The sequence below is a fragment of the Zingiber officinale genome, chromosome 5A (assembly GCF_018446385.1).
Source record: "Zingiber officinale cultivar Zhangliang chromosome 5A, Zo_v1.1, whole genome shotgun sequence".
Lineage (NCBI taxonomy): Eukaryota > Viridiplantae > Streptophyta > Magnoliopsida > Zingiberales > Zingiberaceae > Zingiber > Zingiber officinale.
The window spans coordinates 38,690,505-38,762,593 of NC_055994.1; the positions used below are offsets into that span (position 1 = coordinate 38,690,505).

Below are 72,089 nucleotides of genomic sequence, written 5' to 3' on the forward strand. Positions count from 1 at the left end.
TCATCATGAGGAATTGATTCAGATTCTCCAGAGAGTTGCGTATCTCATCGTCGACATCTACCCATTCACCTCCATCGCCTTCATCATTTATTGCTTCCTACCAACACTCTCATTATTCACGGGACAGCCCATCGACTTCTACCTTACAATGAGGAGCTCAACATGGACCCGCTCACGAAGTGCTTGAGGGACCCGAAGATGGACAAGAAAAACATCCACGATGTCGTGCTCCTTGACGGATTGAGGATTCCTAAAGTCCAATAGTTGCTAGTAGATTTTGTCAATTTGGTGCCAGATGATCTTCCTGGCTACCACATGAAACTACTCTAAACTCGAGGACAAGTTCTTTCAAACGGGGTGATTGACGCAGGAGGATTCGAAATTTTTTTTATTATTTTTTTGGTAATTTCCAATATTTTTTATATTTAGAGTATTTTTAGTATTTTTGTCTTTGTTTATTTTTGAATTTTGAGCCCGTTTAAGAATTTTAGGATTGTGAGTTAATAATTTTTCCTTTTTTTTATAATTTTTTTCCTTTCTTTATAAATTAAGAATTGAGATTTATATGTTAGGATTTCTTTCCTTTCTTCATGTCTTAGAGTTTAGAGTTTATATACATGTGTTTAGCTGTTTGAGGAATTATTCTAGTTTATTAAATAAAATTCTTTTTTTAAAAAAATATGGAGGATGACAGTTTTCTCTTCTTGTCTTCTTCTCAATTCCCCTTCTCGTCTCACAGGATGATCGCTATCCTATCAAGCATCAATGGTCATTATCGTTGGATCAAGAAATAATAAATCCAAAGTTCTAATATGATTAGCAGTTGGAAGGATTTTAAGTGAACTGGACACGAGCTTGACCTCACATAACAAACATTGGTTGTGCTCCCACATGTTCCATCACTAATAATGGAAACTCTATATGTTGTTGAGAGGGCAACTCAATAGATTTAGCCACATCCACAGTTAAGAGATTCACCAAGAGAGTCAATCTTGGTTATAAGTCCATCTATACGACTAACAATACCAATTCAGTGAGATACACCAATTCCCCCTTCAATTGTGCAAAAAGGCGGGTCTTGCCGCCCAGCGGCCCCCTAGGCCTGGCTCCACAGGGATCTTAGGAGGAGGTAAATCAGCGGTGAATGTTGGCTCGGGTAAAGCGTGGTGTCTCCGGAATTTAACACAGCCGGCCCAGATTATTCATCCAGTGCGCGTCCGTGGACCTTCGACCCTACGACTCATTGTGCAATGATGTCACGCCTTAACCGGTTGATCCAGCCCGCGGGGGCACCAATTCCCCCTTCAAGATTCATGGGATCATCATATCATAGTCAATTTCTCACATCTAGCGATGTTAGAATTGAACGAGCATGAGCACTAAAGATTTCCATGCCCTTTTACTTACATAGTAAAGTGAGACTATATAAGACCTTTTTTGATATACTTAAGTATCAAAGGCCACCACCTTGATATTTTAGTTGAATTGGATATCTCCTTAGGCTTTCAAATTTCTACTAGGTCTAAAATATATATATTTTATTTTATTTCCTACTTAAATTTTACTATTTCTAGTGCACCTAGTCTATCTTGCATGTGATAATTAAACCAAGTTATGGTAAAGCCTACAAAAGAGATCCATAGCCCAGCCTTATATTATTCAGGTGCTAAATTATTCTATTTATTCAAGCAATAATATAATTTTTGTTCTCATATATCTCTTCTCTCTCATGAGGTCACGTACCAAGGCACAGCATTTTTCTCATACAATGTCAACTACCATCAAATTGACTGATTATTTCAAATGAGGAAAAGCTGATCAACATTGATTATTTCAAAAGGTAGTTATTTCAACAGCCTACTGAACATCAACAATTATGTCATAAGGAATAAATGTTTTGTTGCTTCCCGATATAGAGTAGGAAAGAAACAGAATTAAGTGACTAACCTGCTTCTTTCCTTGCTTGGACAGACCAAGTTCAGTCAGCACATCTTTAAGCTCTTTTATTCTGAAGTGGGCCAACTTATCCTGATGAGAGAAATGAAATTCAGAGTGAATAATTATGCAGATAAAGAAAAATCACATCTTCTTCAAAGAATACATTACCAAATTCCAATGTTTGACTTGTGTATATTCATACATATTCATCTACTATAAAAGCTGTATTAGGTCAACACATAACATACAATTCACATTCTCGAAGGTATATGATAACTGTGATTATGTTTGTTGGAAATAGAAACAGTTAAATACTGACTATGAAATGGAATAAATAAATTGAACTTTTAATTTGATCCACATGGTCATGGCAACATTGATTAGGGATTTTGAAAATTTGAAGCAATCTTAGTAAATCCACATTCACAGGAACCTATTTTCTGTATCGTATCCTTCTAATAAATACAAATTTTTGTGCTTTTTTCTGTTGGTGTCACAGGCACCGAAAAAGAAGAGCTTGTATTAGCATTCAACATATTCATATACTAAAATACCTTAATATTTTTGGGGATCCAAAATCTAAAATTAACAAACCTGAATCAAACTCAAAAAGGAAAAAATATCTGATTTACGGTCTATCAACAGAATTATATGTATATAAGCTTTAAAATAATAACCAATTATTCCTATGAAACACTCATAAAAAAACATATTATTTAAACCAAAACAAAAAACAAACAATTCAGTTGGGTTTGATTTAGGAGTTTGAATTCAATAACAAAATTCTCAACCATTTCAGTTCAATTTGTTTGAAATTTCTCTAATAACTGATAAACCAACCAAACTGTGCCATTTCCTGATCTCTTATTCTATTTATGTTTTATTGTTAAGGAGGTTCAAAAATAAATGAGTGAAATTATATGTTATAATGCATGCTAACTACCTATATTTTATCCCGGGAAAGTGAAAGACAGACCCCAACAAATGCAGACTAAACTATTGTACCCCTCCAACAACAATGATGTAATCATACGTCATATACTACTAACTTCCTTATCACTTTGTAACTGCTTGTTGCACATATTGCAACTACAACAAAATCACAATTCCATAAACTAACACTTCTAGTCCATGAATGAATAATTTGATCAGAAGATTTCAGAAACTGAAATAGAAATAGCACTTTGCATCAATAAGATCCCAGTCCATTATCTTTAATATATATATATATATATATATCCATGTTCATGTTCAATATTTTGATGTTTTGTCAATAGCATGAAGATGAAGCACTCCTGTAGACTTAAACATGAATTAATGGGAAGCAATGCAAGCACCTCACCACCTCTCACCAAAGAAAAGTATAAAAATACTAGGATATACAGCCACAATAGTCTAGAACTTCCTAAAGGCCGGTCTATCTTGTGGCAAGCATCACCAGATGTAGCTCCACAAAGAAGGAGCAAGTACTAACACATGGAGCAACACCTCTATTTGAAAGACATGTATCAAAAGAAAAATGGGTATGAAAGGAACAAGGATACATTAGATTTTAATTCAACCTTGTCATTGTTATAAAAAACAATCTACGCACACACCTAGGTCATTTTAACCAATAGGCTGCTTTGCCTTGTGGCTAGGCTACCCTTTTAAAGAGTGAGTTGCAAACTCACTTAGGCAACCTGGTGGCTGAGGTGGTATGCTTGAGTTGTCCAGGTGGGCTAACATTATAGCATGATACTTACTATAAACTAGTTGTGTTTCTCGGAATTTAAATCCATGTATATGAACCAAAGTTTAAAATCTCAAGCTACACCAGAAAATCATTGATGATATGTTTTCAGTATCATATCATACCATGTCAACATGACTATGGCACTTATTTAATTGAACGCATTATTAATAATAACTATTAATTTTGCTTTTTATAAATTGTAACTTTTAATTAATTATCTTATTATAATTAATTATGTACTTAATAATTAATTAAATTGTTATACGCATGCTATGACACTTATTTAATTGAATGCATTATTAAAAATAACTATTAGTTTTACTTTTTATAAATTGGAACTTTAATTAACTATCTTATTATAATTAATTATGTACTTAATAATTAATTAAATTGTTATGCATTTGTTCTTATTTTCATATTTATTGATTAATTTGATCACCTCACTTCTGAGACTTAAAAATGTTTGCAACCAATTAATTTTTAAGTTTTAACTTTCCTATTAACTTGTTAACATTTATGTCACGTCCCGGGGGAGTCCCTGTCCGAAGAAATTTCGACAACATCTCCCCTGTACGACGGACAATCTGAAACTTACTACATATCCACATACCTCAGCCACATGCGGCTGGAATAATAGCAGAAATAAAATACAATACACAGACATTCCACGCAGTTTATATAACAAGTATACGGAAGAATAATACCCTGACTCGAAATCAACCCTACTCCACTACACCCATAAAGCACAAATCCGATTTACTCACCTCTTTTGCCGTCCAGGCAGGCATGTAGTAAAACATAACGAATAAAAAAAAAATCCACCGTCAGGTACAAACCATACAATATCCAAGTATCAAATCAACCAAGTCTAAAACATAGTCAAATAATAAGCATAAACAAAACCAAAGATAACTACAACTGGTGGTCTGCAGGGGACTAGCAACTGGAACTCTCTCCTGACAGTATCAACCTGAAAATAACAACAATGGAGGCGGGGTGAGTCCAACACTCAGCAGGTACAACTAATATGCAAAGTAAGGAAATAACACCTAGAACTAATCATGCGTACAGTCTCCTGATGTAATAAAGGTAAATGCAAACTGAAGTAAACAGGAGAATACTGTACTAATCAGGACCTGGGTATAAAGACAAGCAGTCCGAGAGGTATAGAAATCATGTATGCATGTCAAACATGGGTATCCAAACAATGTGCAGCATATAAATGCAGCAAACACAAACACAAACAATAAATGCATCATGCATATGATGTCAATGTCATGGTCACCCCTGACGCCAGTCAGCCAACTCACAACAAAAGTGGGACCGAGTGGGTAGGGCTATGACAACCGTGCACTCTGCATCACTACTCCTGATGAGTGACCGAGAGGACGGGATGCTGTCGGAGTACATACATACTTCTACCCCAAATCATAAATGGGGGAGCTCAGTGCTCTCATCTCCCGGTACACTATGACGGGGAGGGATCTCTAACGTGCTACACGCTGCGTCACACTACCCATGAGCGGACCAATGGAGCACCGGAAGAGCAAACTGACGTGCTACCACGCTGCGTCACACTACCCATAAGCATCACAACGGAGCACCGAACAGTGATGAAACTGGCAATGTGCTCGACAATAATGGAGCAATCTATCACACAGCATGCAATCATGCGAATGATGCATGCCACTAAGCATGGTAATATACCGAACTAATCTACATACACATATGATGTGCACCATATATAGTAAATAAATTTACATCAAAGTACACTGATCAGATAAGGTATCAAACCTAGATCCTGAACATGGTGAAGCATGGTTATATCACTACCCCTATGAAAATGTGTAATCAGGTACATAGCAACACGAGATGCAAAACAAACAATCAATCAAGCAGGTAACAAGTATCGGGTAGTGATTAACCGAAACAAATAAGAGAACAGAATTATTGCTACTTGTTAATTTCACTACTATGCATATCAAAGACATAAAGTCAAAAGTACCCGCCTCTAATCGAAAAGTCCAATCTGGTCCGAATACGACGTTGAGATACTCGTCTCGCGTCAAAGTCCTGTAATACCAATACACAGATATTTTATTTAGCTAAAAATTCAAATGAATTGCTAAATAAAATTCCCAACACAATTTAGAGCAAAACCCTAAGTCATAATCATTAACCTACCTAATTAAACACATATAATTTAGTTACTCAACATGTATCAAATAACTAAATCAAACTCCTAATTCAATTAGGAAAACCCTAATTATCGATCAACCTTAACTGATCATCGATTAACTTATCCACATCAAGACCTAAATCCACAAACGTTAAACCCAAAAACCTTACCTCACTTCTCACAGCAAGAATGTTGCTGGAAATTATGGCTGCTGGACCCAAGAGTAGAGTCACTAGGGCAGCGACGTCGGCACTGTGCAGATGTACGGCGGTCGTGAACACAGGGAGGAGAGTTGGCTCTCAGCGGTGTGCGGCGGTGAAGAGGCCGGGCACAGAGAAGAATCGGCGCGTTGCTGTGAACCCAAACATCTAGGGCACGCGAGTTCGGCGGCTGGTGGCAGGAACTCAGGCTGCCGGCGGTGGAAGGGATTTGGCTAGGGCAGAAGGGAGGCCGGCGGTGTCTCGTAGGACCAGAGGAGGAGGAAGGAATCGGGAGGCAGAGGAGGGTTTCGGCTCGGGAAGGAGAAATGAAGAGGAAGATAGCTGGCGTCAGTGGGCAGAGATCAAACTCCAGGCGCTGCTAGGGCACAAGCGACGACACCCGGCGCTGGGAAATCGGTGCCGGCAGTGGCTCGGATCGAGTGGAGACAGCAACGATCGACGTTTGATTTCTCGGTGAAGATCTAGGGCTCGGGTTCTTCAGAGCGGAAGGAAACAAGCCTTCCTTGGCCGACTGCTTTTGTACACGGGGAGGAAACAACCGTCGGCGAGCGGTTAGGGCACAACCGTCGGGTCCGAGGGGAAGGCATCAGGGATGGCTCGAGCTCGTGGGAGGTAAAAAGAAAACGGAAAAGAAAAATAAGGAAAAAAGAAAAAGAATTAAATATATAAACTTTTCCTCACTTAAATGGGGTAGCCTAAACAGACTTTTCCGGACCCCGTTTTTATCCCCGTCAACTCGTCCGTACGAGCTCTGAAAAATTCCCTTAAAAATTTCCAAAAATTTCGGAAAAATTCCTTTACGATTATTTGCCTATTTTCGAGATTTTACATTCTCCCCCACTAATAAAAATTTGGTCCCCAAATTTCGTTATCTACCATCAGCAAGTACTAACAACAGATATAGAGTATAAATGCTGAACGGTAAATAAATCACATACCTCAAGTAAAAAGATGGGGATATCGAGCTCGGATAGTATCCTCGAGCTCCCAAGTAGCCTCCTCATCCGAATAATGTTGTCATCCGACTTTAACCAGCCGGATAGTCTTGTTCCCCAACTGTCGCTCCTTTCGGTCCAAAATCCATACCGGAATCTCCTCATAAGTAATGTCAGGCTGAATAGGAACTGGAATATCTGCCAGCACATGCGTCGGGTCGGGCACGTATCTCCGCAGCATAGATACGTGGAATACATCGTGGACGCCTGACAGGGACGGTGGTAGTGCCAATCGGTAAGCTACCGCTCCGATCCTCTCCAAGATCTCGAAAGGACCAATGTACCGCGGAGCTAACTTACCTCTGAGGCCAAATCTCTTCACCCCTTTCGTGGGTGAAACTCGCAGAAATACATGGTCGCCAACAGAGAACTCTAGTGGTCTGCGTCTCCGATCAGCATAACTCTTCTGGCAGTCCTGCACCTCTGACATCCTCCGTCTGATAGTACGGACCAACTCTGCATCCTGCTGAGCTTTATGAGGTCCCAACAGCTGAGCCTCTCCAACCTCATCCTAGAGAACGGATGTCCGACACGGCCTACCATACAATGCCTCAAACGGTGCCATCTGGATAGCCGAATGAAAGCTATTGTTGTAGGCAAACACTACCAATGGCAGATGGTCCTCCCAACTGCCTCCGAAATCCATAACACATGACCTCAGCAGGTCCTCTAAAGCTTGAATGATCCGCTCTGACTGTCCATCTGTCTGTGGATGGAAGGTTGTACTGAAACGGAGCTGTGTGCCCAAGGCCTGCTGCAGACTCTGCCAGAAATGAGACGTGAACCGTGGATCTCTATCCGAAATGATACGCAAAGGAACACCATGTAGTCTGATGATCTTCCGACAATACAGATCTGCCAATCGATCCAAGGGATCAGTCCTCCGAATCGCTAAAAAGTGCGCGGATTTGGTTAATCGATCAACGATTACCCAAATCGCATCATGATCTCGTCGTGTCCTCGGCAACCCTACCACAAAGTCCATGGTAATGTGATCCCACTTCCACTCAGGAATAGGAATCCGCTGAAGTAACCCTGCAGGTCTCTGGTGCTCAGCCTTCACCTACTGACAAACAAGACATCTAGCTACAAAATCCGCGATGTCTTTCTTCATGCCGTTCCACCAATAGTAACGCCTCAAGTCTCGATACATACGGGTCCCGCCTGGATAGATCGCAAATCGAGAACGGTGTGCCTCCTGAAGTAGCTCTTGCAAGACCGGATGAGACTGAGGTACGCATAATCTGCCTCGAAAGTATATAACACCCTCCTCGTCTCGTGTAAACTCGGTCTGCTGCCCGGAAGCTATCTGACTGCTAATGAACTACAAATGCTGATCACCAGCCTGGGCCTCTCGGATCCTCGTCCTGATCGACGACTGAGCAACCATAGTAACCAGAATACCCTGCTCTGTCGGTCCCTGCTCCTCAAGATCTAACTCATAGAAACCCTGAACCAAGTCTGTAACTGAAATTCGGTGACAAGCCAAAGTCCCTCTAGACTTCCTGCTGAGTGCATCTGCAACCACATTAGCTTTCCCCGGGTGGTAGCTAATGGTACAATCGTAGTCCTTCAGGAACTCCATCCATCTCCTCTGTCGGAGATTAAGCTTCTTCTGAGTGAAAATATATTTGAGACTCTTATGATCAGTGAGAATCTCAAATGTGATACCATATAAATGATGACGCCAAAGCTTCAGAGCAAAGATGATGGCAACTAACTCCAGGTCATGAATTGGGTAGTTCTTCTCATGCTCCTTCAGCTGACGAGAAGCATAAGAGGCTACTCTGTCGTGCTGCATCAGAACAGCACCCAGACCTTGTAGAGAAGCGTCGGTGTAGAGTACAAATCCGTCCTCTCCAGAAGGTAAAACCAAAACTGGAGCCGACACTAATCTTCGCTTCAACTCCTGAAAGCTGGTCTCGCAATCCTCGGACCACGTGAACTTCACGTCTTTCCTGGTAAGGCGTGTCAGCGGCATAGCAATACGCGAGAAACCCTCGACAAAACATCGGTAATATCCGGCCAATCCCAGAAAACTGCGGATCTCCTGAACTGACTTCGGCTGCTCCCAACCGGTGACAGCCTCGATCTTCTGAGGATCAACTGAAATACCTCTGCTAGAAACCACGTGTCCCAGAAAACCGACTGAGGATAACCAGAATGCACACTTGCTGAACTTCGCGTACAGCTGATGTCGTCTAAGAGTCTCCAAGACTATACGAAGATGCTGTGCATGCTCCTCCTCGGAATGCGAGTAGACCAATATGTCATCAATGAAAACGATAACAAACTAATCCAGATACTCCAGAAAGATGCGGTTCATCAAGTCCATAAACACCGCTGGAGCATTGGTAAGCCCAAATGGCATTACCAAAAACTCATAATGACCGTATCTCGTACGGAAATCCGTCTTCTGGATATCTGAGTCTCTGACCCTCAACTGATGATATCCGGATCGCAGATCAATCTTAGAATGCACTGATGTACCTCTGAGCTGATCAAACAAATCCTCGATCCGTGGTAAAGGATATTTATTTCTGACAGTAACTGCATTCAGCTGTGTGTAGTCAATACATAGCCTCATAGTGCCGTCCTTTTTCTTGACAAATAATACAGGAGAACCCCATGGAGAAACACTAGGGCGAATGAATCCCCTGTCTAAAAGCTCCTGGAGTTGAACTTTCAGCTCGTTCAACTCTTTTGGTGTCATACGATACGGAGCTTTCGATGCCGGTGTGATTCCCGGAATCAGCTCAATAGCGAACTCCACTTGCCTTCTGGGAGGAAAACCTGGCAGCTCCTCTGGAAATACATCTGGGTACTCCCGGACTACAGAAACGTCGGAGAGCTGCGAACTACTGCTGTCTTCAGTACTAATCAGAGATAATAGGAAACCATGACAGCCGTGAGACAGCAGCTTCTGCGCCTGAATCGCTGAAATAATCGAGATACCGTCATCTCTGATGCCAGTGAAACTCCACGAGAGTTGGTTCGGAGGCCGGAAGGTGACCACCCTCGTCTGGCAATCAACGGTAGCATGATATACTGACAGCCAGTCCATGCCAAGAATGATATCAAACTCGACCATCTCCAATACTAGAAGATCTACCGTAGGTATCATGTTGCCAAAGTCTAACGGGCAACCTCTAACCTCCTGGGTGACATCTAAAGTATCACCGGACGGTAGGGAGACGGTCAATCGCTGCAGTCTAACAGTAGGTAATCTACCAATCTCTCGCATAAAGGTACGGGATATAAAAGAGTGTGAGCTACCAGTATTAATTAATATATCAGCGGAAAATGCATAAATGGAAATCATACTGCGGAAAACGGATCCGTCGGCCCGCTGTGCATCCTCCCTGGAAATTGCATGAACACGTCCAGTCTCTGGCGGAGGAGGAGGTGGTAACGCTGCCAGCGGCTGCTGCGGCTGGGCAGAAGCCTGCCACTGAGGCGCTGCTGGATAATGTGTCAGAGAAGACTGAGAAGGCGGCGACTGATACTGTGCCGATGGCTGGGACTGAGTCTGGTACTGGCCTAGAGGCTGAGGCTGCATCTGATACTGCCCCTACGTCGGATAATAAGATCCTGGAACAGAACTCTGGGGTGCTATGGAAGCACTGGAGTACTCCTGTCCAAGCATGTCAAATGCTGCTGCTGCAGGTGAAGCTGTCCCCTGCTGACGATGTGAGGGTGAGTATCTCCGCCCTCCTCGTCGAGTCCCTGACTGACTAGACTGTCCCCTCTGATCTGACCCTCCGGAAGCCGTGTGCTGAGCCCTCAGCTGACAATCTCGGCTCTGGTGCCCAGGCAGTTTGCAATAAAAGCAAACTGGTTGTCCCAGAGTATAGGCTGAAGTGAGATGATCTCTGGACCCGCATCTGAAACAACGAATGTCGCTGGCGGGTTGCTTCCGGATCTGCTGAGGAGACCGGAAACTTCCAGAGGAAGACTGTCCTAACTTCTGAGGCTTACGAGATACCCCAGAAGAACTCTGACCTGACCATCTGCGACTACTCTGATACTGTCCTGTTGCTGGTGTCTGCTGGATCTGCCCGGATGCCTGACCCGTATGCTTCCTCTTCCTGTCTGGAAATGCTCTCTGCTGAGCTAACTCTATCATCAAGGCCCGATCCAGTGCGTCTGAGTAAGATGCGATCCCTAAACCGGCAAGCCGTACTTGCAGATAACCATCCAGTCCCTGTATAAACTGCATCATACGAGATCTGTCCTCCGCAACTAACTCTGGACAAAACTTAGTCAACCGGTTGAATTCAGTATTATACTCTGTCACCGAGTGATAGTTCTGCCGCAAACTCATGAAATCCTGTAGGCGAGCCATCTGATAGGCTAGCGGAAAGAAACGGCTCTCAAAAGTCTCCCTGAATCTGGTCCAAGTGACGTTCCGCTCGCCAATGATAGAACGCTGTGTAATCCACCAGGCGTTAGCCTCATCCCGTAAATGAAAAGCGGCCAGCTCCGCTTTCTCCCACTCGGAGCAAGCCATATAGAAGAAAGTCTGCTCCATAGTCTCTATCCATGACAGGGCCATACTCGGATCAAGGTCTCCTCGGAAGAGTGTGAATCGAGTCTTCATCGACTCTGCTAATACTAGAATCCTAGCTCGTGCTACAACAATATCAGTGAGCTGTGTCGGGACGGCTGTAGGAACTGGCGGAGCCATTGGAACTGGTGCTACAGGTGGTACTGCAGAATAAACCGGAGGAGGAACTCCCGGTGCTGCTGTATAAACTGGAGCATAAGCCGTCGGTGGTACTGCCGGGTGAACAAAAGTGGTCGCAGCTGAAGGTACAGTAGGTAATGGTACCGGATGTGGAGTTGTTGCTGCTACTATAGGCACTGGGGGCACAGGTGCCACTGGTGTCGGGTACACTGTAGGTCCAGGTGGCGGTGGTGCCGAGTACGCCGTAGGCTAGGCTGGAGCAGGTATCGGGAACGCCAATGGTACCCCTGATGGTACCAGAACTACAGTAGGGATAGGTACACTCAGCATAACCGAGGTAGGTACCTCTATAGGAGCCGTCGGGGTCTGAGAGCCCGACACGCTCGTAGTATGCAGAGTCTGTCCCTGACTGACAGGCTCATCAACAGTAGGCATCTCTGGCATATCCAGAGATCCCGTGGTCCTCGTACGTGGTCGTCCAGCACCACGTCTCGCCGCAATACGCGTAGATCTCCTCATATCTGTTAAGTTATATTACAGATATTACTACCAGTATAACAATCATAAAATAAACATCATACCTATTTGTCGTCTGGAGATGTTCCGTCGCTGTCCAGTCCCCAACTTTTGACCTCAAAATTCCGAACGAGAAAACATCGTCGGAAATCCATATAAATCCGAAACGAAAATCCAAAACATAACCATAACGAAAATCCCAAAATGCCCAGTTTGACTCGCAAACTTGGCTCTGATACCAAATAAATTGTCATGCCCCGGAGGAGTCCCTGTCCGAAGAAATTTCGACAGCATCTCCCATGTACGGCGGACAATCTGAAACTTACTACATATCCACATACCTCAGCCACATGCGGCTGGAATAATAGCAGAAATAAAATACAATACACAGACATTCCATGCAGTTTATATAACAAGTATACAGAAGAATAATAGCCTGACTCGAAATTAACACTACTCCACTACACCCATAAAGCACAAATCCGATTTACTCACCTCTTTTGCCGTCCAGGCAGCCATGTAGTAAAACATAACGAATAAAAAAAAATCCACCGTCAGGTACAAACCATACAATATCCAAGTATCAAATCAACCAAGTCTAAAACATAGTCAAATAAGAAGCATAAACAAAACCAAAGATAACTACAGCTGGTGGTCTGCAGGGGACTAGCAACTGGAACTCTCTCCTGACAGCATCAACCTGAAAATAACAACAATGGAGGCGGGGTGAGTCCAACACTCAGTAGGTACAACTAATATGCAAAGTAAGGAAATAACACCTAGCACTAATCATGCGTACAGTCTCCTGATGTAATAAAGGTAAATGCAAACTGAAGTAAACAGGAGAATACTGTACTAATCAGGACCTGGGTATAAAGACAAGCAGTCCGAGAGGTATAGAAATCATGTATGCATGTCAAACATGGGTATCCAAACAATGTGCAGCATATAAATGCAGCAAACACAAACACAAACAATAAATGCATCATGCATATGATGCCAATGTCATGGTCACCCCTGATGCCAGTCAGCCAACTCACAACAAAAGTGGGACCGAGTGGGTAGGGCTATGACAACCGTGCACTCTGCATCACTACTCCTGATGAGTGACCGAGAGGATGGGATGCTGTCGGAGTACATACATACTCCTACCCCAAATCATAAATGGGGGAGCTCAGTGCTCTTATCTCCCGGTACACTATGACGGGGAGGGATCTCTAACGTGCTACACGCTGCGTCACACTACCCATGAGCGGACCAACGGAGCACCGGAAGAGCAAACTGACGTGCTACCACGCTGCGTCACACTACCCATAAGCGTCACAACGGAGCACCGAACAGTGATGAAACTGGCAATGTGCTCGACAATAATGGAGCAATCTATCACACAGCATGCAATCATGCGAATGGTGCATGCCACTAAGCATGGTAATATACCGAACTAATCTACATACACATATGATGTGCACCATATATAGTAAATAAATTTACATCAAAGTACACTGATCAGATAAGGTATCAAATCTAGATCCTGAACATGGTGAAGCATGGTTATATCACTACCCCTATGAAAATGTGTAATCAGGTACGTAGCAACACGAGATGCAAAACAAACAATCAATCAAGCAGGTAACAGGTATCGGGTAGTGATTAACCGAAACAAATAAGAGAACAGAATTATTGCTACTTGTTAATTTCACTACTATGCATATCAAAGACATAAAGTCAAAAGTATCCACCTCCAATCGAAAAGTCCAATTTGGTCCGAATACGACATCGAGATACTCGTCTCGCGTCAAAGTTCTGTAATACCAATACACAGATATTTTATTTAGCTAAAAATTCAAATGAATTGCTAAATAAAATTCCCAACATAATTTAGGGCAAAACCCTAAGTCATAATCATTAACCTACCTAATTAAACACATATAATTTAGTTACTCAACATGTATCAAATAACTAAATCAAACTCCTAATTCAATTAGGAAAACCCTAATTATCGATCAACCTTAATTGATCATCGATTAACTTATCCACATCAAGACCTAAATCCACAAACGTTAAACCCAAAAACCTTACCTCACTTCTCACAGCAAGAATGTTGCTGGAAATTATGGCTGCTGGACCCAAGAGTAGAGTCACTAGGGCAGCGACGTCGGCACTGTGCGGATGTGCGGCGGTCGTGAACACAGGGAGGAGAGTCGGCTCTCAGCAGTGTGCGGCGGTGGAGAGGCCGGGCATAGAGAAGAATCGACGCGTTGCTATCAACCCAAACATCTAGGGCACGCGAGTTCGGCGGCTGGTGGCAGGAACTCAGGCTGCTGACGGTGGAAGGGATTCGGCTAGGGCAGAAGGGAGGCCGGCGGTGTCTCGTTGGACCAGAGGAGGAGGAAGGAATCGGGAGGCAGAGGAGGGTTTTGGCTCGGGAAGGAGAAATGAAGAGGAAGATAGCCGGCGTCAGTGGGCAGAGATCAAACTCCAGGCGCTGCTAGGGCACAAGCGACGACACCCGGCGCTGGGAAATCGGTGCCGGCAATGGCTCGGATCGAGTGGAGACAGCAACGATCGACGTTTGATTTCCCGGTGAAGATCTAGGGCTCGGGTTCGTCAGAGCGGAAGGAAACAAGCCTTCCTTGGCCGACTGCTTTTGTACACGGGGAGGAAACAACCGGCGCCGAGCGGTTAGGGCACAGCCGTCGGGTCCGAGGGGAAGGCGTCGGGGATGGCTCGGGCTCGCGGGAGGGAAAAAGAAAAATAAGGAAAAAAGAAAAAGAATTAAATATATAAACTTTTCCTCACTTAAATGGGGTAGCCTAAACAGACTTTTCCGGACTCCGTTTTTAACCCCATCAACTCGTCCGTACGAGCTCCGAAAAATTCCCAAAAAATTTTCAAAAATTCCGGAAAAATTCCCTTACGATTATTCGCCTATTTTCGATATTTTACAATTTACATGTAGAACGTTGCAATCAATGGCAAATTTACACATGGACCCAGGGGGGCCACGACCCCTCTACCTAGTCCATGTGTAAACTTTATTAATATTAGGAATAATATTAATTATGAGTAATAATATTATTAGAAAATATAAATTAAACATTTTGATTGAAAAACATATACGAGTTCCGAATTTTGCAAGAGGTGGTGGCGTCGTTGTAGCGGCTCCTCTCTCCGGTGTTGTTGAACCAATGATCGTCGGATGTTAGACGTGGAGCAATGGAGGTCTAGTGCGACGAGAACATTCTCAAGCTCTATTTGAGAGAAAGGTGCAATTTCCTTCTACTCCTTGCTCCTTAGTTCTTAGGGTTTTGAAACTCTTAAGTCTTAAAAATGAGAAGGGAAAAAGAAAAAAAAACTATTTTTTTTTTATGTTTCCATGTTTTGATGTTCATTTCTAGTTTTCTACCACACTATGAAGGTTAGCTGTTAGCACAAATTCATATCTTCATTTATGAATGAGGCAAACTTGCAAGGTAAGAAGAACATACACAAAGGACGGGGGAGATAAATTTCCAAAGTTCAAAGATCAAGATTCCATAAATTTTGTGAGAAAAAAATCTTAATATTACATCACATGGTCCCCTTGTCCAGTTGTCTGTTTGCTGCTAAAGGGTGAGGTTGCTTTAGAATTTTTTCTAAAGCCTATAATATATTCACTCACATGCAAATATATTATATTGTAATTGGCATCCAATATCCATGATCCTTCAATGGTCCTACTATTTAGCTGTCGTGGGCCATGGCTCTGAAGCAACCCTTGCAGCTTCTTTCTCAAAAACAAAATTATTTAAAGTTCAATTTTATTAGATTCCTTATTTTGTTTGCTTTTCTCTTATTTGCTGCATTCTTTGATTTTGTTTGGCTTTCTCCCACTAAAATGATTAATTTTAGACATTTTAATCAAATCTTGTGATTTTAGAAATTAAACTACCTAAATGGCTAAATAGTTGAAATTAGAATTGTTGATTTAATGTTTGATGAAATGATAAAAAGCATGATTTTTTTTTTGATGATTTGTTATTATTCACTAACTTAATGTTTTATTTAATATTGTTGTTATTAATTATTATTCACTTATTTGAAATAACATGAGTTTTCATTGTCAAAGGCTTCATATACTTCAAATGGAAAAATATGTTACGATTGATAATTTTTTTCAAAGAAAGAGAGCTAATGAACATGATCCAGCTACTCCTATATCCCCATCAACAAGATCAAATAACAATGATCTTCCATCTGAAATCCCCCCTAAAAGATTCAAAAATACAGAAACAGAAGAGGTTGATCTCCATTCTTTAGAGCGTGATCCAGGATTGTGTCGACAAATTTGGGAATATCATCCTAACCAATGAGAGGAGATTCGTCGAGCTTATTTGAATCTGAAGACATATCAACCTATTCTTTGATAATATCCATTAAATAAAAATATTAAGCACCCTCGAAGATTTCAGTCTGCTTGGTATGAACAATTTCCTTAGTTGGAGTATTCACCAGCTAAAGATAAAGCATATTGTTTTTCATGTGTTATCTTCAACAAGCCATCAGGATGCTCAAATCAAACTGCATTTACTGTTGATGGATTTGATAATTGGAAGAAAGTTCGAAATGGAAAAGCTTGTGTTTTCCTAGGCCATATAGGGAAAGATAATGTATCTTCACCCCATCGTAATGCTGAAAAGGCATGTGAGGATTTGATGCACCAACCACAACATATATCAAGGAGATTTGACAAATTTAATGATGAACAAGTCGCAACTAATCGTCTTTGGTTAAAAGCTCACATACATGTGGTGTTGTTGCTTGCACTTCAAGGAATTCCGTTTAAGGGTCATGATGAGAAATCTAGTTCATCTAATCGTGGCAATTTTCTTGAATTTTTGGATGTGCTAACTATGTACAATGACGAACTTTCAAAAGCAATTACAAAAGCTCCAAAAAATGCCAAGTATACAAGTCACGATATTCAAAAACAAATACTTCATGTGATTTCCATGAGAGAGAAAAATGTAATTCGTGAAGAAATTGGAGTTGCCAAGTATTGCATAATTGTCGATGAATCTCGAGATGAATCAAAAAGAGAGCAAATGTCTATAGTATTGAGGTTCGTTGATACTAATGGATTCCTTCAAGAACGTTTTTTTTTTTTGGCATGTTCATGTATCTAATACTGCGGCTTTGACTTTAAAGAATGTCATATATTCTACTTTGGCTCACTATAATTTGGATGTTCAAAATATTAGAGGTCAAGGTTATGATGGTGCTAGTTGTTAGGATCGGTTGAGCTAGAGGGGGGGGTGAATGGCTCACTTCTTTTGCTGACCAACTTTGTTTTGCACAGCGGAAGTCTGAAGGCAATGCTAACACCGGTATTTACTTGGTATCCACCTCCTCAAGGAGGTGACTAGTCCAAGGATCCACACCACTCACACTCTTTCACTATCAAAAACCCTCCTTCTCGGATTCACACCGAAGGTGGAGAAACCTTAACAGAAATGCAACTCTCCCTTCTCTTCAAAGTAAATATTACACACACTACAAAGAAGAAGAAAGAAGGATTACAAGCTTTAACCGGCTTCCTCTTTGCAGGTGAAACTTCAGTACGTAGTGGAGAGGAGCTTGAACCCTTTTCTTTGAATCTTGATCGCTTGAGAACTTTCAAAAGACTTGGAGAGCAATGGAACAGTAGGTTTTTCGTTGTTGTTTGTTTTCCAGCTTCTTCCCGTGTTTTATACGTTGAGAAAACTAGCCGTTTCTCACGCCGCCGTCACCGTGGATCGATTGAGGTTATATCCCAATCGATTCACAAGTATCCGTTGGAAGCCATCGCGTCAAGATCAACGGTGTAGATTGTTTTATTTGACTTGGATCGATTGGGGCAGCGTTTGAATCGATTCAACCATTTTTTCATGAAATCGCAGCTTCGTGAATCGATCGGCCGATCGATTCAATTCCTTGAATCGATCGGCTGATCGATTCAGAATGATTCTGTGCTTCGCACAGAATGTTCATGGATCGATCGGCCGATCGATTCAATCCCTTGAATCGATCGGCCGATCGATTCAATCCCTTGAATCGATCGGCTGATCGATTCAGAACGATTCTGTGCTTCGCACAGAATGTTCTCGGATCGATCGACTAATCGATTCAGTACCTTGAATCGATCGGCTGATCGATCCAGACACATTCTGTGCTGCGCAAAACCTTACCAATCGATTGCCTTACCTTCAATCGATCGGCTGATCGATTTAGAGGCAATCTGCCGCACAGCTATGTCTGAATCGATTTACCAGTCGATCTCTCACAGTGAGGCTATCACACACATAATCTTGTGACTTGCAGGAGCTCCTCTTGCCAAGAATCCGGTCCTCGACCTTCTTGGACTTCTCTTGCCTTGCATCTGGTCTTCTGACCCGCAAGAACTCTTTTTGCCAAGAATCCAGTCCTCGACCTTCTTGGACTTCCCTTGCATCTGGTCTTCTGACCTGCAAGAAACTTCTCCTGTAAACTCACAATGCATGTTAGTTCCACCGTATTAACCTAAACTTAAATAATTGTCAACACATTGAAACTTCCAGGGCATAATTGCACCAACAATCTCCCCCTTTTTGATGTTTGACAATCTATTTAACTTTAGGCTAGTTTCCAATACAATGATAAATAATGATTGTAGCTTGCTGAAATAATAATTGCATAATTGCAGTAAGCTTGATTTTAATTTACTGAGATAAGCATAAGCAATAAGCATGAACTTCAACATAGATCTCCCCCTTTGTCAAAAATCAAAAGCAAATAACTCCCCCTCAATAAGTGCACAAAGCAAATACGATAAATCCGAGGAATGCTCCCCCTAAAACACACATATATCAACAGAACATAACAACACTGAAATGTAGAATCAAAAGGAGATCTTAGCATAAAAGTATATCATACATTCAAAATGAAGGAGTGTTCACAGAAAGGACTCCAGAATAACCATCCATACAACAAGTAAAAAACATATCACATAGAACATAAAACTCGATAAGCTCGTCTCCAGGAGGAGTGGGATCAGGATCAGCAGCTGGAGCGGACGTAGTAGCCGGAGCAGGAGCCGCCGTAGAGTCAGGATCAGGGGCATCCTCAGCAGGGGGAACAGGGGCGGTGGATGGACCAGACTGAGACAGGTGAACCGTCACCCACGAGCCCACTAAGTCCACTAGTGTATCCAGAGTCCGCTGCATCGAGGTCTGCTGCTGGACCACGGTATCCATAGTCGCCTGCATCGAAGTCTGCTGTTGGACCACGGTATCCAACGTGGTACGCAGGCTGGCTACCTCCAAGGTCAGCTCCTCAAGGCGAGTGGAAACCGTCTCCTCAAGAGTCAGAGAAGCTGGCCCGTGGAACTCCTCCTCAGCTTCATCCTCCGCAGGAGCCAAGGCCTGTGCATCCCCCCTGTGGCGAGCCCGGGGTCCCTCCCCAAAAGCACGGCCATCGATCCATCGAACTCCAGCTGGACCACCAATCAGACCCGACTTCTTGAAAGATCGTGAAGAAATCCGAGAATAAGCCACTGTCATATGCTCCAGCTATCCCCGGGAGACATCTATCTTCTGGGACGCCAGCCAATCTGTGATAAGATGCCCGAAAGGCATATGTATCGTCTGCTGCACGGGCTGGGTAAAATGAATGATGTAATGAAAGATGTTCAGAGCGATGTTGATGTCAAGGGAATGGCGAATGGCATAGAGAGCAAACATATGAGGCGGTCGTAGAGCGGCTAGGGCACGAGAGGCAATGGGGAAAAGACAGTTGATGATCACTTTAAACAAAGCGGCATTTTCAGCTGATAACTCAAGAGAAGAAAACTTCGTGATATGAGCATCTGGCCCATCAGGACGAGGACGACCAAAGAAGAACTGATGCATGGATGCAATGCTAATATGCTCAAAAGGTGGAGGCAGCTCATCGGGAAGATTTGGATAAAAGACAAAATCATTGTCTGAAGGTAGACATTCAAGATAAGATTGAAGAATCTCATAAGAGAAGTCCAGGCTCTGTTTTGCAACACGAGTGCGATAATTTACACCATCTGAAGTGTGTAAATTATTATAGAATTCGGAGACCAGACCTATATTGACGTCCCTCTCACAAGTCAACAAGGAGTCAAGTTTATAATGCTTGAACCTATTATAGGTATCAAAACAAGATGTCCTATAGTATTGCAGGTTAACTGATCTAGGGGGTATAAGTTTGAAAGCGTTTTTGGTGAAAGCTTGTTGCATTGCAGCATTTGGAAACCTAGGATCAGTGGGAGGTTGAGGACGTGAGGAGGGTACAGACGATCCTTCGCCCGATTCACGAACCTTCTGTTTCTTTCTGTGGGATCGAAAACAAAAGCAAGAGATGCACACGGTTTGACAGTCAACGGGAAGGATAAGCAAAGATTCAAGGGCAATGCAAGTAATGCAATGCATGAGGGATAATGCAATGCGCAAAGACACACAAGAAACATATAGATTATGTCAAAAATAGGAGCAAAAAGAACAACAAGGAGGAGAGCAAAAACCTTACCTAGGGTTAGGGTTTTGGGTCCGCATTTTGTGTGAGGACGCGAAGACGAGGAAAGGAGCTGCCCAGTGCGTCGAGAGAGAACTGGAAGAGAAGTGGAATAGCTCCCCTTCGCCGGAGAAGCACGCCGGAGTGACGAACGAGACAGACGAAAACGTCGCCTGGGAAGTCGCCTAGGGCAAGACCGCGTCGAGAGAGAGAAAAAGGAAGAAATAGAATGAGGGGATTGATTCGGATCTAAGGGTTTAAGACGGGTTTTAAGGGATCGATCGATCGACCGATCGATTGAGAGTAAGTGAATCGATCGGTCGATCGATTCACAATGCTTCTGTGAAAATCGAACAAACGGCTGAATCGATCCATAGATCGATTCAGACGCCTTCTGTGGAAAACCGAAGAGCGTCTCAATCGATTCATTGATCGATCGAGGTGCTCTGAATCGATCCATTGATCGATTCAGACACCTTCTGTGGAAAACTGAAGACGTCTCAATCGATCCATTGATCGATCGAGGTGCTCTGAATCGATCCATTGATCGATTCAGATGCCTTCTGTGGCCAAGTGTGAGCCTCCCAATCGATTGACCAATCGATTGGGAAGCCTGATAGTTCTGCATGTCTGAAAAACTTTCAGAACCAAGATTTGGAAAAGCACAACTAATTGTACACTACTCCAAAAATCACAAAATTTTGCATAGACACTATATGTATGTCCCAAATTATAAAAAAAAATAAAGTTTAATAAAAATGAACTCGCCTTAGTGAAAACTTTCACAAAACCACAAATTATTGAAAACTTCAAAGATATGAGGAAGTTTGTATCTACCTGTTTCATAATAATCCCCATCCAATAACACACTTCAACCAATGTTTCAGAAGTGAGTTGTTATATGGTAAATTGAAAATTTTCAATCATAATCGTAGGACAACGGGCACATGAGTTGTACACTTGCTTTCCCTATGATTGGACAAATGAATGTTTCATGTGAAACTCATTTTTCTTGGCCAACTTAATGCATCATAACAAGCATTATGACCAAGATAAATGTTCCTAACCTCGCACCCCCATCTAAATCACACAAAGAAGATAACCCTATGTGTTTGTGAGAGGCAAAAATTAAGGTGAACCTAAAAGCTTTACCTATAAAGTGACCATGGAGGATTTGATTTAATCAATACAACACATTCCCAATTCTCTTCTAAGAAAGCTAAATTCAACTTCGGGAAGAGGTTTGGTGAAGATATCGGCTAAGTTTGATTTTGATCCAATATAATTTAACATGATATCACCTCGAGTTACATGATCACGGATAAAATGATGTTTAACCTCTATGTGTTTCGTTCTTGAATGATGAACGGGATTTTTGGTTAAGTTGATTGTACTCACATTATCACAAAGTACTTGAACATTGTTATAGGTAAGTTTATAGTCTTCTAGAGTATGAGTCATCCACAATAATTGTGATACACACTCTCCCATGGCAATATATTCCGCTTCGGTTGTGGAGAGAGATACACAATGTTGTTTTCTACTTGACCAACTTACTAAAGAGGACCCTAGAAATTGACAACTACCACTAGTGCTTTTGCGATCCAACTTGCATCCAGCATAATCGGAATCGGTATAGCCCACTAGATCAAAAGTTTCGGTTCTAGGATACCAAAGACCAACATTTTGAGTCCCCTTGAGATAACGAAGAATTCGCTTAACGGCACTCAAATGTGACTCCTTGGCACAAGATTGATACCTAGCACTTATACCTACGGCAAAAAGTATATCCGGTCTACTAGCCGTGAGATAGAGAAGACTCCCTATAGCACTACGATATACTTTGGAGTCAACTTCTTTCCCCTCAATGTCTTTATCCAACTTAGTATTTGTGGCCATGGGGGTAGATATTTCCTTTGCATTTTCCATTCCAAATTTCTTAAATAGCTCTTTGACATATTTGGATTGATGAATGTAAATGCCTTCTTTTGTTTGCTTAATTTGTAATCCTAGGAAAAATGTCAACTCACCAACCAAACTCATTTCGAATTCACTCTCCATGTGATTAATGAATTCATTTAAAAAGTCTTTATTTGTGGAACCACAAATAATGTCATCTACATATACTTGGGCCACAAACAAATCATTACCATTATTTTTCAAGAATAAAGTAGGATCAAATTTTCCTCTATGAAACCCTTTTGATACTAGAAATGTTGATAATCGTTCATACCAAGCCCGAGGAGCTTGTTTTAGTCCATATAAGGCCTTTTTAAGTTTATATACATGGGTTGGACACTTCAAATTTTCAAATCTCGGTGGTTGCTCAACATATACTTCTTCTTTTATTACACCATTTAAAAATACTGATTTTACATCCATTTGGTACAATTTGAAGTCCTTGTGGGCGGCAAAGGCCAACATCATTCTAATTGACTCCAATCTTGCTACGGGTGCATAAGTTTCATCATAGTCCAACCCTTCTACTTGATTGAAACCCCTAGCAACCAATCTAGCTTTGTTTCTCACCACTATCCCTTTATCATCAAGTTTGTTCCTAAACACCCATTTTGTATCAATAATTGATTTGTTGTTAGGCCTAGGAACTAAATCCCAAACTTGACTTCTCTCAAATTGAGATAATTCATCTTGCATTGCTAAAATCCAATCCGGATCAAACAAGGCATCATCAATGGTTTTTGGTTCTATTTGAGATATTAAGGCAACTTGACTTTCTTCATTTCTAAAGTAAGATCGAGTTCTCACTCCTTGAGTAATGTCTCCTACTACTTGATCTAAGGGATTATTTACATGAGTCCTAGTAGGTCTTGAGTCTTGATTTGTTATAATTTCGGGTTCAAGTGGCAAAGGTTCATTTTTCTCACCATCACTTTCTTGATTTTCTTCTCCTTGATGATTTACCTCATTTAGTGTTAGTTTCTCTAACTCAAATTGTAATTCTTCATTGTTTGTTCTTATAGCGTTTAAAGAGGGATTTTCTTCAAACACAACATTTAGTGATTCTTTCACTAGTTTTGATCTTTTGTTGTAAATTCGGTATGCCTTGCTATGACTTGAGTAACCTACAAGAATCCCCTCATCCGCCTTAGCGGAAAACTTTCCCAAGTGATCCTTGGTGTTTAGAATATAGACCTTACACCCAAATACTCTAAGATGCTTAATTGTAGGTTGTTTACCAAACCACAATTCATGAGGTGTTTTTCCTAGAAACCTATGTATTAAAGTTCGATTTTGGACATAACAAGCCGTATTAATTGCTTCGGCCCATAAGAAACTATGTAGTGAATATTCATTTAACATGCTCCTAGCGGCCTCTTGTAACACCCTATTTTTCCTCTCAACAACTCCATTTTGTTGAGGTGTTCTAGGGGTTGAAAACTCATGTTTGTAGCCTTTTTCCATACAAAAACTCGTGAATCTATCATTTTCAAACTCACCTCCATGATCACTTCTTATTTTGTTTATCTTATGAGCCTTTTCATTTTCTACTCTATTACAAAAAGCAATCAAGGTATCTAGAGTTTGATCATTATGTTTCAAGAAAAACACCCATGTATATCTAATGTAATCATCCACAATCACAAAGCAATATCTACTATCATTTAAAGAAATATATTTACTACTATCAAATAAATCCATGTGAATGAGCTCTAAAGCATTTGAAGTACTTACAACATTTTACCTTTATGAGTAGCTTTCGTTTGCTTACCCATTTGACATGCATCACATATTTTGTCTTTTTGAAACTTCAACTTTGGCAATCCGTGCACCAACTCCTTCTTTGAAAGATTTTTGATATTCTTCATGTTGGTGTGAGCGAGTCTCCGGTGCCAAAGCCACGTCTCATCTTCTTTGGACATGAGACACTTAGCAAACACATTAGTAGCACCAAATAGTTCAACTTGATAAATATTTTCTTTTCTATGGCCTATAAGAACATTGGTGTTTAGTTCACTATGTTTGACTAAGCATTGAGATGAGTTGAACTCAACTCTATACCCCGAGTCACATAGTTGACTAACACTCTAAAGATTAAAAGTCATGCCTTTTACTAGTAACACATTTTTTATTACAAATTTCTCGGAAATTCTAATATCTCCAATTCCAATAACTTTTAGCTCACCACTATTACCAAAAGAAACGGTACCTTTACTTTTGTGTCTAAATGATGAAAATTTTGATGAGTCTCCCGTCATATGCTTAGAGCATCCACTATCTACGAACCATGTTGTTGGATGCTCCCCCTTTTCGCATGCCTGTTTAAACACGATGAACCAAATGTTTTGGTACCCACACTTTGGGTCCGGTAGCATCAATAACAAATTGCTTGGGTACCCAAGCTTGAACAACCTTAACCCTTGAAGCATGGTTTCTACTAATTAGGGACATGAATTTAACTTCCTTATCTTGAGATTTAAAACTTAGTCCCGCTTTGTTGTACACGCCTCTTTGTGCTCCTAGAATCATGTCTAAGTATTTTGAGCTTGAGGTAAATTTTACTAGAGCACATCTAAGATCATCAACTTGTGATTTCAATGATAAATTTTCTTTTTCAAAATCATCAACATCATTTCTGTCATTTTCATGAAGCATGCATCTTTCACATGGCACAATTTCATTTTTGAGTGATTTCAATTCATTTTGCAATCTTTTAACCTTCCCTTTTGATTTAGCTAGTGCATTGGTTAAGCATGCAATGGTGGCATACATCTTATCAAGCTTGGGAGAAATTACCTCATCATCACTAGATGATGACTCACTTGAAGACTCCACATCTTCTTCATGACTATCTTCATCTTCACTGTCTTCTACATGACTTAAGGCCATGAGAGTCATGTGCTTTGAGCTCTTCCTTTCATCTTCTTCCGATAAGCTTGATGATGAGTCATCCCATGTGGCTTTCAACGCCTTCTTCTTTTTCTTGATCTTTTCCTCTTGCTTCTTCAATTTTGGACACTCCGTTTTGTAGTGCCCCTTTTTCTTACATTCATAGCAAATTACATCAGTTTTATTCTTAGAATTCACAAGAGATTTACCTTTTCTTTTCTCATCATTGAAGATTTTCTTAACATCCTTCTTGTCAAACTTCCTTGAATGTCTCATCATTCTTCGAACAAAGTTTGCCATTTCACTTGATGATAGCTCTTCATCACTATCACTATCACTATCACTATCTTGTTCGGATTCTGAAGATGACTCCTTCTTCTCCTTTTTCTTTTCCTTGTGCTTCTTTTTGCTCTTTTCACCTGCAACCAAGGCTATACCTTTCTCCTTATGGTTTGTGTTAGCTTGCTCATGCAATTCAAGTTCACAAAATAATTCATCCAATTTCACTATTGACAAATCCCTTGAAACCTTATAAGCATCCACCATGGATGACCATAAAGAATTTCTTGGGAAAGATTTTAAAGCATACCTTATGAGATCTCGGTTCTCCACACTCTCTCCAACTGAATGAAGACCATTTAGGAGTTCCTTGAATCTCCCATGTAGTGAGCTTACCGTTTCTCCATCCTTCATGGTGAAGTTTTGAAGTTGATTTATCAACAAATCCCTCTTTGCAATTCTTGAATCCTTGGTTCCTTCATTTAATTCAATAAACTTATCCCACAAATCCTTGGCACTCTTAAAGGGTCTAACTTTGTTGAGTTGTTCCGAGCTTAATCCACATTGAAGAGTCACAATCGCCTTTGCATTTGCTTGAGCCTTCATTTTTTGTTCAACAGTCCACCTTGATGACTCAAGCATTTTTCCATTTTCAGTTGGCGCCATGAATCCCTCCGTGATTGAGAACCACATATCAATTTCGGTCATGAGATAGTGTTCCATGCGGCTCTTCCAATAAGCAAAATTGCTGCCTTCATAGAATGGTGGTCGTGAAGTACTATGTCCCTCCTTCATTGACATCTTGTAGCTCTTTAACTTGTGCTTTCTTGATGATGAATCCTCAAAAGCAAACCAATGCTCTGATACCACTTGTTAGGATCGGTTGGGGTGAATGGCTCACTTCTTTTGCTGACCAACTTTGTTTTGCACAGCGGAAGTCTGAAGGCAATGCTAACACCGGTATTTACTTGGTATCCACCTCCTCAAGGAGGTGACTAGTCCAAGGATCCACACCACTCACACTCTTTCACTATCAAAAACCCTCCTTCTCGGATTCACACCGAAGGTGGAGAAACCTTAACAGAAATGCAACTCTCCCTTCTCTTCAAAGTAAATATTACACACACTACAAAGAAGAAGAAAGAAGGATTACAAGCTTTAACCGGCTTCCTCTTTGCAGGTGAAACTTCAGTACGTAGTGGAGAGGAGCTTGAACCCTTTTCTTTGAATCTTGATCGCTTGAGAACTTTCAAAAGACTTGGAGAGCAATGGAACAGTAGGTTTTTCGTTGTTGTTTATTTTCCAGCTTCTTCCCGTGTTTTATACGTTGAGAAAACTAGCCGTTTCTCACACCGCCGTCGCCGTGGATCGATTGAGGTTATATCCCAATCGATTCACAAGTATCCGTTGGAAGCCATCGCGTCAAGATCAACGGTGCAGATTGTTTTATTTGACTTGGATCGATTGGGGCAGCGTTTGAATCGATTCAGCCATTTTCTCATGAAATCGCAGCTTTGTGAATCGATCGGCCAATCGATTCAATACCTTGAATCGATCGGCTGATCAATTCAGAATGATTCTGTGCTTCGCACAGAATGTTCATGGATCGATCGGCCGATCGATTCAATCCCTTGAATCGATCGGCTGATCGATTCAGAACGATTCTGTGCTTCGCACAGAATGTTCTCGGATCGATCGGCTGATCGATTCAGTACCTTGAATCGATCGGCTGATCGATCCAGACGCATTCTGTGCTGCGCAGAACCTTACCAATCGATCAGCCAATCGATTGTCTTACCTTCAATCGATCGGCTGATCGATTCAGAGGCAATCTGCCGCACAGCTATGTCTGAATCGATTTACCAGTCGATCTCTCACAGTGAGGCTATCACACACATAATCTTGTGACTTGCAGGAGCTCCTCTTGCCAAGAATCTGGTCCCCGACCTTCTTGGACTTCTCTTGCCTTGCATCTGGTCTTCTAACCCGCAAGAACTCTTTTTGCCAAAAATCCAGTCCTCGACCTTCTTGGACTTCCCTTGCATCTGGTCTTCTGACCTGCAAGAAACTTCTCCTGCAAACTCACAATGCATGTTAGTTCCACCGTATTAACCTAAATTTAAATAATTGTCAACACATTGAAACTTCCAGGGCATGATTGCACCAACACTAGTAATATGAGAGGTGAGTTTAATGGATTGCAAGCTTTGATTATAAAAGATTGTAGAGGTGCTTATTATGTTCATTGCTTTGCTCATCGATTACAATTGGCTTTAGTTGCAACATCAAAAAATGTGACACCTATTCATCAATTTTTTGATAGATTAACTTTTATAGTTAATATTGTTGGTTCTTCATGTAAGCGTAATGATGAATTGAAGAATGCTCATGCGGATGACATTGCACATTTGATTGCAATTAATGAACTCGAGACAGGGCATGGACTTAATCAAATGGGTACTTTACAACGAGCTGCTGATACACGCTGGAGTTCTCATTTGAGATCATTGAAAGGCCTAATTAAGATGTTTAGTGCATCGTGTACGGTATTGCTCAAGGTTATGGATGATGGGCTTCCTTCTCAACGAGCAGATGCAACATCTGTTTATGAGGAAATGACTTCTTTTGATTTTGTATTCATCTTGCATCTTATGAATGCAATGGAGCTGGTATTATCTACCAAGAATTTACTTCAACATATGAGGGATAACAAATGGAATGATTTGCTTGCAAAAGTGAAATCTTTTTGTGAACTTCGAAATATTGATATTCCAGATTTTAATGCTCCGTATATTGATAGGCAAGGACGAGCCCGCGTTCGTCAAGACAATTTCACCATTGAGCATCATTATCAGGTAGATCTCTTTTATGCTTCTATAGATTCACAGTTGCAAGAAATTAATGGACGCTTTAGTGATGATGCTATGGAATTTCTCATTCTTAGTAATGCCTTAAATCCTCAAAATGCGATGGAGTCTTTCAAAATTGAGGATATTTGTAAATTAGTTGAAAAGTTTTATGCCCAAGATTTTACAAAAGATGAAAAAGAGCAATTGGAGATGCAATTGAAGCATTACGAGTATAATGTAGTCAAAGGACCCAACTATAAAAATCTTTCAACTATTTCAGAATTATGTCAATGGTTGGTGAAGACTAACAAATCTGTTACATACAACCTCATTTTTAGAGTGATCATACTTGTGCTTACTCTTCCGATTTCCACTGCTACTACAGAACGATCATTTTCTGCGATGAATATTGTGAAAACAAGGCTTCGGAGCAAAATGGAGGATACTTTTCTCTCGGATGCATTAATGGTATATATTGAGAGAGAAATTGCTAAAAATGTGAGCATAGAAGATATCATTGAAGACTTCGAAAATTTAAAAGAACGTCGAATTCCTTTTTGTTAGAGGATTGTATGTGATACTTAATTGAATGTACATTAAGTTCATGGTTTGATCTTTGACTATGAGACTAATTTACAATTAGTTTTATGTCATTTCATCTATTTGAAAAAAAAATCTACTGCTATGTAAATTCAGCAAGTTTGTAGGTATGTTGGAGGTAGTGAATTCCTATTCGTTACTGCTCTGTACAATCTGGTGGAGAGTTTGGTTGTGGTGTAAAATCTTGGATTCCTATTTACTCCCTATCCATCTGTAAAATCTGCTGCTTTGGGAAATCTGCCGCTCCTATTTGTTGCTGCTTTGTAAATTAAATTTAGCAAGTTCTAAAAAATCTGCTTCAAAAGTTTTTATTGGAGGTTTGAGAAAATACATTTTAGAATAACTTATTGCCTTGCTATTGATTTTCTGTTACACAACTTATGATGATCTTATTACTTTATAGGTTTTTCATTTGGCACTGATGACTGAGTTTAAAAGAAACATTTACAAATTATGAAGTTGTTGATGGTAAGTCGTGATTATCTTTCTGATTATTTTTTAATCTTTGCAGTACATTATATTCACTGGTATTTATGCAGCTAGAGTCATTATTGACATGGAAAGTGGAAGGTCTAGACTCTAGAGAGTTTGGTTTTGTGACTTTTACATGCAGTGAAGAAGCTTCAGTTGCTATATGTGGCATGGATGGGAAGGTAAACATGTTTTTCTATTATTTTTGTTTATTTTAGATAATGTTAATAGAATATGTAGATGTTGTTGCATACTTGCATCATTCATTTTAAAAAATATGAAAGTGATTGGCCGCTTTATGGGATGCATAGTACAAATTAGAAATCTAATGGTATGGAATTTCATATAGACATAGTGATTATATTATGCTATGTTAGATTTCATAACTAAGGACTATAAATATTATTTTAGTCATTTTTTTCTTTTTTAATCATTCGAGTGTTTAAGATTGTGCTTAGGACCTTGATAAGTGCCTTCGGATAGTTTTTGGGTTCGAAAGAGTAGATGATTTTCATTATATGGTCCCCCCTAAATATAAAATCTTAGATCCGCCCTTGGTTGCAATAAGTAGTGAGCAAATGGGGGCCCCAGTACTCTATAAATTACGGCATCCTTTGCTTTCAAATTTTGCAATATTGTAGCAATTCTAGATTTGAAGGTCCTAGAGGCCTTCAATGTTGAGAATGTTAATTAATAATGTTTTTGAATTAATATAGGTGACGTAATTCTCTAATATTTCAACAAAAACTTGTGTTTATTGCAATTTTTTATTTCTAGTTTCATAGTTTGTAAATTGTAACAATTAGATATCTCAAATTTTGATAAAATTAATATCATTTCAAGATGATAATTTATTTCTCATTCTAAATTATACTCATTTTTATATATTTTAGTTAGTGATTTGATCCATGTTTGTAAATTATTGTTTCAAATGTTTCTTTAGATTTTATTATATAGTTTGAATAATTGAATATGTTTCATGACCCATAAATTCTAATAATTTATGAACATTTACTTTGACCTTATTAACTTTTAGTTTGTTTACTAATAAAGCTTAATTAATTGTCATTGTTTAGCCATTAAAATAAACATATATTTTAATAAATTTGTATAATTGTGTTTGAAATTTATTGACGAATATTTAGGATAAACTTTAGGTATTAAATATGACTTTATTTCCTGTATCTTATTTGATAATTTGAAATAAAAATATTTGATATAATGAAACAGTTGAAAATTTCCTCATTTGGTCTTAATTTATTTTATTTCGCCCACATAACTACAATTATTAGAGTGAATGAGTAATATAGAGATCTAATTTCTTTTAAATTTTTTTAAGATGTAAAATATTATATTTTGGATATAAATTGGAATTTGAATTTTGTGACTAAAATTTATTTAACTTATAAGTATAAAACCTATAAAAATATTTTAAAAAAATATATGAAATGTGACTCAATTGAATTTGAAAATTTTAGATTCAACATTTTTTTTAATAAAATTAAATTCAAATTTAAAATCCTTTTATGCCTTCAAATTAAACTAGGAGAGTTTTGTTAGAAACAACTTTAATCTGATTTAGTCAAATGCACACACGTATAGGAATCATATTGTATATTCAATGAGATTCCAATAAAATAAATTTAAAATGGTGAAAGATAAATAAATGAACTATTTCTAAATGTAATCAAAAAAATTCTGATAAGAATCATGTCAACCCTCGATATTCCCTGTGGCTGAGACTAAAGTAATGGGCTAACCGATCTAGGCCTAGAACTATCTCTATCTTTTAAAACCTTGAATGAACCTGGTTAACGTCAGCGGAAGAAAATCTAGAACAACTTACAGAAGAATTGAACACGATGGACAATGCAACCTATTACTGTATTACAAGTAGCCAAGTGAACGATATAGATACCCTAGAGGCTAGAGATTAACAAAGCTAGAATTGTACGGACATGGTAAGGAGGAAGAAATATGAAAACCAAATCGACCCCCATTTGATTGCAAACTAATAATCACAACTCCATGATCTCTACAGATAAGTAATCCAAAATAAAATTCAAAAAGCTTGACAGAAAAAGGAAAAATACCCGACAACTTGCAGCTAAATCCATCGACAGCAGCCCTTTCACGTGCACACCAGTCGTCAAACGAATTCCAATAGATAGTACCTCCGCTTTTTGGCCAACCAAACGGATGCCGACGACGAGAGACCTCACAAAATTCGATCAACCAAGAAAATCCTCAGTTGATCTCCGCTTCGACTCGGGGGATCATGGAGCCGTAGGCGCCAGCATAGCCACGCCTAAGGAGGGCCGGGCCGGGACTGTGCGTCGGCACAAGACGATCGATCGATCGAGGCAAACCCGGGGCTACGAGATCGCCGCCGATTCGTCTCCCTCCGCCGTAGAGATGCGCGAGCTCCGTGGCATTCGATGAAGGGCGACGCAGGACGGGGTGGTTTTGGAGGGGTGGCGGACTTATGGGCCAGATTCAAATCGAGTTTGTTGAGCTCGAACGAGTCCGCATTGACCGCCACTTCCCCAAGTCCAGGTATCGGACCCCTCTTACTTTGCCCTGTAGTTTACATATTTAGTGTAGGGCAGCGTATCATATCCGAATCAATCTCGCGAAATCTCTAATATCTCGCGAGGGGACATGCTGAGTGTGTGATCACACATGCAGAAAGGGTGGGGCTTAATAGTTGAAGAGTTAGGTTTGCCTACGTTACAAAAGATATAGATGTCCTTTTTGAAATTTAATGATTCTGATAACCTCTTTAACTGTTCTTGTCGGTCACCTTAATTGTCCTCTAAGTTATATATATATATATATAAATACAAAATAAAGAACGCTTTTCTTCTCTCCGTGAATTACGTAAAATCTAGAGTCCAGTTTCTTGTTGGAAACCAAGTCACCAAGAATCATTCACTGTAATTCAACACGTTTATAGCTATCAAATTGCATCCAGATCATTTATATATTAAAATAAAAAGGTAAAAGAAACAAGAACTCGTACCAGGCAAATCGTGACAACATTTGGCATATTAATGTCTCCCAAGTATTCGACCCTAAGCATGGTTGTCCCTTAGCAAACAACTACCCAGGATCTCACAGCATCCCAGCATACAAATTATTAGAAACACAAGTGAAAAACAGGGAACATAATCAGAAAAAGGTCTAGCACTCAGATTGTACTAACGAACGATCTCTCAGAAGGGCATTTATGCTGCAGAAGTCAATGATGAAAATGAAAAATATGCCACCAAGAATGATAAAGACTCCTGTCACAAGTTCTTGAAAGCTGATCCATGGGCTGTTTTCTGGGGCGTCAACCTCGCCAGTAATGCTTTATTGTGGCAGTGCTCGACATCAACGAAGTAGAAATTGTCATCCGCCTTGAAGGTCACAAATGGTCTATTGGTTTCCGGGGGCCTAATGTCCGAAAACTTGATTGTTTTCGGTAAGGGTGTAGCCAACCAAGACATCATCTCAACATCAATGCTATCCGAACCAGGTTCCCATCGTAGCTTGTGGATATATGGGCTTACAAACCAGTGCAAAGCTGCAGTAGTAGAAGCACTGAGGAAAATCACAGTCATTGCGACACCTCCTTTGAGGATGACATTCATCCCAGGTGAAGTCATGAATGTTATGACAGGTCCAAGAGACACTGACAGGCAGCAGGTTGACAGAGATAAAAGCTTTACTTTTTTAATGGTCGAAGTGATAGGTCCCACATAGGTTACCCCCTTATCTTTACTATCTTTCTCAGTCTCTCCTCTTGGAGGTCCGATGCTGATCTTGCCTTGATCATATTCAGATTTTAGATGTGCAACTCGAGTAGCCCATCTTTTCTGATCAGTAGCATATATGGAACTGTCCCTTAGGTGAAGCACTTGCCGAGTGAAGGTGTAGTAATGCTTCGATGTCCTATAGCTAGATGGCAGAAAATCTGAATATGGAAAAAAAAAAAGTCAGCAAGAAATATTTTCTGCAGCATCTTCAGGCGAAAAATCACACAGCATAAGCATATTACTCTTAGAGTTAAACATGTATAAGCTTCAAGAAATACCAAATGTTCATAGCTATGGACTTATGGTTGACAAAATCAGCCAGTGACATGGATTGGCTGAGTTGGATCACTGGCAAAAGCAAATAGGATCTTCCTCTAAAAGTTCCAAACCAGATATGGAAGAAATTTGAAAAACATGAAGTTGAGATGACCATCCAGTTTATTTATATAGTAGAATAATGATCTACATCAACTGATTATCATAACCTGTTCCACAAGCTTGCCCTGCAAGAGCCAGCAAGGGAACTTAAAGGAAAATTAATCAAGAAGCATAGCTAAATGCATCAAGACCCATCTATTTACAAATAAGCGTGGTTATCATAAGATTTAAAACTTAATAATGCACATGTATGACCTAGAAAAAAAATCTGAGATTAATGCCCTCACGATAGTTTTGAACTCCAGCAGCTTATATACATAATGATCAAAAGTAATGCTAACTTATAATTCTTGAATTCCAAGCAGAATTTCATTTTGTTTTTAACGTAAAAGTTGAATACATATACCGTAAGGGTAAATTCTTGATGTTGGTTATGAGTAGGCTTTAGAGTGTCTGAGTCATGCTGCCCAGATTTGCAAGCTTTCCAAAACCAATTGAACAAAGGTGGGATAACAAAGGTCTGACAGAGTTCGGCGACGGTGATTTTGAACATGGAACAATGGAAATAATTAATTGTGAATATATTCATATAAATATATAGATAGATAGATGAACTATTAAGCTATATACATATAAATGGTACGATTCTTTCAATTGTTAGCCGGCTAACAGTATAATTTATAACAAATAAATTAGAGTTAAGATTATTTATTTGTTATAAATTATATAACACTTTAATTAATTATTGTTAGTTATTATGCCGGTATGATAGGTACCTAGTAATTATTAATTTCAGTTACATAGTAATTAGCAGTAAATTTAGTTATATCTTATAGTAAATATCAGGGTTCGAAAAAATGCCCTAGGCAGCCGCCTAGGCGCTGTGCGGCGACAGGCCGCGCCGGAAACCTACCAAGCCGGTGACCTAAGTGGCTGGGCCTCCTCGACGGCCCTCGCGGGTTTCTGTGGGCCTCGGCTTTGTGGCGCAAGTATTTTAGGCATATTTTAGTCTTTTAATATAACTAAATCTAAAATCTTAATTTGTTCGAGGCTCTTCATCTTCTCTCATCGCCGCGGCTTTCGCTTTCGGTAAGCTTTTATTTTTGTTTCTATTAATTTTATTTTTGTTTCTCATGTTGAGTCGTCGACGCAGCAAGTCTCCGACAGCGCTAAACGCATTGCGAGACGTCCGCAACTGCCGGAAGCGTCTGCAGCCAGAAGCGTCAGGACACGTCTGGCAGCATCTCGCAATGCTTCCAGCGACGTCGGAAGCTTTCTGTGATGCTATCGGCGCCACTGGAAGCAACGCCGGACTTCGCAAACGCACCGAACGCGTCCGACGACGCTTCCGGCGACGCGCCTCCCGTGGCGCATCGCGTGCATTTTCCGTTTTGTTACTATGCATAATTCTTTTTTTAGGATTTAATAAAATAAAACAATTCCTAATTGGGATAATTTAATAGGGTTCATAAAGCTTAATAAAATTATCCCAATTAAATATATTTAAAATTTAAATTTTTTATAATAAATATTATTAATTTATGTAAAACAAATTTAAATATATAAAAATTATATATAAAATTCTAATAAACATAATTAATTTATATAATCGTTAATCAGATTTAAATATATAAATAATATATTTAAAATTTAATTTTTTTTATAAATATTATTAATTTATATAGTAGATTTAAAAAATATATTTAAAATTTAAAAAATTCTAATAAATATTATTAAATGTATATAAATCAGATTTATAAATTTTATAATTTATTAATTTATAATTATATTAATCAGATTTTAAAATATTAAAATTATATTAAAATTTAAAAAATTCTAATAAATATTAATAATTTATATAAATCAGATTTAAAAATATAAAAATATATTTAAATTTTAATTTTTTTTTTAATAAATATCTAGTAAATTTTATTAATTAGATTAAGATCTATAAAAAAAATAATCTCAAGACTTGTTAATGCTATATTTTGTATCGTATGATATAATTAAATTTTATTATATTATATATAATTTTTTCAGATTATCTGTTATTATAATGACAAGTAATTCATCTTCGACGGCATCTGTCATTCAACTCGAATCTGAGATTTTTAGAAGAAAGTCAAATGATATCGGATATGAGTTTGGGATATTGATTGATCCTAAGAACCTCAATAAAATTAAATGCAAGTTGTGTGAAAAAACAATGTCGGGAGGAGTGTATAGGATCAAGGAGCACATTGAAAATATACCTGAAAACATATCTGATTGTCGAAAAGCATCTCAAGAAGACAAAAATAAGTGCAAACGAACTATTTTAGAAGGGAGGAACAAAAAGAAGAACAAAATAATAAAAGAACAAAGTTGTAGAGCAAAGGTGACTATTTTTCTAGATGAAGGTCTTGAATTTGAAGGAATTGATAGAATTAAAAAACCTCTTCCACTTGGCCCCATGGATAGATATGCATTAGTAATTACTCCAAAAAATGTATGTTCAAGTGGGAGTAAAGTGCTTCGCCAAAAAAATATAAATGACGCTCTTTTCAAAGAGAGAACTCAACAAGTTCAACAATATGTTGGAAGATGGGTTTATGAAAATGAAATCTCATTCAATGGTGTTGATAATGATAGATTCAAGCAACTAATGGAGGCAATGGGTCAATTTGGAACAGGATTCAAACCTCCAACTCAATATCAACTTAGGGAGCCACTATTGAAAGTCGAAGTTGAAAGAACAAAACAATTGTTGAAGAAACATGAAGAAGAATAAACAAATGGGTGTTCGATCATGACAGGTGCATAGAGTGATAGAAAAAGAAGCATCCTAAATTTGTGTTAATTGCAAGAGGGTACTACATTTTTAGAGTCTAAGGAGTCTTCAGACGAGGCACGTACAGCTGAACTTATTTTTGAATATGTTGACAAATGTGTTGAACAAGTAGGAGTTCAGAATATTATTCAGATTGTAATGCAGCTAAATTAATGAGAGAAAAGCGACTTGGGATTTTTTGGAGTTCATGTGCAACTCACACAATTAATCTCATGTTTGAAAGTATTGACAAACTTCCACGATATAAAAAGGTTATTGAGCAATCCAAGTCTTTTACCATTTTCATCTATACTCATCATAAGACATTGTCATTGATGAGAAGTTTCACGAAGAAGAGAGACATAGTCTGATCAGGAGTTACCAGATTTGTATCAAATTTCCTCACATTGCAAAGTTTGATTAAAAAAGAAGTTAGTTTAAGGGTCACGTTTACAAGTGATATATGGGAGAAATGTAAATGGTCAAAAACAAACAAAGGGAAATTAGCTTACTCTACAGTGATGAACATGAGTTTTTGGAATGGTGTGATACTTTGTTTGAAAATATTTGCACCTTTGGTAAGAGTTCTTCGATTGGTAGATAGAGATAGAAAGTCATCAATGGAGTTTCTATATGAGGAGTTTCTTCAAGCTAAAGAAGATATCAAAGTGGCCCTGAACAATGTAGAATCAAATTACCAACCTATCATAGTCATTATTGAGTCAAAAATAAAGGATACACTTGATACACCATTCCATACCACTGCCTTTTTTTATTGAATCCCTATTTTTACTATAAAGATAGGTCTATTGCTCTTTATGAGGAGATCGCGACGGGGATTTTTGAATGCATGGAAATTTTGAATGTCAATGAGTTAGATCTACAAGATACAATTATTAACGAGGAATTTGCAAAATATAGAGATAAGACTAGGTTATTTAGAAAAACATTGACAGCAAAAGCATGTAAAAAAATGATGATACATCTAATCCATGTGCATGATGTACATACGATGCTCACACACCCAACTTGCTAAGGGTGGTATTGAGGATACTTTCATTAACTACAAGTTCATCTGGGTGTGAAAAAAATTGGAGTGCATTTGAAGGAGTAAATTTTAAACTTTCAGTCTTCAATTAAAGTAGCTATAATTTTTTAAGTTTATATTCATGTACTAACTATAATATTTACTTTCTCTTTTTGTTTAGATTCATACAAAGAAAAGAAATAAGTTGGATGTCAACAGTTTGAACAATCTAGTATTTGTTCAATTTAATACTAGATTGTTGAACAAACAAAAGAGAGAAAAAGAAAGGAATATCGATGTCCTTCTTGTAAAAGATGCTTCAAATGCACAAGGTTGGATTGTGGATGGTGGGAAAGATGATGAAGTTGAACTAGGCTCCGGGCTCAGTTAGCAAATAGTTGATGAAGTGGAGCAAATGAAAATCTACAACCCCGAAGAAGCTCTAGAGTGAGAGAACTTCATGAAGATGATTTTACATCCGAAGAAGAAGAGGAGGATCACAATAATGATATTGAATCTATGTTCAATGAAGAACAAGTTATTGAAAATTACGGAGAAGAAGAAGCAGAATAAATATGAGAGATATTATTAGTTGTGTAATTTTGAACTCATTTTATTAAGGCATGATTTATGTTATTCAACAATTATATTTTGCTTAGTGATTCACCATGATGTAATCTTGAATTGAACTCTTGCTACTATTTTCTAATGTTTTCCACCACTAAAGTTGTTTTAGTATATAACAAGATTTTAAAATTCGAGTTAGATATATGTTCTACTGCTTACTACATGATTATAATGACTTACTGCATGTCCTACTGTTCAACTGTTTCTTTTACTCGTATTTACAGAATCTATTATATTTCCTTTGCACAAAACTGTTAGTTTTCTTTTCTAGTTTTTCATTTTTTGGTATTGGAAAGTATGCATTTATTTCATCATACATAGTTAGATCTTCATTGCTGTGAAATTGTTTAAGACAACATTCAGATTTGCATATGACATTGTCCACAGTCCACATAAAACCAGGGATATCGAAGAATTCGTCTAACGGCGCCTAGTCCTCGCTTAGGCAGCCTAAGCGCTGGTTTGCCGCCCAACTAGCGCCTAGCGAATTTTAGAACTTTAGTAAATATTTTCTTGTAATTGTCAGTAAATTATAAATATAATTACAAATCAACTATGAGTAAAATAAAAGTAAATAATCAATAAATAACTATAATACAACTAAATTATAATTATTAAATAAATAAATAAAGAATTATAATAAAATAAAGAATTAAAAATTACAACTTATAGTGACTCAAGTTATTATGTAATTATTAATAACTCAATTAAATAAATATTAAAATCATATCTATGATACAATATCAAAAATATATCATTCTTGTTACAACCAAAATAACAACAACACAACTTATGACAAAATGTTTGTGATAATCCTATGTATGGAAAAATTAATATATAGAAGAAAATATAAATTTTGAATATAGTTCTAAAATATATTTTAATTAAATTGAGGACTTTATGATCTATGCTCTAATCCTATGAAGCTTTTATTATTCCTAACTAGGATTTCAATCTTTCTAGTTTTAGCTTCACCTGTAAATGTCAAGGCTCCTTTAACAACACTGTGATAGACATTGTAAAGCACCTCACTCAAACCTAAATAGTGAGAGTGGCCGAAGTTATATCCTGCCACTATGACCAGAAAGTCCACAACTAATTGATGTGAGTATGATTACCCTCTAGCCCAATGGTCTAGTAGCATGGAGATGCATGTCCAAGGTAGGTAAGTAACAATAAGTTTGCGAATGAGTCCATGGGGTAAGAAGCAATGAATAAGAGAGCAACATGTGCCTGATCAAGCTGCTCAAAGGTCAAGGAAATTGACAAGCTAGCTCCACCTGAAAGACCATGTCTCCCTACAATATATAGGTGCTCTTTGATGCCATAAAAGAAGTCCAGGTATTGCATTAAGGTTGGGATCGGATGGGGCGGGGTGGGGTGATGGTTGAAGGTAGATTTGCTATAGTGGTTTCTGGAAGTCATGCCTAAGGCAATTCTCATGCAACAACTTATCACCCTTCTCTAGCTCAGTTCATGTAACACACTGCCTCATGCTTCCATCTTCAGCTTAATCAACCTAATCCTCAAAACCTATATGATCCACATCTAACCAATCAAAGACCCACCATATCTAACTGCTCAAACACCCCAAATCAGGCTAAACTTAGGATGACCTTGACTGCACCTTGACCGAGTCAAGTCCACATCGTCAAAATCCCCTCCACGTTGGCTGGAATACTCGGCCTCAACTTTAGTCCAACTGAATTCCACCCATTTGATCCTTCTTTATCAACTTTTCCAATTGAAGTCTGAGCTTATGAGAATAATAAGCAGATCTATCTATCTGTTCTAATATTTCATAATAGATTAGGTTACCTATCGAACATAGCTGCATTGAGAGACAGGGAAAGAAGCATAAATCATCATCTTTGTTGAAGTGACATTTACACAAGGTGGCAAATGTCTCTACAAAGAAAGGAGTCAAAGCTGTAGTTTCCCATGGTCAATAGAGAAACTGCTTGGATTCAAGGTCGATGGTGATAGATAGAAAAACTTAAGAAACAATAAAGTTCAGGCTACAAACGATGTTTGGTATAATGTCAAAAGTTTTTTCCATATTTCATGAAGTAAAATGGTGAAGGTGAAGAATTTGCAAAATGAAGTTGACTAGGGCATCATAGAAGAGCTAAGGCACAATTATGAGGATGACAAAGAGAAAGACTTAAAGTTTCCCTTGTTCTTTTACAATGACTTCAACTTAATTTCTAATATATTAGATTTGATTTAATATCTTAATTGGTTATACTTCATTTTGATTGGTTGAATTTATAGCATCAAATTGTATTGAATCAAACTGAATCATTGTTCGAAAAAACGCCCTAGGTGGCCGCCTAGGCACTCTGCGGCGGTAGGCTGCGCCGAAAACCTAACAGGCGGGTGACCTAGGCGGGCGGGCCTCGATGGGCTTTGGCGGGCCTCGACGCTGCAGCTCAAATATTTTAGGCTTTTAAGTTTTATTATGTTTGTAAATCTAAAATCCTAATTTGCCCGTTTGCGTGAAATGGCTCTTCGTCTTCTCTCATTCCCGCGGCTTCGGGCTTCGGCGCGTCCGGAAAATTTTTACTTTTTTTTGTTTCTATTATTTTTATTTGTTTCTCCTGATGAGTCATCGTTGCGGCACATCTCCAGCGGTGCCGGACGCATCGCGGAACGCGTCCACAGCCACCGGAAGCGTCCACAGCCACCAGATGTGTTGCAGGACGCATCCGACGACATCTCGCGATGCTTCGGACGATGTCGGAAGCTTTCCGCGACGCTTCCGACGCCGCTGGAAGCAACACCGGACTTCGCTGGACACGCCGGACGCATCCGGCGATGCTTCTAGCGGCGCTACTAGAAGCAATGTCGAACTTCGCCAAATGCGCCGGACGCGTCCGGCGATGCTTCCAACGACGTCGGACACCTCTCGCGAGCCGTCCAGCCCCTGGTGGTGGCGATTGTCACATGGTTTTTCACGGTACTGTGTATAATTTTTTTTAGGATTTAATAAAATAAAACAACTTTTAACTGGAAAAATTTCAATAATAGGATTTCATAAAGCCTAATTAAATTATCTCAATTAAATATATTTAAATTTTAATTTTTTTAATAAATATTATTAATTTATATAAAAGATATTTAAATATATAAAAATTATATTTAAAATTCTAGTAAACATAATTAATTTATATAATCAGATTTAAATATATATATATAATTTAATTTTTAAATAAATATTATTAATTTATATCAATCAGATTTAAAAATATAAAAATTATATTTTAAATTTAAAAAATAATAAATATTATTAATTTATATAAATCAAATTTATGAATTTTATATATTATTAATTTATATTAATCAGATTTAAAAATATTAAAATTATATTAAAATTTAAAAATTTTCAATAAATATTATTAATTTATATAAATCAGATTTAAAAATATTAAAATTATATTAAAATTTAAAAAATTCTAATAAATATTATTAATTTATATAAATCAGATTTAAAAATATTAAAATTATATTAAAATTTAAAAAATTCTAATAAATATTATTAATTTATATAAATGAGATGTAAATATATAAAAAATTTATTTAAAATTTATTTTTTTAATAAATATCTAATAAATTTTATTAATTAGATTAAGATATGTAAAAAATTATTTTCAGACTTATTAATGTTGTATTTTGTATTGTATAATTAAATTTTATTATGTTACATATAATTTTTTCATGTTATCATAATGGGAAGCCATCTATTTTCGACCGCATCTATCACTCAACTTGAATTCGGAATTCTTAGAAAAAAGTCAAATGACATCGGATGGAAATTTGGGATATTGATTGACCCTAAGAACTTCGATAAAATTAAATGTAAGTTGTGTGGGAAAATAATGTCGAGGGAGTCTATAGGATCAAGGAGCACATTGAAAAAATACCTGAAAATGTATCTGGTTGTCGAAAAGCATCTCAAAAAGACAAAAATAAATACAAACGGACTATTTTAGAAGGGAGGAACAGAAAGAACAAAATAATGGAAGAATGAAGTTGTAGAGCAGATGTGGTCATTTCTCTAAACAAAGAATGTTTTGAAATTGAAGGGATAGATGGAATTAAAAAACCTCTTTCACTTGGCCCCATGGATGGATATGCATCAATAATTGCTCAGAAAATATAAGTTCAAGTGGGAGTAAAGTGTTTCGCCAAAAAAATATAAATGAGACTATTTTCAAAGAGAGAACTCAACAAGTTCAATAATATATTGGGAGATGGGTTTATGAAAATTGAATCTTATTCAATGCTTATTCAATGTTGTTGATAATGATCACTTCAAACAACTAATGGAGGCAGTGGGTAAATTTGGATCAAGATTCAAGCCTCCAACTCAATATCAACTTAGGGAGTTATTGTTGAAAGCTGAAGTTGAAAGAACAAAACAATTACTGAAGAAACATGAAGAATGGGCAAAGAATGGGTGCTCGATAATGACAAATATATGGAGTGATAGAAAAAAAAGAAGCTTCTTAAATTTGTGTGTTAATTGCAATAAGGGTACTATATTTTTAGAGTCCAAGAAATCTTCAGATAAGGCACATACAGCTGAACTTATTTTTGAACATGTTGACAAGTGTGTTGAACAAGAGCTCAGAATATTGTATAGATTGTAACAGATAATGCCACCAACAATATGGCTGCAACTAAACTGATGAGAGAAAAGCGACTTGGGATCTTTTGGAGTTCATGTGCAACTCACAATGTTAATCTCATACTTGAAAGTATTGGCAAACTTCCACAATATAAAAAGATTATTGAGCAATCTAAGGGTGCGTTTGGTTTGCCCCATTTTCATTTTCATTTTCTGAAAAACGCGTGTTTTTCGTTTTTTAGAAAATGACTTTTCCGCGTTTTTCGTTTTCTTAGAAAACGCTCTCTCATTTTCTTAAAAATGAACGTGGAAAACGCAAACCAAACACGTTTTCCATTTTATCATAAAATGAAAACAGAAAACAACGTGGAAAACGCAAACCAAACGCCCTCTAAGTCTTTTATCATTTTCACCTATACTCACCATAAGACGGTTATTGAGCAATCTAAGTCTTTTACCATTTTCATCTATACTCACCATAAGACTGTCATTGATGAGAAGTTTCACGAAGAAGAGAGACATAATCTGACCAGGAGTTACAGGTTTGTATCAAATTTCCTCACATTGCAAACTTTGATTGAAAAAAAAACTAGTTTAAGGACAATGTTTACAACAAGTGATATGTGGAAAAAATATAAATGGTCAAAAACAAACAAAGGGAAATTGGCTTACTCTATAGTGATGAGCATGAGTTTTTAGAATAGTGTGACACTTTGTTTGAAAATATTTGCTCCTTTGGTAAGAGTTCTTCGACTAGTAGATGGAGATAGAAAGTCATCAATGGGGTTTCTATATAGGGAGTTTCTTCAAACTAAAGAAGATATCAAAGTGGCTCTGAGCAATGTAGAATCAAATTATCAGCCTATCATAGTCATTATTTGAATCAAAAATAAGGATAGACTTGATATATCATTCCATACCACTGCCTTTTTTTGTTGAATCCCTATTTTTACTATAAAGATAGGTTTATTGCTCTTTATAAGGAGATCGCGACGGGGATTTTTGAATGCCTGGAAATTTTGAATGCCAATGAGTTAGATCTACAAGATACAATTATTAACAAGAAATTTACAAAATATAGATATAAGATTAGGTTATTTGGAAAAACATTGACAGCAAAAACATGTGAAAAAAATGATGATACATTTAATTCATGTGCATGATAGAGTACATACGGTGCTCACACACCCAACTTGCTAAGGGTGGTATTGAAGATACTTTCATTAACTACAAGTTCGTCTGGGTGTGAAAGAAATTAGACTACATTTGAAAAAGTAAGTTTTAAACTTTCAGTCTTTAATTAAAGTAGCTATAATTTTTAAAGTTTATATTCATGTACAAACTATAATATTTACTTTCTCTTTTTGTTTAGATTTATACAAAAAAAGAGAGATAAGTTGGATGTCAACAGGTTGAATAATCTAGTATTTGTTCAATTTAATGTTAGATTGTTGAACAAACAAAAAAGAAAAAAAAAAAAATGTCAATGTCCTTCTTGCAAAAGATACTTCAAATACACAAGGTTGGATTGTGGATGGTGGGGAAGATGATAAAGTTGAACTAGGCTCCGGGCTCAAATAGTTGATGAAGTGGAGCAGATGAAAATCTACAACTCCGCAGAAGCTCTAGAGTGAGAGAACTTAATCAAGATGATTTTACATCCGAAGAAGAAGAGGAGGATCATAATAATAGAGTCTGTGTCTAATGAAGAACAAGTTATTGAACATTATGAAGAAGAAGAAGTAGAATAAATATAAGTCTATAAGATATTATTAGTTATGTAATTTTGAACTTATTTTGTTAAGGAATGACTTATTTTATTCAACAATTATATTTTGTTTAGTGGTTCACAATGATATAATCTTAAATTGAACTCTTGCTACTATTTTCGAATGTTTTCCACCACTAAAGTTGTTTTAGCTTGTAGCAAGGTTTTAAAATTCGAGTTGGATATATGTTCTACTGTTTACTGCATGATTACTGCATGTTCTACTTTCTTTTGCTCGTATTTACTGAGTCTATTATATTTTCTTTAGACAAAACTATTAGTTTTCTTTTTCTAGTTTTTCATTTTTTATATTGGAAAATATGCATTTATTTCAGCATGCATAGTTAGATCTCCATTACTATGAAATTGTTTAAGGCAACATTCAAATTTGCATTATGGTATTGTCCGTAATCCACATAAATCAAGGGATACCGAGGAATCCGCCTAACGGTGTCTAGTCCCCACCTAAGCGACCTAAGCACTAGGTGTTGGTCTGCCGCCCGACTAGTGCCTAGCGAATTTTAGAACCTTGAACTAAATCATCATATCTTTTAAACTTTGGATCACAAGTCAAAAATATTGTACTACATGAATTGTAACATATCGTATGATACAAACCATGAATCATAAAATTTCAACAATTATCATAATTAGCACTTCAGATATTAATTAGCACCACAATGAGAATTGATCCATTACAAAGTTGGAAAAGGTGATGATAAATACTAAATGCCTCTCTTTCATGATTCTCATGTGGTTTTCTTACCTCCTGACAATTTTGCCTCCTGACATTTCTGATCATTCTCCAACTGCAACTCAAATTAGTAGATCTCTAAAGTCTTCACCTTTTAGAGCCTTATGTTGATTTCTTTATATTATAGAGTAGCTAGGATGAGTGGGTTGAAATTGATTCTCCTATGTGGTGCATCCTTGCATAGAAGCCTAAGATCCTTAAAATGGATTTAAACAGGGACGGACCCAAGAATTAGAATTGCACTGGGCTATGGCTTACATAGGTAATAAAAAAATTTAACTTCATATTAATATTGGTAAATACTGTTGATATCCTATTATCATGATATACTATGGATGAATTGATTAAAAAAAATTGTAGATTACTTTCAAAGCAGAAGAAAGAAGAGAAGCAATGAGCTCATGGATCAGATATGATATGCAATAATTTCCAATAATTAGCAAATCACAGAGTATCAAACTGCACTGAGACAAAAGAAATCGTAGAGAATATGCAGGTTCTACAATCGGATGTTGCCAATGATTGACAAGCCCATCAATCCCATGATGGTCAAGCAGACAACAATCTCATGCTTGAATCCTCTATAATGTAGTTCTCCACCGGCAAATCTAGATAAGAGGTTTCCGCATCTCCACCGACGACGATTCTATCGGCAGTGAGAAACAAATGTCAAGTCCCACGTTGTAGCCGTCGGCCACCGATATCTACATCTAGATCAGGAATGCCCGCTTCACTTGCTGGTACCCTGCCGCCTCCAAGTACGTAATCGACACACCGGAGTCAATGATCACGCCGTCGATGCCATCATATTGGGGGGCAAAGGTGGAGCTTGGGATTTGGAGGTGGGTCCCACCGACAGTGATGCCTTTGAGGGGGAGGTAGTAGAAGGATGGCTATTGCGGGTTCTTCAGCAACGGGATCGTTTGCACGGCCGTTGCAGCTTCTCCGACACTGAGATCGGCCAGGGAGCCAAAGAGAAGGGGACTCTTCTTTGATTGGTTCAAGGAGGTGAGGCAGAAGGAGAACTTGCCCAATCCTAGCTGAGATATCAATGAGAGTGGTCCGTAGCCAAGCCCCACGATCTTTACTCCCAACGAGAAGTCGTTCCTTGTTTGGTGCCGCCACAGCCTAACGCGTCGCCAAGCACTGTCATCGCGTTCACGCCGCCTCCAAACTCAAATGTATCTCTCATGAGCACACCTTGCGTCGACGACGAGGAGTCGTTGTAGGCGTATAGGTACTCGCATTCACGTTGAATGGGTAATCGATGATTTTTCGGGCTAGGCTATAGCCCAGGACAACCCTGCTGTCGATCCGTCTCTAGATTAAAAGTCATTGTTTTGAGAGTTAGGAAAGAGAAATAATACTGAGTTGAGCAAGACAAAGGTTAAATTAGAGACGGTTGGAGACGGTTCAAAAGGCTCGGCCAATTAATCTTATGATTCGATTGGTAGGACCTAAGAGACTTTGCAACATGGAAATCCAAAAGTTTGTCTTGTGCAGGAAGTTTAAAGTTGATTAACCATAACATTATGGAAAGGATATTGTCTTGGATAACTGCTTTCTCTCTTCCAAAGCTTTTCATTCAGAGGCTATAACAGTTGAATAGTTGATTTCTTGGTTTGTATGGTGTGGAAAAGATAGTCAATGTTTGCATAAAGTTGCATTTGAGAAGATAGGACTCCCAAAAAAGAGGGATGGATTGGGCATAAGATTGCCTTAGTAAAGCTTGCCTTATCAGATATTTATAGGATATTGTCTCTAAGAAAGATTCATTTCAACTAGATTATTAACAAATGGCTCTATATGGACTGCTGGATCACTTTCAAGTTATGCTATTGGGATTAACTTAACGCTATCACTCAGAGATATGGCATCCCCATGTAAAAAGAAAATAGGACAGTGAATGGGCTGGTTTATGGGTAGATAACAGGCTTTCTCAAGTTATTCTCTATGTCTTAATGAAAGAAGAGATTTGTCATCATACTTAAGCACAGCTACTTAATTTAGCAGTGGAAGAAAAACACTAGACTTAAGCACAACTGCTTAGTTTAGCAATGGAAGAAAAACACCAGAGTTAAGCACAGCTACTCTAGCTATTGGGGTAGCATTTTAACCTATAAGCTGGAAGTATTAGATTAGAATGATTATGTTTTATGAAATTACAGTGCTAATAGGAAGTTTACCTTGAAATCACAAATAAGCATGAGTTTGTCCAAGGTAGGGCAGCAATTGTAGATTGACACAGTATGGTGTGGTTCAAAGGTTACATTCTTCAAATGTCAATTTTTACATAATTAGTGTTTACAAACATCCTATGTGTGCTTACAGAATCCACAAATGGGGATCACTGTGAACACTGTGCTTATTGCGTTGAAGATGATGAGTTTGTCTCTTGTTTTCTTAGATGCTCCTTTGTGTCCTTTTTTATGGCAAGATGTGGTAGGAAAGCTTTCTTCAATCAGAAGGAAAATGACTTTCAGAAAGGATTAACTCATGAACTTCTGAAGAAAGGAAATCCAAAGAGCAAGCTGTTGTTTAATGCAGTTTTTACCATGTGTAGGAGTGTAACAGAATATCAATCATTAAGCAAACCATGGTTCCTGAACCTTTGTTGAGGAAGTGGAATTGCATATTATTATTATCTGAGTGTTGTTTTTAATTTGAAAGTTGTATTTGTCTCAATAAGGGGGGTTGTTTCTATCTGAATCAGGCTATATATTAACTCTTGCTGCAGCAAAATGAGATTTCATAAGAAATCATAACCAATCTGGGCAAATACCCGTTAGAGCAACTGATTGTTAGATAAAAGACACATGTCAAGAGCAAAAAATGTATGCACGAACAGAAAGTGATCTGATGAATAGAAGCAAATCCAGGAGCAACTTATGTTTAGGTGGAAAAGACACGGGACAGAGAGATATTGAGTCCACTAAAAAAAATGTAGATCCGCTAACAGCCCCCTAGTGTTGGCCTCACGGATATGGAGGGAGGTACATGCAAGTACACAAACGTCAAGCGCATGGTGGAGTAAATCTCAGGTCATCAGTTCCTAAAAAAATCGACCCCTGGCCATTACGCTAAAGATGTCATACGTTCACCGTCTGTGCTACGCCCTGGGGGCTTGAGTCCACTAAAGGTGAAGCAACACATGGTAAGAGGCCATTAGATGGGAAATCACTTCCAAAGCCTTAAAAAGAGGAAATATTCCAATCATTTTGGATTATCATGGATTGCGTACAAGGAAAAAAAATTTACTAGCATGGACACTCTGAGCTCAGTTCGAGCCATAACATATTGCAAACCCACTTAACTCCATTTCAACCCAAGATAAAACAACTTAAATCAAGCTACACTATAGATCATAACCACTCACAGTATCCCATGCTTCATTTTCTGAGAAAAAAATGAAGCCAACTTGACCGAAAACCAAACAACTAGGACAAGTTAACATTCACTACATCCCTTCCTAGTGATTTTGGTTGAACTGATTCTAGTTTGGGCAAACAAGATTTGTACCTTACTTGAATTTGACTGACTACACCTGACTTGGGTTCCTCTTGCCACATTCGCTATAGAGGACCAGAACTAGTTCAAACAACAGATAGACATAATTGTAATCTACTGTAAAAATACGACAACAATATCACACACTTGTTGTTTCTTCTGTATTAGCTATTGAAGTGAATCCTGAAGTGAGTTTCAGATATATGAGAGGCGATTGGAGTTCTCGAGTCACTTATGTATTATCTTCCTTTTTTTTAATGGAAGACAGATTTTCAGTTTCAGAGTAATTGCGGACTGAGGGATCATGTTCCTTGTGCATTCTCTGATTCCGTTACATACTCACTTGCCTTGTGAAAAAATGTCGCAGAAGAAATTGCTATACTTCTGCACAAACCGCAGCAGAACTATTTGAATAACTAACTAAAATAATCTGAACTGGACAAGGATGCATTCACAGACTTATTCAATGTAGAAATTAGCACAATATGTAAAACCCAAAGAATAAACCCCGTTTTATCCCACAGTAAATTAAAAGAGAAAGAGGCTCAAACCAATTCCAAGATTAACCTTCCAATTACTAAACAAAAATGTTACTTATTTCTATCAGATTATTTCACGGTGCCTAGAGCTACTACAAGTCGATGAAGAAAAAAAAAATAAAAACTCACCTCCCGAGGACCTCGGCGACGGTCTTGATGTAGTTACAAATAATCTCGTCGCAGGTGACGGAGGCGAAGCAGCAAAGCTAGAAAACGGCCGGGAAGAGGCGGATTGAGTACTCAGCGGTGACGGTGGAGGCAAACAAGAAGGGGGCGGTGGACCGGCCGATCGACTAAGGAATGAAAGGGGAGCGCTCGAGAAGCAAGGAGCAGGCGGGGAGGAGCCTGATAGAAAGATAGAACGCACCGCTGGTAGGGAGAGATATGAGTGGAGCCTCGAAATGAGGATTCGGCTCGCCATGGCAGCGAGAGAGCGCGGCCGGGGAGGTTCGAGTTCGGGGTTTTTTTTGCTAGGGTTTTAAATATGGTGGAGACTTTTGGGCAATTGCGTATGACTTGCCTTGCGGTAAGAGTCGCGTGGGAGTGGCGAGGCCCAACTCAAATGGGCAGTGGCCCAAAACTACTAGAGAACTTCTATTGAATTGATATTAGCGGGGCAATCAACTACCAGCAAATAAACAGTGCTGGACCGTTCCCATTTATCTGCGCTTCCTGAATTTTCGATGGTCAATTGGAAAATTCAATAGACCGAGCTCGTTATCTCTATATGAATAAAAAGTAAAAATATCTAGATGTCGGCCTTTAGAATATGCCCCTCTTAGCCCTCCAAGGTTGGGTATAATGGTAAAAGGTAGGATGTATTTTTCAAATAATAAGGATTCAATTCGAATACATGACATATCTAGGCAATTGAAGTATTAATAAAATTAGGGTGTCATGTTAGAAGCCATTGTGCTTCTTATGAAATGTAAGGTCATACTATTTATCATAGGATTAGTCGGATTGTAAGATATGAACATCTAGTATAAAAAAATCAATATGCCCCTCCTATCCCTCAAGCTATGGTGCAACAACAGCAATACTTCAATAGTTCCCAAGTATCCATGATTCGAGTCTTAGCTATGTCGTGCTATAGGGTGATTTATTCTCGTGGGACGAAAAATTTGGGATGTTAGTTATTGAGTGACGAGACACTTTTCGAATTTACCTTGGTGGTTAGTGAAAAACTTCTATAAAGTTGAATCGATCACCTCTATGATTAGTATATTCAAAAAGTTGGATACCTAATTTAGAAAAAAGAAAAAAAAATCAATATGCCCCTCCACCGAGGCACGGTGCAAGGGTAAGAGATAGGACAAATTCCCATGCAGCGAGAGTTCGAATCTCACAATGAGCATTCTCTAATGCCTATTGAGTTCGAACCATTGGTGATGTTGGGTTGCCCGCCAAGACCCATCTGCGCTCCCCGGATTTTACCTGATAGTTAATGTGAAAATTTTATGGGACCAAGCCAGTTATCTTCAGGATTAGTCGATCTCAAGAGTTAGAATACCCCTAAGCACAATGCAACGACAAGGTGCTCAATAGAATACCCAAGTACCTATGGTTTAAATCCTAGCTATGGTGCACTGCAGATAATTTTCCTCCAATGAAATGAAAAATCTGAATCTATGACATTGCCTATTGGGCAAGGAGCTACTCGCACTTTCATATTTATTTAAATGGACAAACTAAGAGAAGATCACTCGCCTCGCAGACTAGTTAAGCTCAAGGCCTAGTGATGAGCATAGATTATATATATTTGTAAGCATTATTTATTATATATCTTGTTGCATTTCATGAGCATAATTTACATTCGCACTTTCAATTTCTTTGAATTTTGTTACTTTTACTCTTTTAGTTCGGAGAATTACTATTTAATTATTTTCATTAATAGGATTTGAATTTGGAACTAAAATGAATCATCGAATGTGAAGTTGGAGCAAGGAGCATGCTCTGGCCATGTCATAACATGGGCATGCTCCTAAGGCTAACAAAGATAAAGAATAGAGCGAAAAAAGGCTCAACATAGGCTAACCATGCCTCATCATCGAGCTTCATTATTGAGTCAAACACACGAAACATCCATGAAGAAAAAGGATTCAAAAGACCATCAAAATAAAGTTTTAATCAAGAAACATACTCCAACAATATCCCATGGCACGAGCATGTTTATATAGAAAAAATAGGACACAAAACGACACTAACCCCCCCCCCCCCCCCCCCCCCCAACAGAGCCCACCACGAGGGGTCATGTTGGCTGGCATGACCCGTGCCCAAAATGGCCATTTTCCATAGCCTAACACGGGCACCCGTGCCAGCTGACACGGATTGTGTTAGCCTTGGATTATACTACAGACCAAACTTTGAATGGTCATAACTTATGCTTGGTTTGAGTCATAGGGTGTACCACCTATGAAAATATAGATAATTTTAAGATCTACAATTTTGATTCAAGATCCAAATTAAGAAAACCAAGTTTAAAGGTCAAAAAATCTATTTCGGTGGAGCCATATATGTAAGATATGATAAATTCAATAATAAGTGTTATTGGAGTAATAACATTAATTGGACTTTTTGAAAATTTTTAGAATTTTTTCGAGATTTAAACGAAGTTCATATGACTCGTTTTGAGGGGGTGAATTAGTTGGGTTGGAAGAAAGCCTGTTTGGAATATCCCTCATGTTGGAGTTGATTGGGATTGTTAATAAATAATTTTAATTAAAAAAAACCCTAACTTACATAATTGAGTTAACATGCTGATTAGGCTTTTGATGTTGAGTGTACACATGATTAGTATGTGTTGTAGGAGTCACCTGATTGATTGTCTATTTGCATATTATGTGTGTACACATGTCCGATGTTTGTTATTGGAGGAGTTATATTGATTGTATCTATGTTGTGTGTACATATATCTGATGTGTACCATGTTGATAATCCTTATTTTGATGATCTTACTATTGGAGATTTCTTGTTGATTATACCTATGTGGTCATGTGCATATGTGTCTAGTATGACTATTGGATATTTCGTATTGATTATACCTATGTTGTAGGATGTGTATGTATCTGGTCTTACTATTTACTGTATTTGATATTTAGTGGACACCTGTTGGATTTACCTATACTTATGGATATAGGTGTTAGATGGATCATTATATTAAAGGTATTTATGATAATTGGGAGGTTGCTTTGATGATAATCATGTCGGTATCCTGATTATTACATCATGTTCATTATTGCACTGCATGCTAACGACCATTTGCTCCCTTGTGACATGAGCTAGTCGACAGTCATATATATATACATGTTGATGACCACTTGCTCCCCTTTGGTATGAGCTAGTCATCATACATGTTAGCTATCCATTCAGCCACTATGGGAGAGTGGTAGATAGGAGTGGAGCTAGTCCTATCGTGCCACCTCGGCCACTCAACTTGTGGAGTGACATCCGGTGTTGTGAGCAGTCAAGGACCCTCATGCTATATAGTTAGATAACTACTTAGAGCACTATCTGCCTCGATTGCTTTATAGTGGCTAGAGGGTAATACAGTTGTCACGGACCCAAGCCATTCGGCTATACAGGGGTCGCGGTATCTTGAAAGGTGACCGGGGTGACCATGGAGCATGCACATGTATTTTTGCATATGATGCGCGATGCATCTTGTGAAGATATATTTGCATACATGTCTAGTAGATACTAGCTATATATGATTGTAATATGTTGCACTTGTATGAGATATGATTGTTGCATATGGATGTCACGCTTCATACATATCATTATTATACATGTATATGATGTCGGTTATATTGCTTAGGTGTTATGAGCAGGTTTGTTGATGATCTCTAGTGAGTTTACTACTTATTTCACCATGTTATTCGACCGTTCGAGTATGTGTAATTATTATGTCATTTACAACCTCGCCTTTATATGTTAGTTCCAGATTGTGTAGGCTCATTTATTTTGACATTATGATCATGATATTATGTGTTGAATCCAGATTGAGTATGTACATTCATTATGCCAGTTTATGATCGTATTCTTATTTCCCTACCAAGACTATATATTTTGATCTTCATATTTTATATAAACCATGCACTATTTTCTCTATTACCCGCTGAGTGACCCGCACTCAGCACCGCATTTGTATGTTATATTTTTCCTCAAGTAGCAGGTAGTGATTATGGAGTTGCTTGGAGTATCCTGTCTACTGGTCCCATATCACATCAGAAGACGGTCTTTACTTCACTCTTGTTTTCTTACTCGTTTTTCTTATAGTATTGACGTTGTATTGGGTGTTTAGCCATATGGCTATTTTATCGTTTTGGTATTTATCTTGTTGTTATTGTGTTTAAGTCGTGCCGGCACGCATTGTATCTTTTTAGTTTGCATGGGCTTTCTTTTTATTTTTTGCTGTGTTTTAAGTACAATCGTGTGGGTTGTTTATTATACAACTGCATGGTTTTGATCATTTTGTTCCAGCCGAGTGGGTTATGTATATAACTGCATGGTTGTGTATGTGCTAGTCGTGTGGGCTATTGATTATAGCCTATGAGTAGCCATGTGATATTGTATATATGATTAATATTGTCAGTATTACAAGGGAGATGTTATCCGTTTGTCGGGCAGGAACTCCTCTGGGGCATGACAATATAAATTTACAAATCTGGACAGTCTATGGAGAGTATAAAAGGATCAAGCAAATCCTTGCTTGGATCATTTTGGACCAGGGGCTTCATCTCCCTCCTTAGGAGAGGATTTTTTTTCCCCTCTAGGAGAAACCTTAGAGCATCCTGTTGGTGCAGAATGCACCAGAATTAAACTTGAGTTTTGATATTATCAAAGGTTCAAGTAATTAAGTCATATTATGATCTAACAAGCTAACTAAGTGTACAGGATGTTTACTCAACCGGGGAAGTCTTAGCAAATCGTGAAAACTAGGCAAGAATCCTAAGTGAATCGAGAGGGCTCGACACTTAGCAGGGAAGCTCGATATATTTAGAGGACTGAAGATCGAGGAAAAAGTCCTAGTGAACCAATCGGATGATAAGTGGTAAAGTCCAAACATGTCTGGAGGAAATATATTTGGCAAGTAGGTTGAGGTAAGCAAATTGGAGAGGAGAGACGGTGAGGTCGTGTTCCGAAAGGGAATAAACCCTAAGTTGCTGATCCAACTAAACCCTAAGAGCGCGTTCAGTCGACCAATAGGAGGTTCGATCGATCAAACTAATCAGTCGACCAATCAATGCTTATAAAAGAAAAGCTTGAAGTTCGAGGTGAGACATCAATTTTGAAGTCAATGTCGTGCAAAGCTCCTGTTCGTTCTGCTACTCTATGCTTCACTTTCACAAGCAAGCTGATCAATTTGGAAGTACCGACCGAGCTTCATCTTCTATCTAGTGTTGGTATAACTTCTTGTTTATGCTTGTATTGTCTTAATTTCTAAAAGATAGTAATTTATTACTATCTTACATTCTCCATATTGTATGCACTGCTTCTTTTCGAAGATTTCAGAAAGAAGAGTTTTAGTGGATTGCCCAACGATGTGATCAAGGATCGCGGGTCTTGGAGTAGGAGTCGACCTAGGCTCCGAACCAAGTAACCAACTTGTGTCATCTGTATTGTTTTCGTTTTGATTTTCGCTGCTTATTCTGATTTGTTTCACAAGCAAAAGAAAAAATTTTAACGTGCAATATTCACCCTCCCTCTATCTCATCTTTCGATCCTTTAATTAAATCAGAGCCTGGTAGCTCTGAAATTACTTAACCAATTTTCAAGCAATTTTAAAAACTTTTTCTTTTTCTTTAAAAGTGTTTTCTTTAATTCTTAAGTAATATTTTTTCTTTATCCCGCACTACTAATCCCAAGATGAGAGTCTTGAAAAATTTCTTCCTTTTTACTCTTTGTCACAAGGATCTTGAACTCCTACCAAGAAGGCTATAGCACCGTCCGCCCTCCATTGTTTAAAGGGGAGAACTTCAACTATTGGAAGAACAAAATGGAATGCTACCTCAAATCCTACATTGAACTTTGGTTCACCATACTCAAAGGATACACTCCTACGATGGTTGATGGAAAGCCGATAGAACTAAAAGGACTCCCCAGATGATCAAGAAGACGCAATTAAACTACAAAGCAATCAACACAATTTAGTGTGGCCTGACCATGGAAGAACTAAACTGAGTCAGGCCCTACGAAAATGAAAAAGAACTCTGGGACCATCTAGTAAAGCTGCATAAAGGAACCGATGAATCTAAGGTAAATAAAAGAGATTTACTATTGAATAATTTATTTAATATTAAAATACTTTCCGAAGAGACAACCACATAACTGAACGCGAGACTAAATGATATTCTCAATGGCTTATATTTGATCAGACATAACCTAGAGAACCGTGACACAATAAGGTATGCAATAAACACCTTCCCAAGAAACACTTTGTGGGCATTAATAGTATATGCATACAAAGTTTTAAGGGACCTCTCAATGCTTAAATTAGATAAACTTTTTTATGAATTAGAATTACATGAACAGTCTAACTTGAGTTAAATCGAGAAAGATATTATCTTGTATACAGGATCAAACAAAGAAACCAAAATCATAGTCAAGAATGAATCAGAAAGTGAGTCTGATTCAGACTCAACTAATTAAGTGGAGTTGGTCCACATGGTCTGAAAATTACCAACAAGGAAGAAGTTCAAAAGGAGCAACAAAAAGACACCAACCAACTAGCCGGAAAACAAATCATAAATGATTTGTTATGGATGCAACAAGAACGGGCATTTCAAACACGAATGCATAAATCGGAAGGAGGATAGACCAAAAATAGCAAGAAGGAAGAAGGTCTTTCAAGCGACGTGGGATGAGTCATCTTTTGAGGAGTCCGATACGGAAGAATTGAAGCACTTGAGCCATCTTTCCCTTATGGCAAGAAACAAAGATTCTGAGTCTGAGGAAGAGTATGAGTTTGAGACTGACACTGAGTCCGAAAGAAGTCACGGATCTGTATCCATTTCCGAAGGTTCCAATATGGTAACCTTTTATTCAAAGTCAAATTTACTTAAAGTAGTTAAATATTTGTTTAAAAAATTAACAAAATCAGAAAACAAAATAACTTGCTACTTAAGGAAATTGACCACTAAATTCAAGAAAAACAAAATAACTTAACAAAATCAGGAGCAAGTTAACTTGAGTAACTCGACTAACTAAATTCAAGTCAGAACTTCAACTCAAGTTGTGAAACTTGAGGAAGAAAATTCTAACTTGAAAAGTTAAGTCGAGTGACTCAAGAAAATGCTAGAAAAGTTTGAACTAGGATCCAAGTATCTAAATATGGTATTTGGGTTGCAATGAACCGTGTACAACAAATCTGGACTTGGCTATAAACCAAGCAAAATCAACAAATCATATCTGACCTTAATTAGTCAAAATATTAAAAATCAAGTCCAAGCATGGGTTCCTAAAAAATATTCAACCAAACAAATCAAACCGAATCATTATTTGATCCCTAAGAGTCAAATTCACTATTTAGATATACCATATCTAAGCTATGACTTAGGGGGAGCAAATAGTAAAATGGTTCAACCAACCTAATCTATTATGCATGCTTAGGATTAGGTTTACTTTTCTGCTTAACTTAGAACGGTTAGTTAAAAAAGTTTACCAAATCTTAATAATATAGTATCGAAATGGATTGGGATGATAGTGCGTCAAGAAAGCTTTGTTGAAGGCATGTTGATAACCATGATTTTGCTACATTATTTTGATTCATAATGCATGTTTTTAGTGATCCTTTTCATAGATGAAACTCACATTTACATTACATTTCATAATTACATGTGATCTTGTACTTAATTGCAAATTGGCTTATTTTCATGGTATTTGATGCTAATATTTGCTTATTATTTTGTAGGCGTCAAAAGGGTCATGGACCCGATCAGATCAGACTACATTGGGCTCAAATCTAAGGCTAAATGAGATGATCAAACCTTGGAGCTATTTGGACCGTTCATCTACAATCAAGCAGATCTGAGTCATCCATTGAAGATCTGGTCCATCCGACCTAATGAGGAGTAGATATGAGCCATTGATGAAGATCTGAAAGTTTTGATCCAAATCTGAGTTCATCTAGCCATTGATCAAGCCCCGAGAAATCTGGACCATCCAATCAAATCTGAGGAGGTTTAAATCGCGCGAGAAGCAACAGTGATTCCTGGGCTCGACGTGTTTGCGATCTCTGCTACAGTGTTCTTCTTCTTCTTCTCCGCGGCACCGAGTTCCCGTTCCATCTTCTAGTCTGAGAGCTGGACTTCTTCATCGCCGACGATCTCCGAGTGAGTGGCGACCAGAGTCCGAGAGCACAGAGAGTGGCAGAGGGGTTCCCAGTCCGCAGTTGATGTTCTGTCCATTTTGCAATCCGGCAAAGGCGTTCCCAGTCCGTGATTTCCACCATCACTGGAGCTCGAGAGGCGTTCCCAGTAGCTCCGATTTTCCTCCGTCTACCATTCCATCCGAGACATCCAAATCGATCTGATCAATCGATTTGAGTCCACTCAATCGATTCGAGTCCGCAAATTCTAGAACTCAGCATCTCTATTCTTCGCGCTTTGATGTGCCAGGTGATTGCAAGCTTGAGAGGCATTCCCAGGAGCTGCACAATTCGTTTGTGCTAGATGTGAGCTCGGCTGATTTCCAGAGATTTCCCGAGAGGCATTCCCAGAGGAGGCATTGTGTGACGGTAGTGGGAAGAAGCTTAGTTTCTTGATCTGTGGATAAACAACGTTTACCCTTCTTGCAATTAGTTTGAATTCTCCATTACATTGCTCAGATCTTCAGATCTGATTCTTTACATTACAATTTCATTTACGTTTGAGTTTTTGTAATTTCGGTTTTGTGCTTAGGATTATGTTTACTTTTCTGCTTAGCTTAGAACGGTTAGTTAAAAAAGTTTACCAAACCTTAATAATATAACATCGAAATGGATTGGGATGATAGTACATCAAGGAAGCTTTGTTGAAGGCATGTCTAGGCTGAATTTTGTATATTCTACCTGGTGCACTAGACTTAGTGGAGCTGGCCGAAGCTATCCCAGTCAAACATGAGATAGTTAGACCAAAACTTAGTATTATGTTTTTTGGGTGGGACTATTTTTAAAAGTATTCAGAAAGTGGTTCACCATTGATATACAAGAAGGTCATATGTCTCGTCACTAGCTGGAAACTTATCCTTAGAAAGCTTACTTGATTAACTCAAAATTAAATTTGAATCTAACATGAGCTAAATAACTTTTTAAATAAATTTTAATAAAACTTAATTGAATCAACTATAACTTAACCTATTATTAATTCTAAGCTAATCAAATTAATTTAACCTTTTTAATAAATTTTAATAAAACTTAATTGAATCAACTATAACTTAACCTAATATTAATTCTAAGCTAATCAAATTAATTACATTGTCAAATTATAAGACCTTAATTAAAATTTAATCAAAACTTTAATTCAAAATTAATTAAGATTTAAATCAAAACTTTAAATTAATTAAATTTAAAACTTAAAATTAAAATTTAATTCAACTTAAAATTTTAAAATCTTAAATTAATTAGTTGAAATTTAAAATTAAATTAATTAAATCTTAAATTTAAACTTAATTAATCTTAAACTTAATTTTTTAAAACTTAATTACATTCAACCTAAAATTTAACTTAGTTCTTAAATTCTTTAATACAAACCTAAATCTAAAATTAATATTAATTAATTAAAACTTAAATTTAAAACTTAACCTAAAATTATTAAAGCTTAATAAATCTAACTTAAAATTAACTCGAAATTAATTTAACACTAACTTAATATATAAATAAAATTAAAGCTAAAATTAATTAAAACTTAAAATTAAAACTACTTTAAAACTTAAAATTAAAACTAATTTAAAACTAATTTAAAACTTAAAATTAATTAACTAAAATTAAATATAAAAACTTAATTAAAACTTAAATCTAAAATTAATTTAATCTCTCTTAAAACTTTATTTAAACTTAACTTAAATCTAAATTAAATCTGAGATTTAAAACTTAAATAAATTTAAATTTATTAATTAAAATTAACTCAAAATCAGATTAATTAGTCGACAGAATGCTAGGTTCAATCGACCAAACCCCGCATTTACTCAGAATTGTGCCCTGAACTGGAAAAGTCAAACAATTATTTGTTTGGTCGATCGAATTTGAGGGTCGGTCGACCGAAAACATAAGTTCATCGTCGAAAATTGAGCCTATCTTTAATTATTCAGTCGACCGAACACTGGTTTAGTTGATCGAAAACCTAATTTTAACCTCATCTGGTGCATAAAATTCTACTAGGTTCAATTTATTGGTCGACTGAAAATAGATTCGGTCGACTGAAAACCAACCACCATCTCCTAATTGGTTAGAAACACGGTATTTTTAAGGAATTGGTCGACCGAATCCCTTATTGGCCGACTAATCATAGTCTATAAATATGATACTTGGGCAGAAGTTGAGTCTCATCCCACTCTCCCCACCTTCTTCTCCTTCTATGCCTTCCAAGCCTATTTCACAAGTTACAACCTTCCTCAGAATGCGATAATGCCTCAATAATCTATTTTCAAACCTTCTTTCTATATCTATTTATGATTTATTTATTTATTCATTTAATAATAGTGAAAAGAGTCATACAACTGCCCAAAGGGAGGCTAACTCCTTAAATCTCAGTCAGAACCCTCGATTCTCAACTGAAGATCTACATCAATCTTTTCCTAATACAAAACTTAAAGTTATATTGACTCGTTGTCTAGACCTTCCTTTCTATAAAACTTATTATCCAGAGGTCATAGACATTTCTCAACATTTTCAACTTGATAGTATTATCTTCTGTCAACATTCATATAATCCTATTCTATGTTTTGAGTTTCTAATAACTTATGTGAAATTGATCTTCATCACTATAGGACTAGAGTCGCAACTAGGGAGATACTGTTTGGCCTTATATGTTTCTCAGATTTTTGAGAATTCGACCTTCTGTTAATAGCATCTTTTTCAATGTTTCCCTTCCTGACATCTTACCCACACTTTCATTCATTTGACTCTTGACCTCATGTACGTTGAATTCTTTGAGGGGTCACATCCCAAAAAGATATTAACTGTGCGTCTGTGCCACTAAGTCCACATGACATTGCCCTTTACAAGATGATTGTGTCTTGCATTCATCCTTTGTCTTCTAGAGATCAGGGGGTTTTATGTCCAGTACATCTTTTTTTGATGTATGCACTGAGACACCGACTTGACTTTGACTTGGGTTACTGGGTGTTCAGATCTATTATCCACTATTCTGGATACAACACTTTGAATAAAGTTCATATGATCCAGTGTCACGTCCTCACTGCTTACATTGCTTCTCTAGGGGTAGGAGTTCATCGGGATGAACTAATCGAGTTATCTAATTTTGATCTTGTTGGGATTCGACAATTGTCTTTAGCTGGGATTAGGACTAGTGAAGAGGGACTTATGTACAAGCGGACCCATCCATGATATGATCCACTTGTAGCCGAGGAAGATGAAGCTAAGGATGACCTAATTGTAGTCGAGGAGCACCATCAGCCGCCATTTGATCCAGGATTTGCATTGACACTTTTTCATGCTGCTCAGGGCAGCTCTTATGCACCTTGTCCATTGACCAGTGATTTTTTTAGTCATCTTTGAGATGATATTTTTGGACGGTTCAACTCCTTAGAAACCAAGATGACTGATGATGACGAGGATGCGTGACTTTTGGGACTAGTACCTATTTTAATACACTTATGACTATGCATGTATTTGGTACTTGTTAGTTTTGAGTACTTTTTATTTTTGTGACTTTTAATCTACTCTTCAATTTATTTATGCATATGCTTTAAATAGTTTTTTTTTTCAAAATTATGTTTTCAAAATTCTCATTTCAAAATTTGTTTTCAAAAGAGTGTTTAAAATACTTTATCTTTTTGGAGTAGCCTAGGACTTACTGTAGAAGTGCATGTTCCTATAGTCTTGAAGCCAGCATCTCCCAAGCACAGTAAGGTACTTTGCTTGTGTTTGTTGAAACATAGAACGGTGTGTGATGCTTAGGACTTAGCATAATATTTCATATTCTTATGTCAATTCATCACTATAAATCTAGGCTTTAAACAAAACACATTGATCAATTTGAGTACTCTAGCTAGTCACAAACTAGTTAGACCAAATGCTCAAATTGACCTTCCTGAATCAATAGATGATATCTTGTGGTAGTTAGCTAAGTATGAAGGTTGGATATTTCATCATAAGGACATTTTTTTTAGTTTTTAAAACTATGCTTGGACTTTTAGGTACATTTTAATTTTAGGGGGAGCTTCAATATCATTTTTGAAAATTTCAAGAGTAAGGAAATTCAAATTTAATTTTTTAAAATTATTTTTAACCTTTATCTTTATAAAAAAATTTAAAATTTTTTTCAAATTTTTTTCTTTAACATAATTTCAAGATTATTTTACCCTTTATCTTTACAAAAAATTTTCTAAACTATTTCCAAATTTTTCTTTAATATAATTTCAAAATTATTTTACCCTTTATCTTCAAAACTATTTCTAAATATTTTCTTTAACATATTTTCAACCTTTATCTTTACAAAAATTTCTTGAAAATCATTTTTAACTTTCTCTTTATAACATTTTCAAATTTTTTACTTAACAAATTTTCAAAATTATTTTTAAAGTTTTTCTAAAAATATTTATCTTCAACTTAACCTTTATCTTTCAAATTTTTATTTGACATTCAAAATTTTTAAACTTCTCTTCAAAATTTATCTTTGGATAAGTTTAAAAAGTCTACTTTTTACAAATATTTAGATACATTTTCCAAAGTCAATTTCTTTTAAAGACTAAATGTTTTGGTTTTTTGCTTAAACTTTTTTAAACAAACTCCTATTTTTCTAACTTCAAATTTGTTATTTGTGTTTCCCCTATTTTTAATGTGTATCAAAGGAGGAGAGATAGTGAATTCAGGAGGAGTTATTAAACTTAGGGGGAGTGTTAAGAAAAAAAAATTACTTGTTTACTTATCTTTGCATATGTTATTAACTTAACGGTGAACATTGGTTGCCAAACATCAAAAAGGAAGAGATTGTTGGTGCAGAATGCACCAGAATCGAACCTGAGTTTTGATGTTGTCAAAGGTTCAAGTTAAGTCATGTTGTGATCTAACAAGCTAACTAAGTGTATAGGATGTTTATTCAACCGGAGAGGTCTTAGCAAATCATGGAAGCCCAGGTGGGTAGAGAGGGGTCGACACTTGGCAGGGAAGCTCGATAGGTCCGGAGGACCGAAGATCGAGGGAAAGTCCTGATGAGCTGATCAGATGCTAAGCGACAAAGCCCAAACATGTCCGGAGGACAAATGTTTAGCGGGTAGGTTGAGGTAAGCAAACTGGAAAGGAGCGACGATGAGGTCGTGTTTCGGGAAGGAACAAACTCTTGGTCGTTGATCCAATTGAAAAAACTGGAAAGATTTCCAAGTTGAGATCAAGATAATGTTACTGTCAATTACTACTCACGCATCATACTAAAATGTGTTAACCTTTGTTTTGTAGAGATATATTGTGTTTAACTCTGTTTTGTAGGAACTGGCTTGATCGATCGACTGAACCCAAGGATCGGTCGACCAAACCAGTTTGACTCAGACCAAACACCAGACCAGAGAAGAGTGAAGTCCGATCAAAGCCTGATCGATCGACCAAACCAATAGATTAGTCAACCAAACCTTGATAATGTGGCATAGATCAAATCGAGCCAAAGCAATAAAGGAATCTAGGCTGATTGGTCAACCGAACCTGGGGATCAGTCGACCGAATGATCACTTCATTAATGCAAAATCAAGTGTGAATCTTGGTGAACAACGAAGTTCACTGTTCTATTGACCGAACAAGGGGATCGGTAGACCAAACTATTAAAGCTCATTAATGCTCAAAGATTAGATCTTGACAAAGAAGGAAGGGGAGCACGTTCAGTCGACCGAACTGATCAGTCGCATGAACAGTTTATCAGTCCACCGATCAAGGTTTATATAGGCAGAGCTCAAGGTCTAAGGCGAGACATCAATTTTGAAGTCAACGTTGTGCAAAGCTTCTGTTCGTTCTGCTACTTTGTGCTTCACTTTCACAAGCAAGATGCTCAATTTGGAAGTATCGACCGAGCTTCATCTTCTATCTAGTATCGGTATAACTTCTTGTTTATGCTTGTATTGCCTTAATTTCTAAAAGATAGTAGTTTGTTACTATCTTACATTCTCTATATTGTACGCACTGCTTCTTTCTGAAGATTTTGAAAAGAAGAGTTTTAGTGGATTACCCAACGTTGCAATCAAGGATTATGAATCTTGGAGTAAGAGTCAACCTAGGCTTTGAACCAAGTAGCCAACTTGTGTCATCTGTATTGTTTTCATTTTGATTTCCAATGCCAATTCGGATTTGTTTCACAAGCAAAAGAAAAGTTTTTAACATGCGATATGAATCCCCCACTATCGCATCTTTCGATCCTTCACATCCATCTTCATCCATTTCGTTAATCCGTCCACCTTTAGAGCAAGGAACCATTCGGAAGACATCGATAATCTTCTCGCTAAGTATTTCTTCCTCTATTTTCTATTTTGGATTGTATGAATGATTCTCTTAGTGTCTTTAGTTTGTAATTCCCATGATGGAGTTCGATATTTCTATGGTCAAGCAAGGATTTGTTCAACAAACTGCTAATTATTCACTAGCTCTTCTTCTTTTTGTCAGATATTCAAGATAGAAAATTTGACCCCGCTTGTACCGTGAAAATAAAATGTTTAAATTTGTTGAACCTTTTGTTTGTATTAACCTTAACTAAATTATAGTTTGAATGTATCCTGGTATCTACTCTTAGAGTTAGATTATATCAAGAACATTTGAATAACACACATCTTTTTATATGTAAGGCAGGATATTCAACTTCTATGATTTCTTCAAGTCTTCCATAATATCTAACTTTTATGATTTCTCAAATATCATCATAACATCTTTTTGAAAAATGATATTCTACTTTGATGTTCAATAATCTTGTAGTAGCTGATAGTTAGGAATGACTATATGGAATGTCTTCATATATTTCTCTTTCATTAGCCTTTAACATGTTATATAATTGTTAAACTTTAAGTGTTGATATTTTATCTATATTGGAATGATCAACTGCATTCATCACGTCGTGAACCATTGATATCATTACATTCTCATTAGATGGTGATCCCCCTATAGCAGTTATGTCATATGAAGAAGTAACTGAAGTTTCAATTGGATGAAACAAATAAGGCTTTCCATGACAGTACCAGTTATAGTAATTTGAAACAAAATAATTGAAGAGTTTATATATATATATATATATATATATATATATATATATATATATATATATAAACTTGTTACATTCCGCAAGTGTACAGAAATATCGCAAGTAATATAAAAGATTATCGTATCCACAGGGACTGGAATAAGCACTAGAAATATCTCAAAGCGAATTAGCTAAACAACTAATCAATTGGTTTCAAATGCTAAGGATGAAAAACAAATCTAAAATGAAAGACTAACAAACAAAAATTTGGGGGTTTGAGTTATGATAAAGGGAGGTTCTAGGAGTTTTGGTTTCTTTGTAAGATCTCTTGAATGTATATGGTTTACCAATTCTTATTTCTCAATTGCCTAATAATTGTAGAAGGTTGCTGGTTCTCTCTTGCAATAGATCACCGGCTTAGGACTGAAAAATGTACCTAAATGTAATCAATTAGATATGAACCTACGTTGTCCTTACACAGGATTGCACCTATTACTATGCTTCCCTCAGATATCAACATAGAAGTTCATAGCTTCTTAACCCATAAAGATACAAGGATTAAATCATAAAATCTATCCTACCCCTCTTGAATATTCTCATTTCTCCTTCAAGATTATCCCCCAAACGTCCTTACACGGGCTTGCACCTGTCATGTGGATCCCTCGGAAAATCGAGTGAGGGTTTATCCCTACAAAGTCTATAAGATATCCAAACGATCAATCAAGAATGAGAATTAAGCCCTAATCACAATTAATCATTCAAGATCCAATCGATACAAGCTAGGCAATATCATAGAAAACAAGAAATGGCAAATCCACAAGAGTTTACATCAATTTATCTCACAAATACTCCCTCCATCCTAGAACAACAAGATCTACTCCATAAAACGAAGGAAGAAGACCAAAGATAAGAAGATTACAAGCATTCTTCAATCCCAATCCAAGAAGAGGAAAGAAAGAAAACTTATATATAATATAGCTCCATCTTTGGATCCAATCCTCGCTTCTGGAGTCGAATTCGTCAAGATCTCCCTTTAGATTGCCTAAAAATCCTCCCAAGAATGAGAGGAATCCACCAAATCTTGCTTTCTCCCAAAGGGGAGAAGATCCCCTTTCAAATCTCCAAGGAGGCCTTAAATAGAGGGAAGCTTTTGGGCGCCACACGACCCCGAGGCATGGCCGTGTGAGATTCACACGGCCAGAGCCTTTCCCCTCTCTGCCATCTATACACGGGCGTGTGTGGTACACGACCGTGGACAACTCTCTTCAAGACCTCCAAGAACGGCCGTGTAGATCCACACGACCTAGACTGCTCCAGCTTCTGGAAACTTGACACGGATGTGTGGTGCACACGACCAGAACACTTTTAAGCTCTGGGAACCCTGCACAGCCGTGTGGTGCACACGGCCAGGGCCTTCTTAGTCTCTGGAAACCTTACACGGCCATGTAAATCCACACGGCCTCGACTTCTTCCTTTTCTGTTGCTGTCACACGACCTCTGAACTCCACACGACCAGAGCTCCCTACCAATGCAAGGTCGTGTCTGGTACACGGTCAGGTGATTTCTTGCTTGCTTAGCTCATAAGTTTTATCCAAGAATGTAGAATCTTCACCGAATTCGACTCCTGTGTACAGAAAATGCACAAAAGCAGATCTCCGAACAAAAAGAGTAAATATGCTAAAAGGAAGACTGGAAGTACAAAAATACATAAATCAAGCATGCTCAAAGTATGTAAATGTGCGTCAAAACATGCATAAAAGTATATAAAATCTACGCACATCACACCCCCAGACTTAAACCTTTGTTTATCCTCAAGCAAAATGCTGCAATCTAAATTCATATGTTCTACAACGCATTCATAAACCCTAATGTACTTTCCTAACTCTATCAAAGAGTTCCAATAACAAGCATAATCATGGAAACAAATCAAGTATGGCTCAAGCTTAAGCATCCTGTGCACAGTGTAAAAGTAACTCAAAAATCCTTCAAGTTTCAATCTATGTCCTAGTCAAGTCGTCATCAAATTTGAATTCCTAATTTTTCCGGTGAGAGACAAGTAACCAGTGATAGACACTTACTTGCCACTCACTTGATTCATATTTCTCAATCAACCCAAGGTCTCAAAGGTGTGCTCAATCTCAAGAGAAACTAAGCAGTCATTTCCCCAGTAACCTAACTCGGTCTCAAAGGGGTGACTTGCTAGATTCCACTCACGACAACTATTTTTTATATCCCATATTCACTTTTTTTTTCCAATTTTTTTCATAAACATTTGCATTGTGCAAATCTTATTTCACAAGTGTACTTTTAGCACAAATGTTGGGATATTTTGATTTTTTCAAATGAGCTTGCATGAGTTGAGCCTCATCCAGTAACCAAAATGAAGTTTGAAAAATCACCATGGAAACCAAGTACTAAGCAAACAAGATGAATCATGACTATTTCAATGATATCAATCATTCAAGCATCCAGTCAAAGTGTAGTGAAAATAAGATTCTTAAGGTCAAGTCAAGACTAAAGCTCATCTCCATATGATTCTTAGCTTATTTTATGCTACCCAAGATAGAGAAAAGAAGTACATAAAGCTTACTACTAGCATCATTTACAACATCATGAATCTAGATAATGAACGTGCTAACATTTTATCTTGAAGACAAGAAAGCATATAAGTGAAGTTTTGATGCTCTCAAGATGTTTGCCAAAATTATTTCAAAAATAAAAACAAAAACTCAAGCAAGACAAAAACTACACATGCAGAAAATAAAAAAAAACAATCAAAAACTGAAACAAAAAGAAATCAGGTTTGACACCCCCCCCCCCCCGGACTCAAACTTTTCATCATCCCGATGAAATCAATATGGTGGAGGTAGATCAGGAAATTCAGTATGGTGGAGGTGGAGGAAGATCAGGAAATTCAGGTAGAATAAAAGGGAAATAATCTATAAACCACCTTACTTCATTTTTAACAAACATATGATATTCGAAAAGTTTGTCAACATCATCTTGGAAAAACCTCATATACCCTGGAAAATCTTCATTAAACTCAAAATGTGTCCTATAGGAATTCATAAATTGAGAAATCTTTTCACACAATTCCCTCTCACTCCTAAAACAATCTTGTAACTTTTTAAATTGTTCCTCTTCCATGTGTTCCTTACTTGTAAGGAATTCATTAGTCGAGTCTAAATCATTATGAATATTGTTCAAAACAGAGTGAAGTTCTTGGAAAATGAAACTATGGACATCTTGACTAGCCTTGGGAACATTCCTTGGGGTAAAAGATGACAATGTTCTAGATTGTTGCCTAGCTAATTTCAAACACCAATTTTCTTTATCATGGATGGTAGTAAGATCATGATTTGGCAATTTCAAAGGAAAATCATTTTTAATAATTAGACTAAATCCATGTTCTTCATGCTTAATCATTTTAATTGCTAAACATGAATCTAAATCCAATCCACAAGAATTTTCAACCATTTCCAATTCGCTTAAATCACACCCTAATATTAAAGCCACTTGAGTAAGTAATCCTCCTAGAATAATGGGTGTAGTAGAATCCGATTTTCCTAATTTCACCAAATGTTTAAGAAAGAAATAACCAGAATTAATTGGTGCACTTTCAACCATTGCCCACAAGCAATACAAATCCATAAGTCTTACCGATCCTTCTTTATCTTCTCTTCCAAATATGGTATTCTTCATGACCAAATAAGCATATTTAAAAATTGGGTTAATAATGTGAAGAGCTCTGGAATTATGAGGGTTAAAGTGTGATTGCTCAGAAATGTGTTGCCAAAAACGTGAACTTTTAAACTGAGGTAAAATTGTACACAAATCATTCTGAGGCAACTCATAACAAGTGTTAAAATCGCTTAATGTCCATTCATAATCATCATTAAATAGTCGAAAACTTAGTTTACCCCCACCTTGAACATTATCAACCACTATAGAGCTTAAAAATTCAAAAACAATTCTAGGGTAGGTAGGGTATTTCATATTCATTAAACCATTCCAACCTATTTTTTCAAATAACCAATTCAAATCATCCCTAAACCCTAGAGTTTCCAAAGTTACTTCATCAATAAACTTAGTGCTCACAAGAGGATGTTTACATAAAGAAGTATATCTAAGTTGTTGCTCTTCACTAGAGAAAATGATATCAAAGTTATTAGAGATACCTTTAAAACAAGAATTCCTCCCTTTATTTGCAACCGTCTTCTCTTTTCCTTTTCCCGTGGATGAAGTCTCCTTAATCACATTTGCCATGAAGAAACGATTCAATCCTTTCAAAAAGAATGAGAAAGAAAAGTAAGAAGAAGTAGTTTGAAACCCTAGAAATGGCAAAATGAGAAAGGAGGATAAAGAAGAGGATATGCGGCGGTACACGACTGTGTACCACCCACACCCTTCGCCCTAACCCTTTTAGAGGGTATAGATTGGGCTGTGTTTCATTACACGGCCTCACTCACGCCCCATCACACGGCCGTGCCTGGGACACGACCATGCCCATCTTCTTTTCTGGAATTTTTTACACGGCCGTGTCTGACACACGGCCACAACTTCCTTCTTCTCGGCTTTCCTCGCACGGTCGTGTCTGGGACACGGCCAAAGAACTCTCCTTCTCTGGATTCTTTGCACGGCCATGTCTGGTACACGACCATGCTCCCTTCCTTCTCTGCAGACTTCACATGACCATGCCTGGTAGACACGGCCAGATCCTTTTCCTTCTCTGCATCCTTTGCCTGGCCGTGTGTAGTACACGACCATGCCTTGTTTTACTCCATTTGATGTTTACTCTCCTAATCCACTTCTTCAATACTTCCATGCCCATGAAGAAGTCATGGCCAGCTCATGGAAGTAGATTTCAACCTGGAAACAAAACTAAAACATAGTGAAAACAAAATAAAGATGAAAATACAAAATATAACTAACAAAAAGAACCCTTGGGTTGCCTCCCAAGAAGCGTTTGTTTAGGGTCTTTAGCTCGACCAATCCAACTTATTATTCTCATTTCCTTACCCTCAGAGGGCAAACATATTTTTTATTTTTATTGGGAGTTCTCCTCCCAACATCCTCCACCAAATTGTTCTTTTCATTAGGTGGCCTTCCATGAGGATGGAAATTCCATTCCTCAAGTTTGTAAATGCTTGCCCTGCTACAAGCATTTAAAAGAGAAGAAACATGGTTAGAGACATTAGATAAATCATACTCCAATCGTTTCTTACCAATTACCAATGCCAACTTATGATTTTTAACATCAATAATTGCTCCAGTTGTAGCAAGGAATGATCTTCCTAATATGATAGGAATTTTGGGGTCCTCTTCCATGTCCAACACAACAAAATCTGTGGGAATAATACTCCCACCAACTTCTACTGGCACATCTTCAATAATACTCATAGGGTACCTGCAGGAATGATCAGCAAGTTGTAGTGTCATAGTAGTAAGTTTAATGTTTTTGAGACCTAACTTATTACAAATTGAATAAGGAATGAGGCTAACATTTGCCCATAAATCACAAAAAGCTTTTTCAATGAATTCTGTTCCTATATTGCAAGGAATATAAAAGCTCCCTGGATCCTTCAGCTTCGGGGAAGTGTTCTTCACCAAAAGCGCACTGCATTCCTCAGTAAGTGCAATGGTCTCTACATCTCCTCTCTTTCTTTTATTTGACATGATGTCCTTCAGGAACTTGGCAAACTTTGGCATTTGAAGAATAGCATCTATAAGAGGAACTTCAACGCATATCTCTTTAACCTTCTCCAAAAATTTGTCAAATTCTTCATCCTTTTTAAACATATCGAGTCTTTGGGGAAAAGGGATAACTTTACTCTGATGATTCAGTGGGAGAGTCTCTTTAACCTCAATGGTATTCTCCTCATTATTAAAAATCTGATTAGGTGTAGGAGGAGAGAGCTCTTCTTCATTTTGCATCCCTTTTTGAGCAGTCACTTGGGGATTTCCCAAGGTCCGTCCGCTCCTAAGCTCAATTATGTTGCAATGCTCCATAGGATTTACATCAGGTTTTCCAGGAAGTTGTCCTGGTGCTCTAGAAGATGAGGAAGCTAGCTGGGTAATTTGGCTATCCTGAATCTTTTGATGCTTTTCAGAATTATCCATTCTCTGAGTAAGCTTCAATAGATCCTGCTTCATTTCATTTTGAGTGGAGATAATTTCTTCAAGCATCTTTTCAATTTTGGATATAGAAAGCCTTGAAAAGATTGTTGCTGGAAATTTTATTGCCCAGATTGAAAATTTGGTCTTGCCCCCATAGATGGTCCTTGATCTTGATTATTTCTGTAAGAGAAATTTGGATGATTTTTCCATCGATGGTTGTAAGTATTTGAGTATAGGTTGTTCTGTCTTTGATTGAAACCCATGATTGCATCGCATTGCTCCAATTGATTAATTTGTGCAGTGATAGCTCCCAATGGACATGAGTCATTTGAATGTTCTAAACTCCCACATTCTTCACAAGATACAGCAATGACATTTACCATATTTGAACTAGTCGCCATATTCTCAAATTTCTTTGTAAGAGTATCAAGTTTTGCAGCCAATAAAGTCACTGCATCAACATCAAATTTTCCTGATGCTTTTGTTATTGGGTTTATTGAAGAATGACCACCACTTCTTTCATTTGCCCATTGATGATGATTTTGTGCTACACTCTCTATGATTTCCTCAACTTCATCCAAATTTTTATTCATGAGTGCCCCTCCAGCAGCTGAATCAAGGGACACTTTGGTATGATAATTAATACCATTATAGAAAGTGTGCAACACTAACCATCTTTCCAAACCGTGGTGAGGGCACTGTCTGAGCATACTATTGTATCTATCCCAAGCTTCAAATAGAGATTCCGAGTCAGATTGTTTGAAACTTGCAATCAAATTCCTCATATGAGCAGTTTTACTTGGGGGATAGAACTTATCAAGGAATTGTTGCTCACATTGTTCCCAGGTGGTGATACTGTTAGGAGCCAAAGAATTCAACCATTGCTTGACCCTATCTCTCAAAGAAAAC

General features: G+C 37.7%; 2 protein-coding genes and 1 non-coding gene across 3 annotated transcripts; 2 read left to right on the plus strand and 1 right to left on the minus strand.

Annotated features, from left to right (window-relative positions):
- The first annotated feature begins 28,110 nt into the window (after nt 1–28,110).
- Nucleotides 28,111–32,295, plus strand: LOC121979532. Its single transcript, XM_042531520.1, has 3 exons — nt 28,111–29,280; nt 29,922–30,035; nt 31,924–32,295. The coding sequence occupies exons 1-3, from the start codon at nt 28,111–28,113 to the stop codon at nt 32,293–32,295; spliced, it is 1,656 nt and encodes a 551-aa protein (XP_042387454.1).
- Nucleotides 32,296–32,853: 558 nt separating this feature from the next.
- Nucleotides 32,854–50,164, minus strand: LOC121980440. Its single transcript, XM_042532473.1, has 2 exons — nt 49,822–50,164; nt 32,854–33,811 (listed from the first exon to the last, which is right to left on the minus strand). Exons 1-2 carry the CDS (start codon nt 50,111–50,113, stop codon nt 33,144–33,146), a joined length of 960 nt encoding a protein of 319 aa, XP_042388407.1. The 5' UTR covers nt 50,114–50,164; the 3' UTR covers nt 32,854–33,143.
- A 21,697-nt stretch (nt 50,165–71,861) lies between these two features.
- On the plus strand, nt 71,862–71,967 carry LOC121983607. The gene has a single exon (XR_006112637.1). It is a non-coding gene; the product is annotated as a small nucleolar RNA R71 (small nucleolar RNA).
- Nucleotides 71,968–72,089: the final 122 nt, after the last annotated feature.

What these genes read in the sequence shown, in the direction of transcription:
- LOC121980440 (XM_042532473.1), bottom strand. Translation starts at nt 50,113, where the DNA reads ATGGCGAGCCGAATCCTCATTTCGAGGCTCCACTCATATCTCTCCCTA. An exon ending in GTCGCCGAGGTCCTCGGGAG is followed by an intron (nt 33,812 to 49,821) that starts GTGAGTTTTTAT and finishes TTCCATATTCAG; the next exon opens with ATTTTCTGCCATCTAGCTAT.
- LOC121979532 (XM_042531520.1), top strand. Translation starts at nt 28,111, where the DNA reads ATGAGAGGTGAGTTTAATGGATTGCAAGCTTTGATTATAAAAGATTGT. An exon ending in AGAGAGAAATTGCTAAAAAT is followed by an intron (nt 29,281 to 29,921) that starts GTGAGCATAGAA and finishes GTATTTATGCAG; the next exon opens with CTAGAGTCATTATTGACATG. An exon ending in TATGTGGCATGGATGGGAAG is followed by an intron (nt 30,036 to 31,923) that starts GTAAACATGTTT and finishes AAATTCAAAAAG; the next exon opens with CTTGACAGAAAAAGGAAAAA.